Here is a 72,089-nt window from a genome sequence, read left to right on the forward strand (position 1 = left end):
GGTTCGGCCCTAGTGCTCAGACATCATTACATCCTGTTTGTTACTGTTCATTCCCTTTGTTCTCCTCCCCCAAACTATTACCAAGCATCATTCAATCCTAACCAAAGTCAAATTGTCTATGAGAAATATATACCATTACATTTCACCTTGATGCCGTAATCCCGGTCAGATTTTTAAGGTAAAGTGTACAGCCCATGACTTTTGGAGAATGGAGAGTCTCCTTGGGCTGACTGCTGTTTAAGTAGCGCCTCCTATGGGGAGGTGGGGGTGTGGGGTGTTCGTAGTTGCTAGTTATTGTGAGAAACTGTGTCTGTGAGCAAATATACAGAGTGTGTAAGTAGTGTAACATTGATAAGCCTCAAATAATTAGGTTCTATGGAATATTTTTGATATGAGTAGAGAGCAGAATCTAAAACAGTTCCATTGTAAATACTTTCATCTCCCTGTTTGGATGTTTTATGACATAAATCTGGAGCAAGAGGAACTTGAACCCTGCCCTACAGAGAGGGACACCACCGTTGAACTACTAGAGACCAAACAGGAAGGTCTAAACATTTCCACTGGAGATATTTTCTCATCAACCTGCTAAGACATATCTCCAGAGTAGCTGGGGCTTAAACCCAGGCCTTCTGGCTTAAAGACAGGGACATTACCACTGCACCACAAAGGCAGGGACAATATCGTTGCAACACAAAAACACCTCCAACTGGTTCTTACAACTGAGAACCAAATAAATCACATCAGCTTCCCCAGGGTGGGTTTTGCTTGTAAATATTTAATTGGCTGCACTGGTGACATTTGCTGGTAATTAACAGTTGAAAAAAATGAGGAAGAAATAGTTACGGTAATTTGGTGGGTGGGAAAGTTGCTCAATTGTGCCTAAAGCCCTTCTGGTAATAACAGGAATAAGTAATTAAATGCATGAATTAGGGCAGCCTGCTTCTGATCCTGGGTTCAAGCATCACCTGCTCCAGAAATATGTAACAGCATATCTCTACAGGTTGATTTAAAAAATATATAAATGCAGTCAGCAACTGTAAGAGTCAGTCATTAATATGTAAAAAAAACATGGGTTTTGTACAGGGAATAGTGATTGATAAAGACTGATAAAATTTCAGTGTTTGTTGAGTATTGAATACTTTTCAGGCAAGAATCACATCTCCATCTCTCAGCAAATTTGCGTCAGAGATAGAATTTCGAGAGGATTACACATCGACACCCCAATCACTGAGTTGAGTTGTAAAAATAATTGACTTGTCAATAAGTATATCTTTCTCCTTTAACAAATTTTCTATCATCAGCTATTCTTTTGCTTCAAATGGTTAAGTCTTATCCGAACCAAAATAAATGTATGAAATTGCTTGCGTGATGCTTGTTTGTCGAGGTGACTGAAATCAATTAAGTTACAGAATACCAGATAAGCTAACAGATAAAATACATTAGCTCATTACTAAACAGGGTTTTAGCTGAAAATCCAGCAACATTCTTCCTGGCAGCACCATGGCATCATCTACATTACATCAGTTACACTGATGCATTTCAGGGGCAATTAGAACTCGTAGAGTTTCATAGAATTCCTACCATGTGGAAACAGGCCTTTTGTCCCAACAAATGGTCAATAAATATTTACTAGCTGGGGATACCATGTCCTGTGATAGAGTAAATAAAAAGGTCCGCTCATACTTGAGCAAATGAAGCAGGTTAAAATTGTGATCAAAGATAATGGGAACTGCAGATGCTGGAGAATCCAAGATAACAAAGTGTGAAGCTGGGTGAACACAGCAGGCCAAGCAGCATCTCAGGAGCACAAATGCTGACTTTTCGGGCCTCGACAACCTCATCAGAGAGGGGGATGATGAGAGGGTTCTGAAATAAATAGGGAGAGAGGGGGGAGGCGGATAGAAGATGGACAGAGGAGAAGATAGGTGGAGAGGAGAGTATTGGTGGAGTGGTGGGGAGGGGTACGGTCAGTCCAGGGAGGACGGACAGGTCAAGGAGGCGGGATGAGGTTAGTAGGTGGGAAATGGAAGTGCTGCTTGAGGTGGGAGGAAGGGATAGGTGAGAGGAAGAACAGGCTAGAGAGGCGGGGATGAGCTGGGCTGGTTTTGGGATGCAGTGGGGGAAGGGGAGATTTTGAAGCTGGTGAAGTCCACATTGATGCCATTGAGCTGCAGGGTTCCCAAGCGGAATATGAGTTGCTGTTCCTGCAACCTGCGGGTGGCATCGCTGTGGCACTGCAGGAGGCCCAGGATGGACATGTCGTCGAAGGAATGGGAGGAGGAGTTGAAATGGTTTGCGACTGGGAGGTGCAGTTGTTTATTGAGAACCGAGCGGAGGTGTTCTGCAAAGCGGTCCCCAAGCCTCCGCTTGGTTTCCTCAATGTAGAGGAAGCCACAACGGGTACAGCGGATGCAGTGTACCACTTTGGCAGATGTGCAGGTGAACATCTGCTTGATATGGAAATTCATCTTGGGGCCTGGAATGTGGGTGAGGGAGGAGGTAGGGGGCAAGTGTAGCATTTCCTGCGGTTGCAGAGGAAGGTGCCGGGTGTGTTGGGGTTGGAGGGCAGTGTGGAGCGAACAAGGGAGTCACGGAGAGAGTGGTCTCTCCGGAAAGCAGACAGGGGAGGGGATGGAAAAATGTCTTGGGTGGTGGGGTCGGATTGTAGATGGCGGAAGTGTCGGAGGATGATGCATTTTAAGAATGTCTTAATATTTGCATGTGCATGGGATTTGAGAAAAATATTAATGAATTAATGGCACAAATAGAGGCTAATGGGGCATAATCTTATAGCCATGATGGAAATATGGTTGGAAGATCAAAACTAGAGGCTGAATATTCAGAGATTCGCATGAGTTTGGAAGGACATAGTGTAATGAGAGGGTGGTTGGTTAGCTTTGTTGGTACGAAATGGACTAAGTGCAATAGCAAGAAATGATCATGAATGAGAAGTTGAGTCTGTATGGGTGGAGGTAAGGAATTAAAAGGGAAAGATGACACTGCAAGGAGGGTCTAACACTATTAACAGTGGCTGTAGATTGGAACAGAGAATAAATCAGGACATGAAGAGGGCTTGTAGGAAAGGGTGCAAAAATGCTGAGAGTACTTTTCTTCAAACAGCCTGAATAGGTGTGGCCGGCTTTTACAGATAAGGATTTCCGCCATTTTGACTTTTCAGTTACATCAGAAGCTATTGGGGTCAAAGTCCCAGAAATCACATTGACTCTGTGCATTAAGAGACAAAGCTTAGCACTCTTGATCCTGTTTACATTATTGCGAATTATGGCCCTGTATGAATCTTGCCCTTGAGTTCTCTGACTATCACTTTTCTCCTTCCCAATCCCAGCTCATGGGATTGTGAGTCGTTACCAAAATAGATAGACAACTGGCTGGCAGACAGCAAACAAAGAGTCTTCCTCTACATTGGGGAAACCAAGCGGAGGCTTGGGGACCGCTTTGCAGAACACCTCCGCTCAGTTCGCAACAAACTACTGCACCTCCCAGTCGCAAACCATTTCCACTCCCCCTCCCATTCCTCAGACATGTCCATCATGGGCCTCCTGCAGTGCCACAATGATGCCACCCGAAGGTTGCAGGAACAGCAACTCATATTCCGCTTGGGAACCCTGCAACCCAATGGTATCAATGTGGACTTCACCAGTTTCAAAATCTCCCCTTCCCCCACCGCATCCCAAAACCAGCCCAGTTCGTCCCCTCCCCCCACTGCATCCCAAAACCAGTCCAACCTGTCTCTGCCTCCCTAACCGGTTCTTCCTCTCACCCATCCCTTCCTCCCACCCCAAGCTGCACCTCCATTTCCTACCTACTAACCTCATTCCACCTCCTTGACCTGTCCGTCTTCCCTGGACTGACCTATCCCCTCCTTACCTCCCCACTTATACTCTCCTCTCCACTTATCTTCTTTTCTCTCCATCTTCGGTCCGCCTCCCCCTCTCTCCCTATTTATTCCAGAACCCTCACCCCATCCCCCTCTCTGATGAAGGGTCTAGTCCCGAAACGTCAGCTTTTGTGCTCCTGAGATGCTGCTGGGCCTGCTGTGTTCATCCAGCCTCACATTTTATTATCAAAGAGTAAAAATAAATGGTTTTTGTTTTTAAGTGGCAGGCAGTGGTGAGTGGGGTACTGGACAGTTCAGTGCTTGGTCTCAAGGTATCTCCAAATTTGCAGGCAACACAAAGCTGGGTGGGAGGGAGGGTGAGCTGTGAGAAGGACGCAGAAATGTTACAGTGAGATTTGGACAGGCTGAGTGAGCGCGTAAAGCATGGCGGGTGAAATAGAATGTAGATAAATGTGAGGTTACTCACTTTGATAAAAAAATCTTCACCATCCCCCCAGACCTCCCACTGACTGAGGACGAACGGTCAGTCCTTAGTAAGGGGCTCACCTTTGTCCCCCTACAACCACACATCAACGAATACCAGTCACGATTGGACATTGAGCAGTTTTTCCGCAGCTTCCACCTCCATGCCTACTTCTTCAACCGGGAACCTAACCCTCCCTCCACTGACCCCTCCTCCTGCTTCTAACACAAGCCCTCCTCCTGGACACCAACCCAGGCCTCCTACCTTCCCTCGACCTCTTCATCTCCAACTGCCGTCAAGACATTAACCGCCTCAACCTCTTCACCGCTCTCACCCACTCCAACCTCTCACCCGCAGAACGGGCAGCACTCTGCTCCCTCCACTCCAACCCCAACCTCACCACCAAACCCGCAGACAAGGGAGGCGCAGTGGCAGTATGGCGCACTGACCTCTACATCGCCGAGGCCAGACGCCAACTCTCCGACACCACCTCCTACCGCCTCCTCGATCATGACCCCACACCCGAGCACCAAACCATCATCTCCAACACCATTCATGACCTCATCACCTCAGGGGACCTCCCACCCACAGCCTCCAACCTCATTGTTCCCCAACCCCGCACGGCCCGTTTCTATCTCCTTCCCAAAATCCACAAACCTGCCTGCCCTGGTCGACCCATCGTCTCCGCCTGCTCCTGCCCCACCGAACTCATCTCCACCTATCTGGACTCCATTTTCTCCCCTTTGGTCCTGGAACTCCACACCTACGTCCGTGACACCACCCACGCCCTCCACCTCCTCCAGGACTTCCAATTCCCTGGCCCCCAACACCTCATTTTCACCATGGACGTCCAGTCCCTATACACCTGCATTCCGATGCAGATGGCCTCAAGGCCCTCCGCTTCTTCCTGTCCTGCAGGCCCGACCAGTCCCCCTCCACCGACACCCTCATCCGCCTAGCCGAACTTGTCCTCACCCTCAACAACTTCTCTTTTGATTCATCCCACTTCCTACAGACAAACGGGGTGGCCATGGGCACCCCAGCTATGCCTGCCTCTTTGTAGGTTATGTGGAACAGTCCCTCTTCTGCACCTACACAGGCCCCAAACCCCACCTCTTCCTCCGGTACATTGTTGACTGTATCGGCGCCGCCTCTTGCTCCCAAGAGGAGCTCGAACAGTTCATCCACTTCACCAACACCTTCCACTCCAACCCTCAGTTCACCTGGGCCATCTCCAGCACATCCCTCACCTTCCTGGACCTCTCAGTCTCCATCTCAGGCAACCAGCTTGTAACTGATGTCCATTTCAAGCCCACCCACTCCCACAGCTACCTAGAATACACCTCCTCCCACGCACCCTCCTGCAAAAATTCCATTCCCTATTCCCAATTCGTCCACCTCCACCGCATCGGTTCCCAGGATGAGGCATTCCACTTCCGCACATCCCAGGTGTCCAAGTTCTTCAAGGGCCACAACTTTCCCCCCACATTGGTCGAGAATGCCCTTGACCGCGTCTCCCGCATTTCCCGCAACACATCCCTCACATCCTGCCCCCGCCACAACCGCCCAAAGAGGATCCCACTCGTTCTCACACACCACCCTACCAACCTCCGGATACAATGCATCATCCTCCGACACTTCCGCCATCTACAATCCGACCCCACCACCCAAGACATTTTTCCATCCCCACCCTTGTCTGCTTTCCGGAGAGACCACTCTCTCCGTGACTCCCTTGTTCGCTCCACACTGCCCTCCAACCCCACCACACCCAGCACGTTCCCCTGCAACTGCAGGAAGTGCTACACTTGCCCCCACCTCCTCCCTTACCCCCATCCCAGGGCCCAAGATGACTTTCCATATTAAGCAGAGGTTCACCTGCACATCTGCCAATGTGGTATACTGTATCCATTGTACCCGGTGTGGCTTCCTCTACATTGGGAAAACTAAGCGGAAGCTTGGGGACCGCTTTGCAGAACACCTCCGCTCGGTTCTCAATAAACAACTGCACCTCCCAGTCGCAAACCATTTCCACAGCCCCTCCCATTCTTTAGATGACATGTCCATCATGGGCCTCCTGCAGTGCCACAATGATGCCACCCGCAGGTTGCAGGAACAGCAACTCATATTCCGCTTGGGAACCCTGCAGCCCAATGGTATCAATGTGGACTTCACAAGCTTCAAAATCTCCCCTTCCCCCACTGCATCCCTAAACCAGCCCAGTTCGTCCCCTCCCCCCACTGCACCACACAACCAGCCCAGCTCTTCCCCTCCACCCACTGCATCCCAAAACCAGCCCAGCCTGTCTCTGCCTCCCTAACCTGTTCTTCCTCTCACCCATCCCTTCCTCGCACCCCAAGCCACACCTCCATTTCCTACCTACTAACCTCATCCCACCTCCTTGACCTGCCCGTCTTCCCTGGACTGACCTATCCCCTCCCTACCTCCCCACCTATACTCTCTCCACCTATCTTCCTTTCTCTCCATCTTCGGCCCGCCTCCCCCTCTCTCCCTATTTATTCCAGTTCCCTCTCCCCATCCCCCTCTCTGATGAAGGGTCTAGGCCTGAAACGTCAGCTTTTGTGCTCATAAGGTGCTGCTTGGCTGCTGTGTTCATCCAGCCCCACACTTTGCTATCGACGCAGATTATTATCTCTGTGATGATAGATTGTGAAAGAGGGTCCTGCAGTGGGACCTGGGTGTCCCTGTGCCCCAGCCACTGAAGGTAAGTGTGCAGGTACAGCAGGCGGTAAAGAAGGCGAATGGGATGTTGGCCTTCATTGCGAGAGGTTTCGAGTACAGGAGTAATCCCACAGAGCCTTTGTGTGAACACACCTGGAGTATTTCTGGTCCCTTTATCTGAAGAAGGATGTTCTGTGTTTGGAGAAAGTGCAAAAGTTTATCAGCCTGATCCCTGGGATGGCAGGTCTGATGTAAGGATCAGTTAGATCTATATTCACTGGAGTTTGAGGCAGTGGGGAACAACTCCAGCCTGCATTGCTCTGCCCTGACCTGCGTACTCCGCAAATACAGCTCCTCCCTGAGCGTGCACATTTCTCAGTTTCAAATGATTTCCTACTAATCACATGATTTCTCTGAACAGCAGTGAGATCTATTCACACTCTGGCTTTGCTGATTGGACTGTGAGCAAACAGAAACTGGAGGTCTGACCCATTTATATACACTCACAACTGTCAACCATCCAATTCACTGATCAGCCCGTCATTCTGCATCTTATATTCTTCATTGTTTTTAACCATTTAGCGCCATCACCTTCTATATTTCCAGTCACTTCAGGAGTGGAGCTGAGGGGGAGCAGCTTGGGAAGGTAAGTGATAGAAAAAACTGAATTTGGGGATTTGCAGTGTCGACATCAGTTGAGGAGCTGAGCTGGAGTGTTAAAATTGAATTCATGTTTAAATTACTGGTTATAACTTGCATGCACAATGAGATAATAAGCAGAGATATGAGAACAGTTAAAACACCTTTTTGTAAAAAACAAATACAAAGCTAGTGAAATATAATAAGGATGGAGGGACAGGGGACGTGTTATTCCTGCTTGATATGGGAGCTGGTAAACCCCACTGTTGTTCCAAGTGACCACATCCGTAGTAATGTGGCCGTTTTGGAGACATGGATAGAGCAGGGACAGGTTTGTAGGTTACATGAACCGCCTAGCCAAACTCGTCCTCAACCTCAACAACTTCTCTTTCGATTCCTCCCACTTCCTACAGACTAAGTGGATGGCCATGGGCACCCGCATGGGCCCCAGCTATGCCTGCCTCTTTGTAGGTCATGTGGAACAGTCCCTCTTCCGCACCTACACAGGCCCCAAACCACACCTCTTCCTCCGGTACATTGATGACTGTATCGGCACCACCTCTTGCTCCCCAGAGGAGCTCGAACAGTTCATTCACTTCAACAACACATTCCACCCCAACCTCAAGTTCACCTGGACCATCTCCAGCACATCCCTCACTTTCCTGGACCTCTCAGTCTCCATCTCAGGCAACCAGCTTGTAACTGACGTCCATTTCAAGCCCACCCACTCCCACAGCTACCTAGAATACACCCTCCTGCAAAAATTCCATCCCCTATTCCCAATTCCTCCGCCTGCATCGCATCTGCTCCCACGATGAGGCATTCCACTCCCGCGCATCCCAGATGTCCAAGTTCTTCAAGGACCGCAATTTTGCCCCCACAGTGGTTGAGAACGCCCTTGGCCGCGTCTCCCGCAACACATCCCTCACACCCCGCCCCCACCACCATCGCCCAAAGAGGATCCCCCTCGTTCTCACACACCACCCCACCAACCTCCGGATACAATGCATCATCCTCCGACACTTCCGCCATCTACAATCCGACCCCACCACCCAAGACATTTTTCCATCCCCACCCCTGTCTGCTTTCCGGAGAGACCACTCTCTCCGTGACTCCCTTGTTCGCGCCACACTGCCCTCCAACCCCACCACACCCGGCACCTTCCCCTGCAACCGCAGGAAATGCTACACTTGTCCCCACATCTCCTCCCTCACCCCCATCCCAGGCCCCAAGATCACTTTCCATATTAAGCAGAGGTTCACCTGCACATCTGCCAATGTGGTATACTGGATCCATGTACCCGGTGTGGCTTCCTCTACATTGGGGAAACCAAGTGGAGGCTTGGGGACCGCTTTGCAGAACACCTCCGCTCAGTTCGCAATAAACAACTGCACCTCCCAGTCGCAAACCATTTCCACAGCCCCTCCCATTCTTTAGATGACATGTCCATCATGGGCCTCCTGCACTGCCACAATGATGCCACCCGAAGGTTGCAGGAACAGCAACTCATATTCTGCTTGGGAACCCTGCAGCCCAATGGTATCAATGTGGACTTCACCAGCTTCAGAATCTCCCCATCCCCCACCGCATCCCAAAACCATCCCAGCTCGTCCCCTCCCCCCACTGCACCACACAACCAGCCCAGCTCTTCCCCTCCACTGCATCCCAAAACCAGCCCAGCCTGTCTCTGCCTCCCTACCGGTTCTTCCTCTCACCCATCCCTTCCTCCCACCCCAAGCCACACCTTCATTTCCTACCTACTAACCTCATCCCACCTCCTTGACCTGCCCGTCTTCCCTGGACTGACCTATCCCCACCCTACCTCCCCACCTACACTCTCCTCTCCACCTATCTTTCTTTCTCTCCATCTTCGGTCCGCCTCCCCCTCTCTCCCTATTTATTCCAGAACCCTCACCCCACCCCCCTCTCTGATGAAGGGTCTAGGCCCGAAACGTCAGCTTTTGTGTTCCTGAGATGCTGCTGGGCCTGCTGTGTTCACCCAGCTTCACACATTATTATCTTGGATTCTCCAGCATCTGCAGTTCCCATTATCTCTCATCACAGGAATGATTGTTGCATGTCCCAGGATTTAGATGTTTCAATAAGAACAGAAAAGATGGTATAAGGGTCGGAGTGTGGCATTGTTGGTCAAGGACAGTATTACAGTTGCAGAAAGGAAGTTTGGGGACTCATCAACTGAGGTAGTATGGGCTGAGGTTAGAAACAGGAAAGGCGACGTCACCTTGTTGGGAGTTTTTATCGGCCTCTGAATAGTTCCAGAGATGTAGAGGAAAGGACAGCAAAGATGATTCTCGATAGGAGTGAGAGAGACCGGGTAGTTGTCATGGGGGACTTCAACTTTCCAGATATTGACTGGGAACACTATAGTTCGAGTACTATAGATGTGTCAGTTTTTGTCCAGTGTGGACAGGAGGGCTTCCTGACACAGTATGTAGATAGGCCAATAAGGGGCAAAGCCACATTAGATTTGGTACTGGGTAATGAGCCTGGCCAGGTGTTAGATTTGGAAGTAGGTGAGCACTTTGGTGATACTGATCACAATTCTGTTATGTTTACTTTAGTGATGGAAAGGGATAGGTGTATACCACTGGGCAAGAGTTATAGCTGGGGGAAAGGCAATTACAATGAGATTAGGCAAGATTTAGGGAGCATAGGATGGGGAAGGAAACTGCAGGGGATGGGCACATTAGAAATGTGGAGCTTATTCAAGGAAAAGCTCCTGTGTGTCCCAGATAAGTATGTATCTGTCAGGCAGGGAGGAAGCTGTAGAGCGTGGGAGCCGTGGTTTACGAAGGCGGTGGAATCTCTGGTCAAGAGGAAAAAGAAGGCTTATGTTCGGATGATAAAATGTGAGGCTGGATGAACACAGCAGGCCAAGCAGCATCTCAGGAGCACAAAAGCTGACGTTTCGGGCCTAGACCCTTCATCAGAGAGGGGGATGGGGGGAGGGAACTGGAATAAATAGGGAGAGAGGGGGAGGCGGACCGAAGATGGAGAGTAAAGAAGATAGGTGGAGAGGGTGTAGGTGGGGAGGTAGGGAGGGGATAGGTCAGTCCAGGGAAGACGGACAGGTCAAGGAGGTGGGATGAGGTTAGTAGGTAGCTGGGGGTGCGGCTTGGGGTGGGAGGAAGGGATGGGTGTAATCTCTTCGGCCTTGAAACTGCTCGACCATGTCCTGAAGCAAACCAGGTACCACAGCCACATCACCTTCCTCAGCACCTGCCTACGGAATCAGATCATCCCCTAGGGACTACAGTCCACATTTCAGCCTTCCCAATTTGGCTCCAACCGTGACCACCTCTACACCCAGAATATTCAGACCCTTCAGAAGCGGTTCTCCCTGCGAGTCCTGAAACAGACACTCGCAGCCATGCGCCGGCACCTCCAGGCACTGCCATCCAGCCTGCCCCAGCTCAGAGCCTCCCTCTCCCAGACCTGCACAGGACCCCTGCTGTTTTTTATCCTCCGCAGGATCCACAGACTGAACACCCAGTTCCACTCAGCTTTACTGGACACCAAAAATCGCAAGTACAACCAACTCACTGGCCCCTGCCACCCACCAGAGGATTCCTGCGCCTCCCAAATCCCGACTCTGTCCCTGCCCCTCCCCCACCATGCACCCACCGCCATTGACCATGAGGACACGGCCGGAGACCCCACCGATGACGTCACATCGGCCTCCGCCGGCCACAGAACTTCCGGAACCGCTGCTGCAGTCACCACCTCCACGTCCAGGTACTACAGCCCACACACCACCCTCACCTCAGCTGCTGCCGCCCACCCCGAACCTCCCACCGCCGACGGAACCCCGCCCACGGTCGACGCCGACGGAACCCCGCCCACGGTCGACGCCGACGGAACCCCGCCCACGGTCGACGCCGACGGAACCCCGCCCACGGTCGACGGAACCCCGCCCACGGCCGACGGAACCCCGCCCACGTCCGACGGAACCCCGCCCACGGTCGACGCCGACAGAACCCCGCCCACGGCCGACGGAACCCCGCCCACGGCCGACGTCATCATCGCTCCGCCCACAACCTCCACAGCCTGCAACCCCAGAGGAGACAGCCACCCTGAGCCCTGCCGCATCTTCACCATCCCCCCAGACCTCCCACTGACTGAGGACGAACGGTCAGTCCTGAGCAAGGGGCTCACCTTTGTCCCCCTACAACTACACATCAACGAATACCAGTCACGGTCGGACATAGAGCAGTTTTTCCGCCGTCTTCGCCTGCATGCCTACTTCTTCAACCGGGAACCCAACCCTCCTTCCACTGACCCCTTCACCCGCTTCCAACACAAGTCCTCCTCCTGGACACCACCCCCAGGCCTCCTACCCTCCCTCGACCTCTTCATCTCCAACTGCCGTCGAGACATTAACCGCCTCAACCTCTCCACCCCTCTCACCCACTCCAACCTCTCCCCCGCAGAACGGGCAGCCCTCCGCTCCCTCCGCTCCAACCCCAACCTCACCATCAAACCCGCAGACAAGGGTGGCGCAGTGGTAGTATGGCGCACTGACCTCTACATCGCCGAGGCCAGACGCCAACTCTCCGACACCACCTCCTACCGCCTCCTCGATCATGACCCCACACCCGAGCACCAAACCATCATCTCCAACACCATCCATGACCTCATCACCTCAGGGGACCTCCCACCCACAGCCTCCACCCTCATTGTTCCCCAACGCCGCACGGCCCGTTTCTATCTCCTTCCCAAAATCCACAAACCTGCCTGCCCTGGTCGACCCATCGTCTCAGCCTGCTGCTGCCCCACCGAACTCATCTCCACCTATCTGGACTCCATTTTCTCCCCTTTGGTCCAGGAACTCCCCACCTACGTCCGTGACACCACCCACGCCCTCCACCTCCTCCAGGACTTCCAATTCCCTGGCCCCCAACACCTCATATTCACCATGGACGTCCAGTCCCTATACACCTGCATTCCGCATGGAGATGGCCTCCAGGCCCTCCGCTTCTTCCTGTCCCGCAGGCCCGACCAGTCCCCCTCCACCGACACCCTCATCCGCCTAGCTGAACTCGTCCTCACACTCAACAACTTCTCTTTTGACTCCTCCCACTTCCTACAGACTAAGGGGGTGGCCATGGGCACCCGCATGGGCCCCAGCTATGCCTGCCTCTTTGTAGGTTACGTGGAACAGTCCCTCTTCCGCACCTACACAGGCCCCAAACCCCACCTCTTCCTCCGGTACATTGATGACTGTATCGGCGCCGCCTCTTGCTCCCCAGAGGAGCTCGAACAGTTCATCCACTTCACCAACACCTTCCACCCCAACCTTCAGTTCACCTGGGCCATCTCCAACACATCCCTCACCTTCCTGGACCTCTCAGTCTCCATCTCAGGCAACCAGCTTGTAACTGAAGTCCACTTCAAGCCCACCGACTCCCACAGCTACCTAGAATACACCTCCTCCCACCCACCCTCCTGCAAAAATTCCATCCCCTATTCCCAATTCCTCCGCCTCCGCCGCATCTGCTCCCACGACAAGACATTCCACTCCCACACATCCCAGATGTCCAAGTTCTTTAAGGACCGCAACTTTCCCCCCACGGTGATCGAGAACGCCCTTGACCGCGTCTCCCACATTTCCCGCGACACATTCCTCACACCCCGCCCCCGCCACAACCGCCCCAAGAGGATCCCCCTCGTTCTCACACACCACCCTACCAACCTCCGGATACAACGCATTATCCTCCGACACTTCCGCCACTTACAATCCGACCCCACCACCCAAGACATTTTTCCATCCCCTCCCCTGTCTGCTTTCCGGAGAGACCACTCTCTCCGCGACTCCCTTGTTCGCTCCACACTGCCCTCCAACCCCACCACACCCGGCACCTTCCCCTGCAACCGCAGGAAATGCTACACTTGTCCCCACACCTCCTCCCTCACCCCCATCCCAGGCCCCAAGATGACATTCCACATCAAGCAGAGGTTCACCTGCACATCTACCAATGTGGTATACTGCATCCACTGTACCCGGTGCGGCTTCCTCTACATTGGAGAAACCAAGCGGAGGCTTGGGGACCGCTTTGCAGAACACCTCCGCTCAGTTCGCAAAAAACAACTGCACCTTCCAGTCGCAAAGCATTTCCACTCCCCCTCCCATTCTCTTGATGACATGTCCATCATGGGCCTCCTGCACTGCTACAATGATGCCACCCGAAGGTTGCAGGAACAGCAACTCATATTCCGCCTGGGAACCCTGCAGCCATATGGTATCAATGTGGACTTCACCAGTTTCAAAATCTCCCCTTCCCCTACTGCATCCCTCAACCAGCCCAGTTCGTCCCCTCGCCCCACTGCACCACACAACCAGCCCAGCTCTTCCCCCCCACCCACTGCATCCCAAAACCAGTCCAACCGGTCTCTGCCTCCCTAACCGGTTCTTCCTCTCACCCATCCCTTCCTCCCACCCCAAGCCGCACCCCCCGCTACCTACTAACCTCATCCCACCTCCTTGACCTGTCCGTCTTCCCTGGACTGACCTATCCCCTCCCTACCTCCCCACCTACACTCTCTCCACCTATCTTCTTCACTCTCCATCTTCGGTCCGCCTCCCCCTCTCTCCCTATTTATTCCAGTTCCCTCCCCCCATCCCCCTCTCTGATGAAGGGTCTAGGCCCGAAACGTCAGCTTTTGTGCTCCTGAGATGCTGCTTGGCCTGCTGTGTTCATCCAGCCTCACATTTTATTATCTTGGAATCTCCAGCATCTGCAGTCCCCATTATCTCTTATGTTCGGATGAGATGTGAAGGCTCAGTTAGGGCACTTGAGGGCTACGAGGTAGACAGGAAAGACCTAAAGAGAGCGCTCAGAAGAGCCGGGAGGAGACATGAGAAGTTGTTGGCGGATAGGATCAGGGTAAACCCTAAGGCTTTCTATAGGTATTTAAGGAATAAAAGAATGATGAAAGTAAGATTAGGCCCAATCAAGGATAGTAGTGGGAAGTTGTGTGTGGAGTCAGATGAGATAGGGGAAGCACGAAATGAATATTTCTCGACAGTATTCACTCTAGAAAATGACAATGTTGTCGAGGAGAATATTGAGATACAGGGTACTAGACTAGGTGGGATTGAGGTTCACAAGGAAGAGGTATTAGAAATCCTACAGAGTATGAAGATAGATAAGTCCCCTGGGCCGGATGGGACTTATCCTAGGATCCTCTGGGAAGCCAGGGAGGACATTGCCGAGCCTTTGGCATTGATCTTTAACTCGTCATTGTCTACAGGAATAGTGCCAGACGACTGGAGGATAGCAAATGTGGTTCCCCTGTTCAAGAAGGGGAGTAGAGACAACCCTGGTAATTATAGACCAGTGAGCCTTACCTCAGTTGTTGGTAAAGTGTTGGAAAAGGTTATAAGGGATAGAATTTATAATCATCTTGAAAAGAATAAATTGATTATGGATAGTCAGCACGGTTTTGTGAAGGGAAGGTCATGCCTCACAAACCTTATTGAGTTCTTTGAGAAGGTGACCAAACAGGTAGATGAGAGTAAACCGGTTGATGTGGTGTATATGGATTTCAGCAAGGCGTTCGATAAGGTTCCCCACAGTAGGCTATTGTACAAAATGCGGAGGAATGGGATTGTGGGAGATATAACAGTTTGGATCGGAAATTGGCTTGCTGAAAGAAGACAGAGGGTGGTGGTTGATGGGAAATGTTCATCCTGGAGTCCAATGACTAGTGGTGTACCGCAGGAGTCGGTGTTGGGTCCACTGCTGTTTGTCATTTTTATCAATGACCTGGATGAGGGCGTAGAAGGATGGGTTAGTAAACTTGCAGACAACATCATGGTCGGTGGAGTTGTGGACAGTGATGAAGGATGCTGTAGGTTGCAGAGAGACATAGATAACCTGCAGAGCTGGGCTGAGAGGTGGCAAATGGAGTTTAATGCGGACAAGTGTGAGGTGATGCACTTTGGTAGGAGTAGCCGGAAGGCAAAGTACTGGACTAACGGTAAGATTCTTGGTAGTGTAGATGAGCAGAGAGATCTCGGTGTCCATGTACACAGGTCCTTGAAAGTTACCACCCAGGTTGACAGGGCTGTTAAGAAGGCATACAGTGTTTTAGCTTTTATTAATAGAGGGATCAAGTTCCGAAACCAAGAGGTTATGTTGAAGCTGTACAAAACTCTGGTGCGGCTGCACTTGGAGTATTGCGTACAGTTCAGGTTATAAGAAGGATGTGGAAGCTTTGGAAAGGGTGCAGAGGAGATTTACTGGGATGTTGCCTGGTATGGAGGGAAGGTCTTACGAGGAAAGGCTGAGGGACTTGAGGCTGTTTTCATTGGAGAGAAGAAGGTTGAGAGGTGACTTAATTGAAACATATAAAATAATCAGAGGGTTAGATAGGGTGGATAGGGAGACCCTTTTTCCTAGGATGGTGATGGTGAGGATGAGGGGGCATAGCTTTAAATTGAGGGGTGAAAGATACAGGACACATGTCAGAGGTAGTTTCTTTACCCAGAGAGTAGTAAGGGAATGGAACGCTTTGCCTGCAACGGTAGTAGATTCGCCAACTTTAGGTACATTTAAGTCGTCATTGGATAAGCATATGGACGTACATGGAATAGTGTAGGTTAGATGGACTTGAGATCGGTATGACAGGTCGGCACAACATCGAGGGCCGAAGGGCCCATACTGTGCTGTAATGTTCTATGTTAAATGTTGGTGATGTATGAGGTGATGTAATTCAGCAGGAAGACAGCCAAATGACCAGATAAAATAAGAAGTGGAACACAATATGGGATGCAGGACCAGGGATACATGAGGAATATGTTCAGTGATGATTGAAAATGCCAGGACGCCTGGAGACAGCAGTTCATAAAGCTCAGGGATAATGGGAACTGCAGATGCTGGAGAGTCTGAGATAACAAAGTGTGGAGCTGGATGAACACAGCAGGCCAAGCAGCATCTGAAGAGCACAAAAGCTGAGGATATTTCGGGGATAGACCCTTCATCAGAAAAGGGGCATGGGGAGACGGTGCTGAAATAAACAGGGAGAGAGGGGGAGGCGGATCAAAGATGGACAGAGGAGAAGATAGGTGGAGAGGAGAGTATAGGTGGGGAGGTAGGGAGGGGATAGGTCAGCCCGGGGAGGACGGATAGGTCAAGGGGTGGGATGAGGTGTAGGAAATGGAGGTGCGGCTTAAAGTAGGAGGTGGGGATAGGTGAGAGTCAAAACAGGTTAGGGAGGCAGGGACGAGCTGGGCTGGTTTTGGGATGCGGTGTGGGGAGGGGAGATTTTGAAGCTGGTGAAATCCACATTGATACCATTGGGTTGCAGGGTTCCCAAGCGGAATATGAGTTGCTGTTCCTGCAATCTTTGGGTGGCATCATTATGGCACTGCAGGAGGCCAGGATGGACATGTCATCTAAAGAATGGGAGGTGGAGTTGAAATGGTTCGCGACTGGGAGGTGCAGTTGTTTATTGCGAACCGAGCGGAGGTGTTCTGCAAAGCGGTCCCCAAGCCTCCACTTGGTTTCCCCAATGTAGAGGAGCCACAATGGGAACAGTGGATGGCCCCAAGATGACTTTCCACATCAAGCAGACGTTCACCTGCACATCCGCCAATGTGGTATAGTGCATCCGCTGTACACGGTGTAGCTTCTTCTACACTGGGGAAACCAAGCGGAGGCTTGGGGACTGCTTTACTGAACACCTATGCTCGGTTCGCAGTAAACAACTGCACCTCCCAGTCGCGAACCATTTCAACTCCCGCACTCATTCCTGAGACGACATGTCCATCCTGGGCCTCCTGCAGTGCCACAATGATGCCACCAAAAGGTTGCAGGAACAGCAACTCATATTCCGCTTGGGAACCCTGCAGCCCAATGGTATCAATGTGCATTTCACAAATTTCAAAATCTCCCCTTCCCCCACCGCATCCCAAAACTAGCCCAGCTCGTCCCTGCCTCCCTAACCTGTTCTTCCTCTCACCTATCCCCTCCTCCCACCTCAAGCCGCAGCTCCATTTCCCACCTACTAACCTCATCCCGACTCCTTGAACTGTCCGTCCTCCCCAGACTGACCTATACCCTCCATATCTCCCCACCTATACTCTCTTGTCCACCTATCTTCTCCTCTATCCATGTTCGATCTGTCTCCCCTTCTCTACCTATTTATTTCAGAATTGTCTCCCCATTCCACTTTTCTGATGAAGGGTCTAGGCCTGAAACTTCAGCTTTTGTGCTCCTGAGATGCTGCTTGGCCTGCTGTGTTCATCCAGTTAATAAAGCTCATTGTGTTCTTAGTTTTAATAATAGGGATATAGAGAACAAAGTCCAGTAATACTGAAAGACATTTATTAGCCCTCAGCTCAAGTATTGTCTACAGTCATGGGCATCTCATTGTGGATCACTTGGGATTTGGGAATGTCGGGAAGATGTGGCTGTGGGAAAGAGAGATATGTAGAAGGTTAGGTGTAAATGCATTGCTTGAGTAATGAGGATAGATTGAAGAAGTTGTGACTGAGGGGTGATCTGACTAAGGTTTACAGAATCCTGAGTGGGATGAACAGAGGAGAAATGGAGAAGCTGTCCCTGCTCGGAAAAGAAAGAAGAACTGTGCGGCATAGATTTTAAAGTGAGGTGCGAACAAAGCAAGCATGGTGTGTGGGGAAAAATGTGCTATTTCACACAGCAAATTGATAGGGTTTGGAATGCCCTGCCTGGAAATGTGGTTGTGGCAGGTTCATATGAGGGATTGGGTGATTATTTGGTTAGAAATAGTGTGCAGGAGTACGGGGCAAAGGCAGGAGGAGCTCAGCACTTGGTAATGATGCTCATTCTCTTGTGGAGAGCAGAGGGGATGGGAGGAGGTGGAGGAGAAACGGGAGAGAGAGGGAAGGGGAGTGGGAGTGGGAAAGAGGGATATTTGGTAAGATATGGTGAGAGAACCAGCTCAGTTGCTCAGCGAGAATCACTCTTCTGAACCTGAAGCAACTTGTACTTTTCCCAAAACCATAAGATTGAGCTGCATGGTTCGTAATAAATACTTTACACGTGGAATCACCAAAAAAGGGGGACAATGCAGGTTCTGTTGAGGAGGAGGAAGAGTGAAGTATTGGAGATTATAACAAACAAGGGAGGGGAACAATGATAGGATTGGTATCTGTGGATAATTCACACGGACCATATTAAATGTTTCCCAGGCTGTTAAAAGAAGCCAGGAGGAGAAAGGGGAAGCTCTAACTATGATTTTCCAATCTTCACCAATTTATTGCCTTTCATTTTAACAGGACACCGTGAAGCTCGGAGGAACAAAGGGATCTTGGAGTGATTGTCCACAAGGGAGCAGGACAGGGTAAGAGGTTAGTTCAGAAGGCCGACAGGACACTGGCCTTTATCAAGGCAGAGATTATTCAAGCAGGCAGGCCATGTTGGAGCTGTGTCGGCCTTCTGGTTAGGCCACGTCTGGAGTATGGTGTGCAGTTCTGTCCACGGCCCTGTAGCGAGGATATGATTGTATTGGAGGGGGTAGGAAGGAGATTCACCAGGGTGTGGTCTGGGATGGAACAGTTTACTAATGAGGAGCAGCCGGATTAGGTCAGGTTTTCTCTGGAGCAGAGAATGACCTGATTGAGGTATGTAAGATTATGCAGGACATGGGCAGGAAGCAGCTATTCCCCTGAGTTGAAGGGTCTATAATAAATGAGCATAATCCAAAAGTGAAAGGCAGGAGATTAGAGGGGAGTTGAGGAAACCCTTTTCACTCAGAGGGTGGTGGGGGTCTGGAATGAACTGTCTGGGAGGGGCTTGAGGTGTTAAATCTCCCAACCCATAAAATGAATGAACACTCGAAGCCTTGTAAAATTGAAACTATTGGGCCAAGTGTGTCAAATTGGGGTCAGTGGAGGCAGTGATGTATCCTTTGTACCTGTACAGTCTCGATGGGCCGAAAAGCCTCTTTGGTATTGTCAGATTCTATGCACACATTCAGAGCTGGTAACTGAACTTGACAAGAGTGCTTGTGATCGCCATGCGATATTAATTCACTGAGTTTTGCGAACTGTATGGTAAATGGAAAAGTCCTGGGGAAAATGGATGAACAGAGAGATCTGGGAGTTCAGGTCCATTGTTCCCTGAAGGTGGCAACGCAGGTCAATAGGGTGGTCAAGAAGGCATATGGCATGCTTTCCTTCATTGGGCAGGGTATTGAGTACAAGAGTTGGCAGGTCATGTTGCAGTTGTACAGGACTTTGGTTCGGCCACATTTGGAGTACTGTGTACAGTTCTGGTCGCCACATTACCAAAAGGATGTGGATGCTTTGGAGAGGGTGCAGAGGAGGTTCACCAGGATGTTGCCTGGTATGGAGGGCGCTAGCTATGAAGAGAGGTTGAGTAGATTAGGATTATTTTCATTAGAAAGACGGAGATTGAGGGGGGACCTGATTGAGGTCTACAAAATCATGAGGGGTATAGACAGGGTGGATAGCAAGAAGCTTTTTCCCAGAGTGGGGGACTCAGTTACTAGGGGTCACAATTTCAAGGTGAGAGGGGAAATGTTTAAGGGAGATATGCGTGGAAAGTACTTAACACAGAGGGTGGTGGGGCCTGGAACACGTTACCAGCGGAGATGGTAGAGGTGGGCATGATAGTATCATTTAAGATGTATTGAGACAGTTGTATGGATGGGCAGGGAGCAGAGGGATACAGATCCTTGGAAAATAGGCGACAGGTTTAGATAGAGGATGTGGATTGGCGCAGGCTTAGAGGATTGAAGGGCCTGTTCCTGTGCTGTAATTTTCTTTGTTCTTTGAAAAACGTTGAGAGAATAAACTAACCAGAGTTAACCAATGAAATTAAGGAGCGGTATAAAGTTGAAAGATAAAGTATATAGGAAGGCAAAAGTCCATGATAAGAGATAATGGGAACTGCAGATGCTGGAGAATCCGAGATAACAAAGTGTGGAGCTGGATGAACACAGCAGGCCAAGCAGCATCTCAGGAGCACAAAAGCTGATGTTTCTGGCCTAGACCCTTCATCAGAGAGGGGGATGGAGAGAGGGTTCTGAAATAAATAGGGAGGGGGGGATGCAGACCGAAGATGGATGGAGGAAAAGATGGGTGGAGAGGAGAATATAAGTGGTGAGGTGGGGAGGGGATAGGCCAGTCCGGGGAGGATGGACAGGTCAAGGAGGCGGGATGAGGTTAGCGCACCTCCATTTCCCACCTACTAACCTCATCCTGCCTCCTTGACCTGTCCGTCCTCCCTGGACTGACCTATCCCCTCCCTACTTCCCCACCTATACTCTCTCCACCTATCTTCTTTTCTCTCCATCTTCGGTCCACCTCCCCCTCTCTCCCTATTTATTCCAGAACCCTCTCCCCATCCCCCTCTCTGATGAAGGATCTAGGCCCGAAACGTCAGCTTTTGTGCTCCTGAGATGCTGCTTGGCCTGCTGTGTTCATCCAGCCTCACATTTCATTATCTTGAATCCTGTCCAGTTTTCTATCAGGGTGACCAGAACAACAGCAGGAAGAAAGCTGTTTTTGAATCTTGAATTCGTATGTGTATTCAAACTTTTATATCTTCTGCCCAACAGAAGAAGGTGAAAGAGAATATAATCAGGGTGGGAGGGGTCTTTGCTTTAATACTAAAGAATATGGGGCGGGGGAGGTGTGGGGATAGGTGGCGGTGGGAAATTAAGTACCATCATTAAAGATGCAGTATTGGTTCCTAGCTCTGATGGCTTGTATGCTTGGATCCAAAAAGAAATCAGTAGAGACCATAAGACATAGGCACTGAAATTGGGCCATTCAACCCAGCAAGTCTGGCTAATAAGTTTCCCAACCCATCCTCCAGCTTTCTCCCAGTAACCCTTGATAATCAAGAACCTATCTATCATCGTTTTAAATATACTCTCTGACCTGGCCTCTTTTGGACCCTCTTTTTTAAGGAAAGATGTTGTTTCACTGGAGGCAGTTCAAAGAATGTTCCTGGGATAATCCCTGGTACGGAAGGATTGTTTTTTGAGCAAAGCCAAAACAAGTTGGGATTCTGCTCATTGGAGTTAAGAAGAATGAGAGATGATCGAACTGAAAGCTACATGATTCCTAAGAGGCTGAACAGGGTAAATGCTAAGAGGATGTTTCCCCTCATGGGAGATTCTAGTGCCAAAGGGAATAATCTCAGAATAATGGGGTGCCAATTTAGGACTGAGATGAGGTGGAATTTCTTCTGAGATTTGACCATCTTTGGAACTCTTTACTACAGAGAGCTGTCGGGGGTGACGGATAGATAGAGATGGGCAGACAAATCTTGATCAGTTGGAGAATCAAGGGTCACAGGCAAATGGCAGGAAAGCGGACACAAAGGATATCAGATCAGTGGTGATCCTATTGAATGATAGAGAAGATGTTGGGGGGAGAGGGGTGCAGAGCGGGTGAACAGCCTTCTCATGTTCCTATTTATTACAGTCTTGAGTTATAAAAGAATCCCAGTCTGAAAGAAATAAGTAAGTTTCCAGAGGCCTGGGGAAACTGTACGCATTGACTAGTGACTTCAGAATTCATGCAGGAAATACAATCACACGTACTTGTCATTCAACCCCTACTCCAAGGGTTTCATGAAGGCCTGATATTAATCATTGAAATGGTTTTTGAACTGGTAAAGAAGAGTTATTTTATTTTCCTTTCTAATTCAACTCTTAACTGTGTGTCTGTCGTTGCGAGTGGGAGTTTATGGTCAAGAAGATTGGGTTTAGATCACAAAATTAGATTGTTTTGCAGTTTGTCTGTGATCCGCTAAAGTTGCAATCTTAAACAAAAATTAGGAACTTATAAATTATCAACTTGGTGTCCAAAATGTGTATCTTGTCAACTCTAGTTAGGAACAACTGAATAATTTTGAGCGTCTTTGTTTTAATGTCACTGTGTTGTGAATCCAGTAATGGTGATGTGTTTTGGCTATCCCTGTATCACCATCGCATGCATGTACTATACCTGAACGTGAGACAATGAAGAAAATGGGGTTTCAGGCAATATCTCAGGTGTCACACTTAGATGGTTACTTATGGATCTTTTTAACGAGAAATAAATCCAGAAAATATTATGCTAAACTGGGTATGCAAGTATCAGTCTCCCATGTCCAATAATGAATTATTAATTTGCTGTTGCTCTGTGGTGTGCAGACGTTTCATTACCATTCTAGGCAACATGATCAGTGCGATCTCTAATCGAAGTGTCGGTGTTCTGCATCCATCAAGGTTTCTGATCCTCCGATGTGCTGTTCTTGTCACTTCTGTTTTTTTTAAGCAGCTGTGTGACAATCGACAATAGGTGCAGGAGTCGGCCATTTGGCCCTTCGAGCCAGCACCACCATTCATTATGATCATGGCTGATCATCCACAATCAGTATCCTGTTCCTGCCTTATCCCCATAACCCTTGATTCCACTATCTTTAAGAGCTCTATCCATCCCTTTCTTCAAAGTATCCAGAGACTTGGCCTCCACTGCCTTCTGGGGCAGAGCATTCCATATATCTGCCACTCTCTGGGTGAAGAAGTTTTTCCTCAACTCTAGAACATAGAACATAGAACATAGAGCATAGAACATGACAGCACAGTACAGGCCCTTCAGCCCTCGATGTTGTGCCGACCTGTCATACCCATCTGAAGCCCATCTAACCTACACTATTCCATGTACGTCCATATGCTTGTCCAATGATGACTTAAATGTACCTAAAGTTGGCGAATCTACTACCGTTGCAGGCAATGCGTTCCATTCCCTTACTACTCTGAGTAAAGAAACTACCTCTGACATCTGTCCTATATCTTTCACCCCTCAATTTAAAGCTATGCCCCCTCGTGCTCGCCATCACCATCGTAGGAAAAAGGCTCTCCCTATCCATCCTATCTAACCCTCTGATTATTTTATATGTTTCAATTAAGTCACCTCTCAACCTTCTTCTCTCTAACGAAAACAGCCTCAAGTCCCTCAGCCTTTCCTCGTAAGACCTTCTCTCCATACCAGGCAACATCCTAGTAAATCTCCTCTGCACCCTTTCCAAAGCTTCCACATCCTTCTTATAATGCGGTGACCAGAACTGTACACAATACTCCAAGTGCGGCTGCACCAGAGTTTTGTACAGCTGCAGCATAACTCTGTTCTAAATGGCCCACCCCTTATTTTTAAACTGTGTCCTCTGGTTCTGGAGTCTGGTGTGAGGGTGGTTGGCTTGCCGAGCTGGTTTGTTGTTCTGCAGACGTTTCGTTACCGTGCTTGGTAACACCCTCAGTGCAGCCTCTGATGAAGTGTCAGCGTGTTTTCCTGCCTGGTTTTTAAACTCTGGGGTCCGTTGAGAGAGAGCCTCACTTCCGGTTTCCCTCCGTAGTGGAATGTGTACAGGGGTTGAGTTCAATCTGTTTGTTAATAGCCTGCTTTGTGGAGTGCCATGCTTCCAGGAATTCTCGTGCCTGTCTGTACAACGGGTCTACTTGTCTGCCTTTGTTAATGGAGCCGCACGTTGAGAACCAGGGTTCCAGGAAATTCCCTTGCACATCTGTGTTGTTTGCCCCAGTCAAACCGATGGCCCTCATTGTCAGTGTGAGTCGAAACAAGTGAAGTTAGTCATGTCTTTTTAGTGAAAGCTGGTGCTTGTGTATCCTGGTCATCAGTTTCCTCCCTGTTTGTCCAGTGTAATCTTTATATATTCTTGATATCAGAAATGACAACCAGACTCCTTACACTGCCCATGATAATGATAGCACTCAAACCTGCATCAACCCTGTGTCAAATGTTATCAAAGAATAGAGACTCCATACCGATAGTAAACAGGATTAATGTAGTATACAGAATCCCATGCAATAAACATTACATTGGACAAACAGGGAGGAAACTGATGACCAGGATACACTAGCCCCAGTTGGCAGTAAAAAAACACAATCAATATTCAGAGATAACAGTGTGGGGCTGGAGGAACACAACAGGCCAGGCAGCATCAGAGGAGCAGGACAGCCGAGGCTGGGGAAGGTAGGTGGGATGGTGATCGCTGAGTGCAGGCAGGCAGTGATGGGGACCGGTCAGTGAGGTGGGAGGGGTGTGGATAGGTGGGAGAGAAGATGGACAGGCTGTGTCAGGTCAGGGAGGCGGGGATGAGAGGGAGGGTTGATCATTGAGTGAGTGAGGCTTTGGGTGAGGAGATTTTAAAACTGGTAAATTCCACACTGAGGCCATTGGGCTGTGGGGTCCTGAGACAGAATATGAGGTGTTGCTCTTCCAGTCTGCAGGTGGCGTCATTGTGACACTGGAGGCGCCCAAGATGGACATGTTGCTGAGGGAGTGGGAGGGGGAGTTAAAATGTTTCGCAATGGGATGGTGATTGTCATGTACAGACTGCAGATGTTCTACAAAATGGTCTCCGAGTCTCCATTTGGTCTCAACGAGACAGAGGAGGCCACATCAGGTGTATAAGACACATGTGGCCAAGTTTGATTGATGAGCAGGTGAACCCATGTCTGATGTCAAAGGTTTTCTTTTGTCTTGAATGGAGGTGAGGGGAGGTTGGGGGGAGGTGCGAGGGCAGCTGTAGCACTTGCTGCGGTTGCAGGGAAAGGTGCCGAGTGTGGTAGAGTTAATGAGGAGTGTGGAGCGGATGAGGGATTCATAGAGAAAGAGGTCCTTGCGAAAGGCAGATAGGAGTGGGGAGAGCAATATATCCTTGGTTGAGGGGTCAGATCACAGGTGGCTGAGAATGATACATTTTGATATGGAGGTTAGTGGGGTGGCATGAGGACAAGGGTGGTTTCTGTTGTTAACTTTATTTTGTTGGGTGGAGGTGATGTGAGAGCAGAGGTATGGGAGACGCAAGAGATGTGTTTGAGGGCACTTTCAATTACTGGAGGGGGGGAAGTTATAGCCCTTGGAATAAGAGGACATATGGGGTGTTCAGGAGTGGAACGCCTCATCTCAGGAGCAGATGTGGAAGTGGCGGAGGAATTGGGAGTAGGGGATTGCATTTTTGTTTTTGCAGGAAGGTGGGCGAGAGGAGGTGTAGTCCAGGTAGTTGCGAGGCGCTGGGAGCATGCAGAGACAATGGGTCGACCAGGGCAGCTGGGTTTGTGGTTTTTTGGGAAGGAGATAGAAGCGGGCAGTGCAGGGTTGGGGAACAATGAGGTTGGAGGCTGTGTGTGGCAGGTCACCTGAGGTGATGAGGTTGCGAATGGTAAGGAAGATGCTGTTTTGGTTGTCAGGGGTGAGGTCCTGGTCGAGGAGTTGGTAGGAGGAAGTGTCAGAGTTGATGCCTGGCCTTGGCTATCTGTGGGTTTGGTGAGGTTAGGGTTGGAGCAGAGGGCTGCATGTTCTGTGGGGGAGAGGTTGGAGTGAGTGAGAAGGGTAGAGAGGTTGAAGCTATTGATACACAGATAATGAGGGCCATCGGTTTGACTGGGACAAAGTGACTATCCTGGGACAAATGAACACCAGACGTGCAAGGGAATTTCGTGGAAACCTGGTTCTCAACACAGTACTCCAGCAGCAAACACAGACAAATAGATCCTTCTTTACTCAGAGAGTGGTAAGGGCGTGGAATGCCCTGCCTGCCAATGTAGTTAACTCAGCCACATGAGGAGCATTTAAACAGTCCTTGGATAAGCATATGGATGATGATGGGATAGTGTAGGGGGACGGGCTAAGATTAGTTCACAGGTCGGCACAACATTGAGGGCCGAAGGGCCTGTTCTGCGCTGTATTGTTCTATGTTCTGTATACAGACTGCTGCTTAAAACATAACCGGATGTGAGCTACAAATTTTCACTAAGACCTTAAAAAAAATTAACTTATTTCTGATCTTCTCAATGCCAGAATTCAAGCCAGCGTGCTATATTTGATTCAGAGATAATGGGAACTGCAGATGCTGGAGAATTCCAAGATAATAAAATGTGAGGCTGGATGAACACAGCAGGCCAAGCTCTCTGATGAAGGGTCTAGGCCCGAAACGTCAGCTTTTGTGCTCCTGAGATGCTGCTTGGCCTGCTGTGTTCATCCAGCCTCACATTTTATTATCTTGTAATATTTGATTGCTTTATTTTCAAATGTCCACAGCTAATCCCATGCACTTAGACTCATAAACTCCTACAGCACAGAGACAGGCCCTTTGGCCCAAACTAGTGCATGCTAGCCAAATTGTCCATCCATGGTAACCCCATTTACACGCACTTGGCCCATATCCTTCTAGACCGTGATAATGGGAACTGCAGATGCTGGAGAATCCAAGATAATAAAATGTGAGGCTGGATGAACACAGCAGGCCCAGCAGCATCTCAGGAGCACAAAAGCTGACGTTTCGGGCCTAGACCCTTCATCAGAGAGGAGGATGGGGTGAGGGTTCTGGAATAAATAGGGAGAGAGGGGGAGGCGGACCGAAGATGGAGAGAAAAGAAGATAGGTGGAGAGAGTATAGGTGGGGAGGTAGGGAGGGGATAGGTCAGTCCAGGGAAGACAGACAGGTCAAGGAGGTGGGATGAGGTTAGTAGGTAGGAGATGGAGGTGCGGCTTGGGGTGGGAGGAAGGGATGGGTGAGAGGAAGAACCGGTTAGGGAGTCAAAGACAGGTTGGACTGGTTTTGGGATGCAGTGGGTGGGGGGGAAGAGCTGGGCTGGTTGTGTGGTGCAGTGGGGGGAGGGGATGAACTGGGCTGGTTTAGGGATGCAATAGGGGAAGGGGAGATTTTGAAACTGGTGAAGTCCACATTGATACCATTGGGCTGCAGGGTTCCCAAGCGGAATATGAGTTGCTGTTTCTGCAACCTTCGGGTGGCATCATTGTGGCAGTGCAGGAGGCCCATGGTGGACATGTCATCTAGAGAATGGGAGGGGGAGTGGAAATGGTTTGCGACTGGGAGGTGCAGTTGTTTGTTGCGAACCGAGTGGAGGTGTTCTGCAAAGCGGTCCCCAAGCCTCCACCTGGTTTCCCCAATGTAGAGGAAGCCACACCGGGTACAGTGGATGCAGTATACCACATTGGCAGATGTGCAGGTGAACCTCTGCTTAATGTGGAATGTCATCTTGAGACCGTTCCTGTCCATGTATTTGTCCAAATGCCTTTTAAATGTTAATGTACCTGCCTCAACCACTTTTGCTGGCAGCTTATTCCATATGCATACCACCTCTATGTACAAAAAGTTGCCCCTCAGGTTCCCATTTTATTCGTTTCCACTCTTACCTTAAACTGATGGCGTCTAGTCCTTGACTCCCCAGGCCTGGGAAAAAGGCTGAGTGCATTCTCCCTATCCATGCCTTATGATCTTATACACTTCTTTAAGATTTTCCTTGTTTCCCCGCCCTTGCAGTTTCTTGCAGTGTTCTTGGATATAGCTGATCAGGACCAGGAGATTTATTGACCTTCATACATTGTAATACTTCCAACACTTCCTGTAATGTGATATGGACTGGCCCCAAGATAGCACCACTAACTTCCCCCAAGTCTTCATGTCTTTCTCCACGGTAAATGCAGAGGAGAAATATTCATCGAGGACCTCACACATCTCCTTGCAGTTCCACACGTACATGTCCACTTTGGTCCTTGAGGGGTCCTATTCTCTCTCTAGTTATTCTTTTTCCTTTAACATAAAGAATCTCTTTAGATTCACCCTAATCTTCTCAGCCAAAGCTATCTCATGCCCCCTTTTCACCCTCCTGATTTCCTTCTTCAGGAGATTCCAGTATCCCCTATCTCTCTCCAGGGATTCCCTTGATCCCAGCTGCCTCCTCCTGAGCCATGCCTCCTTCTTTTTTCTGGTCAAAGCCTCTTGTCATCCAGGGTTCCCTATTCCTGCCAATTTTGCCCTTCACTTTCTCAGGAACATAAAGACCTTGAACTCTAGCTGTCACACTTTTAAAGGCCTCCCACTTGCCAGAGGCTCCTTTGTCTGCAAAAAAATCTACTCTTTTCAACCCCTGTAAAGTCCTGTCTAAATCCAGCTAAATTCGCCTTGCCTCAGTTTAGAACCTGACGATGTGGACCAGCTTTGTCCTTCTCCATAACTATTCTGAAATTAATGAACTATGGTCACTGGTCCCGAGGTGCTCCCCCACTGTCACCTCAGTCACCTGTCCTGCCCTATGTCCCAAGACTAGGTCAAGTCTTGTCCCATTCCGAGTCGGACCCTCTATATACTGCTTAAGGAACCTTTCCCGAACACATTTAACAAATTCCACCCCATCTAAGCCCCTAACCCTATGGCAGTCCCAGTCTATGTTAGGTAAATTAAAATCCCCACTTTGACACCCTATTTCCCTGCAAGTCTCCGCAATCTCCCTGTATATTTGTTCCTTTAATTCCCATTGACTATTTGTGGACCTACAGTACGATCCCAATAATGTCACCACCCCCTCCTTATTTCTTAGCTCCACGCACAAAACCTCACTGGATGATCCCTCAGTTATTTCACCTCTGACTACTGCTGTGTTACTCCCCTTAATCAAAAATGCAACTCCCCCTGCAATCCTTCCTCCCCCTCTGTCCCGCGTGAAGCGCCTATATGCTGGCTCATTAAGTTGTCAGTCCTGTCCCTCCTTTAGCCATTTTTCTGTAATGACTATAATATCCCAGCCCCACATACCTATCCATGCCAGGTTCATTAGCCTTACCTCTCAGCCCTGTTGCATTGAAAGATGCAATTTAATCCAACAGGCATTCCTCACTCCCTGTCCTGTTCCAGCCTGACCTGTCTCTTCAACTTGCTATTTCTGATTACTGCACCTTGTTCCAGCCTTTGCCTCCCTATTTTAGGATCCCAGCCTCTTGCCAAACTAGTTTAGATTGAAGACTGATCATACTGAAGTGGTGGTGAGAGGACAGGATCAACCTACAAACGGCAGGCATGCAAGCAATACCTAGCAACAGGTCAATTTCACAGAAAATTACACGACAGGAAGTCAGGCCAGTGATAAAGCATAAGATAGGATCCTGATCCTCTGGAAATCTAATTTGTGTGTGATCATTCTTTTATCTTTCAAAAGGAAATGGCAGCCACGTCACGAGCTGGCAACTGGTCTGAAACACAGCTGTTAGAAAAGGCATCTGGTGGACTGGCTCTCAAAGGAATTTTTGTCAGCAGAGATGTGAATGATCTGTTAAAGGTACGGGAAAGACTGCTCGAGATCCCAAAGACATGCTGTCTGTTGGGTCCATCCATGTCCCCTACTGAACACACTGAGAGTTTTACGTCTCTCACTCATGCAATAAATTCAAAAAAGTGTGTAGAACAGTTGGGTCTTGGTATCAGAAACAAAATTGAAACTAAATTCTGCAGCTTTGAAGTTGACGTTAAGGGAGAGCATAGTACTTCTAGCAGCAGTTCTAACAGCACAAAACACACATATGTCTCTCTTTGTAAGATGGTCGTCGTACCTATGGCCAGTGCTGAGTTGAAATGCAAGGATCTGACACTGTCAAAAACTGCTATCAACTGCCTGAAAGGCGTTGAAAAAAATCTGCTCTATCAGGAGTCAGAACATGTGAAATATACTTCATGTGAGCAGTTCCTGGAACAATTTGGATCGCATGTAAACAGCAGCAATATTCACTTTGGGGGAATTTACTTGATAGAAGCAGAAAGTGATAAATTGAGAAGCCAAGAGAAAGAAGAGGCTGAAGAAGTCATGAAAACATTGATCAACACAGATTTACAAGCTAAGTTTGGCTGTGTTGGTGCCAGTGTTTCAACCTCTGCTTCTCACTTTAAATCTAACATTAACTCTACCTGCAAAAAGACTCTGTTGGACAAAATAAGTCTCTCTATCACCAAGATTGGTGGTCCTGCTGAAGCATCGTCACTTGTAAACTGGAAGAAAGGATTACACAACCAAGACAGTACTTGGCGAGTCATTGATCGCGGCTCTGTTCACAACTTAGTTCCTGTCTGGAAAGTGATTCTGCAGAAGCACAGGGGAGACTTTGACAATTATCAGTTATTAACTGAAAGCTTGCAGAGATGCTGGGAGGGGAAAACTGGATTAAAGGCTGAAGATACAGAAATTGCTGAAGTGATGGAGGTCAATACTAGCATCCAGGATCTAGTGCAGGAAGTAAGAAAATGGAACTCCAGCTCAGAACCAGATTTTGTTGCAAACTGTTGCAGGAACATTTGCCAGTGTGCAGACGTTAAAACCACTCTGGGAAAGCACTTCTCAATAGACACAGTCAAACTGTGGTACCGTGAATTTATTTGTGAAAGCGCCATTCAGGAATTCTTTAGTAAAGTATTAAAGTGCATTGCAGAGAACAGAATTGGGGGTGTGGACAAAGCGTACCTGAAGGTTCAACTGTCAAATCTGCTGCAGCCTCAAGAAATAATAAACAGCCTGGATTTTCCAAACATTTCATTCGTTTTGCAACAACTGACTGACATTCCCAGCAATGAGAAAGAATTAACTTTGTCCAGTTTTGAAGAAGTAAAGGAATACATCAAGAAACTGGACAAAACATTACTGGTGCCAGATGTTGGGAATGAATTTCAAAGAAAAGTCTGCAATGAGCTAGGAAAATCATTGTCTAATCTGCAACAAAGTAAAGATCAAAACACATCTTTGCTCCTAACTGCTCTTCTGCACCCAATATCCTATCAACCCAGTGGAATACTGACTCCACCTCTAACGGAGAATGACTGTGAGTACCTGACCTCTCAATTAGATCAAATTGAAACTTTCAGGCATGAGATGGAGACATTGCAGAAGACACAATGCCAAGCCTACTTGCTCCACAAAGCACTGACTGCCAGAGTCCCTGAGTCAGAGGATAAAGATCCCAAAATAGTACTAAAAATAATGTTTGCAGAAATGGGCCAAGAAATATCACAAGAAGTCCGTGAGACAGTGATGGCTCCGAGTGGAATCTTTTTATCTGACACAGAACTTCTTAAAGAAGGATTACAGCATTTAATAGTGAACAAAAATGGACAGGAAAAAAACATAGCATTAGAACATAGTGAAACATTGGAAAGATTCACATTTAGTGATGTCGGAGAAAAGAACATCAAGCTCTCAGATTCTTCCGGCAAGCGGACTGAGCAAGCAAGTAGACCTCACAATGAGCAGCCACCTCAAATTGTGAATGATTTAGGATTGCAAAATTATTATCCTCACAAGCTGTCCCTAAATTTCATTCGGCAGATCAGCCATGATAAACTGAGGGGCAGTACGCCAACTGAGCTAAAGGATGTCCCTTGGCATTTCCTCCACAAGATCCTTTCTGCCAATTCTATTGCAAGGAACCTCGAACTGCCACACACTCAACAATCAGAAAGTAAGGCTGATGATGAAGAAACTTTCAGTGATTTCTTTTCAGTAAAAGAAACTGAGATTCTTGAGATTAATCCTCAAGATATCATTACTGCTATCTTCCTTTGTGCAGATTACTCTCTGCAGCAGGAACTGATGCTGAAGATGTCTCTATGCCAGTTTGCATTACCTTTTCTGCAGCCACGTAGGGATAGGTTTTCAACAGAAAAGAGAGATTGCACTGATGAACCTGATGGCACCCTGCTCCTGTGGGCCATGCGGTCAATTGTTAAAAAATGGTGTCCACAAACCTGTATACAGAGTAACAGCTTTGTGCAGGAGTCAATTGTAACTGCAGCTGTGCCAACCATTTCCTTCATCAGGGTTGGAAGGTGCAGTATCTCAAAATCTAAAATTCTCAATCTCACTTTGAGCCAGACACAGCAGCAGCAGAATATCTTCCTGCACTCTGAGATGGATGGTGGGCATATTCCACGTGGCATATCTGATGGCCTAGCTGAGATCAGCTGGTACCTTCCATCTGGCAAAAAGAATTTGGACATCTTTCACGAGGCTGCAGCATTCATTAACCTCCGAGGCGATGCTGAAATTTATCAGAAAAACACTCGATTTCTTGCTAAGGTTTCTGCTGCAGTCTTTGTATTCATAGATCTGATTGGGGAAAAAGAAAAAACATTCCTTACTTCTCTTGCACAGTCACCAGCAAAATTCTTTCTCGTAATAAACTCACACAGCAATCAGCAAAAGATAACCACGGAGCAGATAAAGGAACTGTTCATAGATCTACAGTTAAAACCTCAACAATGCATTGTTCGGAAAAATTTAAATGATGCAAAGCTTGTGGAAAATCTTTGTTCGAAAATTAAACAAATAATTCTAACTCCTAATGAAGACAAGACCTTTCGAAACCTGGAGCAAATGGCTGAAATTGCAGGAGAAAGTGGGATTCAAATTGATGAACATGATCCTAAAATACTACAAGCTAAACAATTAGCCTCCAAAATACTGGAAGGACTTAACCCTGACACCATTATTGAATACAAACAGAAGGTGTTACCCTTTCACCTTAAGCCCTGGCAAGATTGGTCTAAAGCTGAGAAAGAGAAGTCTCGCATGAAACTCCGTAAGAACAAAACCACAGGGGTATACAAGTACGAACTGGACCAAAAGCAGAAAAAAATCAAAGAACATCTCATCAAGCAGAGCTTGTCAAAAGAGATGCTGCAATTCATTGAAGTACTGACAACAACTTGTGCAGAAGTGAGAGCTCTTTTCCTACAGTGGCTGAAGTTCAATTTGGACAGTAAATCAAGAGAAGTTATGTCAAAATTATGCAGCCTTTATAAAAGATTGTTGAAAGACTCGAAGAGGACAGATGAACTGAAGGATCTGGATCAAAAGATGTCTGATAGTTCTCTTGGAGTTGAGCATTTCATGAGGGAACTGGGCCAGGTTTATGAGATTTCAGTGACTGCAAGTAATATTAGATCAGAGAGAAAAATGAACAGGGATGCATTGCAGTTACCATCAGTTGCAGCTGAACTCCTTCTGGAAGGGTTCCCACTGGAGCTCGTTGATGGAGATGTTTCCAACATACCGGTTCAGTGGGTCACCGCTGTACTGAAGGAAGTGGCTGAGAAGGTAGGCTGTGCTTCCCGTGTATGTGTGGTGACAGTGATAGGTGTCCAGAGTACAGGCAAGTCTACGCTCCTAAATATGATGTTCGGCTTGCAGTTTGCTGTGAGCAGTGGCAGATGTACACGAGGAGCCTACATGCAGTTTCTCAAGGTCACTGGGCAGCTGAAAAACAATTTGGGCTGTGATTTCATTCTGGTCATTGACACTGAGGGCCTGAAAGCACCAGAACTCGCAACCCTTACAAATAGTTATGAGCACGATAATGAGCTGGCAACATTTGTCATTGGATTAAGCAATTTAACTTTAGTAAATATAGGGATGGAAAACCCCACAGAGGTGAAAGATGTTTTGCAGATTGTTGTGCATTCCTTAATCCGTATGAAGCTAACCGGAAAACGGCCAGGCTGCCAATTTATCCACCAGAATGTTGGGGATGTGTGTGCATATGATCAGAACCTGAGGAGCCGTCACAAACTGCTGGAACAACTGAATCAAATGGTAGAAGCTGCGGCCAAACTGGAGAAGGTAGACCAAATAAAATTCTCAGACGTGATGGACTATGATGCTGATCACAGTAACTGGTACATCCCTAGTCTCTGGCATGGCACCCCCCCAATGGCTGCAGTCAATACTGGTTACAGTGAACGTATCTTTGAGCTGAAGAGGCACATCATTCAATGTTTAGTAAAATATGGCAGATCTGAAAGAGCTTTAACAATTCCAGACTTTATCAAGTGGATGCCTGGGCTTTGGGAGCAAGTGAAAAATGAGAACTTCATTTTCAGTTTTCAGAACAGTCTAGTTGCTGAAGCTTACAGCGAGCTCTCCAAGAAATACAAAGCGTGGGAATGGGAACTCCGCGTATTCGCACATTCCCATACAAATGAAGTTGAAAACAAAGTAAAGAATGATGAGGGGGATCTAACCCAATTGTTCCCAAATTTGGAACGGAACATCAGGACAGAAATCAATACGAGAATGCATAACATTCACGATAATCTAAACAGACATTTTGAAAGTGGTGCTGATAATGTGCAGCTGATGGAGGGGTACAGGGAGCAATTCAAACAGAGCATTTCTATGTTCTGTGGGCAAATTCAGGACAATTTAATACAGAAATGTAAAGATGCCATCAACAGACAAGTGGGATTATCAAAAGTGAATGCTATCTGGAAGGAATTCCATAACAAGATTGAAGAAGAAGTTCAGAAGCTTTTACAAAATTGCAAAGAACTTCAGAATGTGTTAAGTGACCAGGAACTAACATCTGCGTTTCAAACAATGTGGCACAATACACTCTTTGAACTGAACTATCAGCCCTGCAGTGAAAGAAACATTGAAGTAGAGATTGAGAATCTTCTGAGAGAGGACGTGAAAACACAAGGGAGAGTAATTAATGAAAGTATGAAAGAGAAACGCCTATCAGAGCACGGGATCCAAAACTTTAAGATTATGGAGAAACACTTTAATGTGTCAACGGTGAAGTGGCTTAAAAGCTTCTTTACATCTGATCAATCACCATTGAAACACGCAACACAGATGTGTAATGCACTTGAGATTGAATGTCAGGAGCAGATCAATGACATTGCAAAGATGGACATTGATTATGATAACAAATATTGTATTGATCTTTTGGACAACATTGACCAAAAAATCAACGACAAAACTTCAGAGTCAAAGTTTACAATGAGTGAGATTTTCAGGGCAGAATTTAAACTTCACATGTGTGGCTATGCTACACGAAAATTCATGGAAATGCAAAGGAAATTTATCAACAAACATGATCCCCGGAGGAGACTTGAAAGCAGAAAACATCATTACTTTCAACTTTTCTTGGAGATTTACAAGCAGCAGGATCAGAATCAGCAACAAGCCGAACGATTTGCAAAGAACTGCTTTATGCCAGCTGTCCGACATGCCATGTTCGAGAGCCTGGGCCTGAAAATAACGAACGACATGAAAAAAAACGATCCGGAGGGAAAGTACACACTCCGCAATAACTTCACTGTGGCACTTCTCGTCTATTTGAAACAAAAGGGCAGCTTTGAAGAATATTACCAGTATATTTCTAACCTTGAGAATTTTGCATCCAATTGGCTTCACAAGCAGGTTATTGCATTTTGCAATGTGCAGTTTAAAGAAGATTGTAAACTGATACATCTAGCTAAGGAAATTATCAATGAAATCATTCAGCAAGCCATGAACATTGTCAGAGATGCATCGCACCAGAATATTAATGGAAATGTTCAGAGCTTCCTCGATTTGTTTGTTGAAAAGTTCAAAACGAGAATTGCGATGTCCAAGGATGAGTTAAAACTGGTTTCTTTCCAGATTGACAGCAATGCCAAGAAATTTGCAGAAGCAGTTCTACAGTTTATTCCAGACGTACAGAACCTACTCCTCGATGAGCTGAAAAACTGGAATGTTGAAGCAAAGATTAAAGAATTGCCTATAAAACCGAATGAGGAAATCCTTAAAGGGTTATTCAGTTGCAAAAAGAAATGCCCCTTCTGTCGTGTTTTCTGTGATTCAGAGACCCCTGAGCACCAGCAGCATTTCAGTAAACAGCACAGACCTGAAGGATTATCTGGGTATCGATGGAGAGACAGCCAGCGTCTTGCAGTGAATGTTTGTACAGCTTCAGTAGGAAGCAACGCAACATTCTGCAATGATGACACAAATGGTGCTTATGTACCCTTTAAAATTTACAAAACAGTCAACGAATACTATAAATCCTGGATAATTCAAAATGATCTTGGTACAGAGGCAACATCCTATTGGAAAAAAGTCTTTTACACTTTTAATGAACAATTTGCTGAGAAGCATAATGCAAAACCTGCAGAAATTGAAAGATCCTGGGACATTGGGTGGGATGAAGTAAAGAAACAGCTAAACAAAACATATAACACCAGTATCGAATCTCTGTAGGATCCTTTTCAATGACACAGGTTGGTCAGAAAAAGGCAACACAAACACCTTAAAATCAGTCAGAAATTACAGAGTACCTGTGGAAAAGCCAAGAAATTCATTACTGTAAAATTTCAAATACCACAATGCTACAGCATAGAAGAAATGTCTTTACTCATGTTTTATCAAAGGATAATTAAATTCTGAAATGTTACTGGGGATTAGAAATTAGGTCAAGAAATGGTCACATTTATTTCTAACAGAAATCAGGGATATAGTGAGAATGGATTGAAAGGTGTAGAGAGGGAGTGTTGAGGGAAGAAACTGACCAGGAAGTTGATTATGTGTCTGATGCAGTGCTCGATCCTTAAGAAAGGGAATCAGGAATTTGGAAAGGGCTGTGAGATCAAACCTTTTTTACACATGTTTAACTGACCAACCCACAATCTCACCTTTTCCTCACCCTTTCAGTTACGTACTGAATAACTCTGAATTCATCAGCCTAAAGTATAGGGAAATGACAGTCGCTTTTGAATCTCTACTAAGAAAAACCCACATGATGTTAAAACATATGTAAAAATATTGTTAATATTATACATTGCAGACTCTGGGGCCACATTAAAAATATGAATAAAAGTTAATATGATCAGATGCCAGTAATTTTGGCTCAAAATTTATAAGTGCCTTCATGTAATTAATGGAACTCTTAACATTAATCATCAATTGGTTAGATTGCTTGAAGTAAAATAGTAGCCTTGATAAGGTTAAGCATTCTGAGTTAGTTCAGTCTATAGCTGGTTTGTAATACAACAAAATAATACAATGTAACAGTATAACTGAGAAAACAGTAAGAAGAAACTTAAGACATCTTAATGTATATGACGGTAAGTTGGTGAAAAGTGTAACCTGGAATTCAGGGAAAGACGAAAAAAGAAGAATATTTAAGATTCAGAAGTTAGACCCCAGATTCTTGAGTCAATATGAAAGACTAACTACTTACAGTGTTATTTAGTTACTGCTTGAATGTCTTCGTTAGTGCTGATACAATGATTTTAAAGCTGAAAACTCAGTCACAGATGTGTTACAGCACAGAAGGAGGCCTTTCGGCCCAATGCACCTGCACTAGCTAAATAAATGAGCTCGTTACTTACTGCCAACCTTCCACTTTTTATAATGTATTTACATTTGTTTTTATCAAAATCATCGAATGATCTCTAGGCTGTGCCGTCCGCAATGCTATCCTGTTAGCTTGGTGTATAAAGTCCAGCTCCCCAATACATAAACAGTAAACATTGAGTTGTTGGTGCTTATGGTATGTTTGTTTGCCTTCAGCCATTACTGTGATACTTTAATCTGAAATACAGTTGTTTTTCCGTGCTATTATGTGAAATCAACATTGTGAACTGTTATTGCTTGAGTAGATCTAATTGAATAAAGTGGATTTTCACTGTACCATGAATGGTGTCCTGTCAAGTCCTTCGCTAACCTGAGCAAAGAATTCCAAACTCCACACGAAATTTACAAAGGATGATTTGCAGCTGAATCTTATTCCTTGACCCAGTTTATTTAAATGTCGTCATCACCAAAAATACCCTAAACCCTAAAACCCATCTGCATTCTTCTATCCTTCAGTCCATTACTGACCTAATATTTATCAAAATATAGAAATTTCACAGAAGGAGTTCATTTGGTCCATCACAATAACCATGTCTGAACTCCCTCCCTAAAGGCATTGTGATTCTATCTAAAGCACATGGACTGCAGTGGTTTAAGAAGGCAGCTCATTATCATCTTCTAAGGACAGCCAGGGTCAGACAATAAATATTGACCTGCTGGTGGCACTCAGACCATCTGAGTGAACAAAAAAACCCTTCCAGTTTTTGATCCATATTTAGCTTGCAAGGCCTCAAATACACTCGCACATATCTGTAGAGACAGCACAGTATGGAGTTGGAGGAACTCAGCAGGCCAGGCAGCTTCAGAGGAGCCAGAAATTTGATACTGTGTTGGAACTCTTCTTCAGATTCCATCTCTGATACCTCCTTCTCCTTCCTGGACCTCTCTGTCTCCATCTCTGGTGACTGCCTTGAAACTGACGTCTATTTCAAGCCCACCGACTCCCACAGCTACCTCGATTACACCTCTCCTCACCTACCCTCCTGCAAAAATGTGATCCCTGAATTCCAATTCCTTCACGTCTGCCAGGTCTGCTCCCAAGATCGGACTTCCCAGATGTCCTCCTATTTCAAGGACTATCCCTTTCATCCTCTCCAGTGATCGAAATGCCCTCATCCATCCTAGGACAAGCCAAACAGAGACACACACACGAGAATTCCTAGAAGCATCGCATTCCAACCGGAACTCCATCAACAAACACATTGGCTCCAAATCAATCTACCATCCCCTCAGAAAAAGAACAGGAGATGACATCACCAACCCAAGGAAACCTAACCAGATAAATAGAAAGCGGGACATAACACCAGCGCTTCGTCGGAGGCTCACTGATGATGTTACCTAGAATGGTGACGAAACGTCTGGGAACAAACCGGCAAGCTCAGTGAACCAGCTTACATCTGGAACAAAATAAAGACCCACTCTCTTGTGGACCGAGAGGAGGAGAGCGCTGTGTTGGAGGTGAAAGGAGGACGTCGGGTTGGCTGTGCACCCTTGCGACCAGTGGATCTTAATGCTGGCTTCGGCCTAACGCTGGTTCAGGGGAGCAGCCAACCTGCAACGATGGCTGCGGCAAGTGCTCGTGCCCCAGGTCAGGGGGTCCGGAACACCATCCGCGTTTCTGTAAAGAAGGTGGATGAAGGTGCACCTGTGGACCGCACCTTCTTCGTGAAGAGGGTCCTGTTGGACTGTTGTGGGTTCGCTGCTGCGGACATGTACTGCCTGCAGGATTTCCCCGGAGGAGGTTTTTACGAAGTGACCTTCAGGAGTGCCAAGCTTTGTGAGCGCTTCCTGGAGGTTTTCAAGGAGAAAGGAGGTGAGGGCCCCCTCTCTGTATTGACCGCTGTCCCACTGTTTGTGATGCCAGCGCAGAGGAGCCGTATAGTGACTGTACACATGTACAACCCGCATGTGCCAGCAGCTGATGTCCTGACCTTCCTTGGAAGGTACGTGAAGGTGGAGGGGGACCTAACTGACATCATGGACCCCTTTGGCATTTGGACCAGTAAGAGGCAGGTCAAGGTGACGCCGAGGATGGGTGCAGACGGGAACGTCGTACACCCACTGTCCAGCTTCGCGATCGGCGGGAGCAGGGGCTACCTGACCTACACAGGGCAACCTAAAGTCTGCCATGCCTGTGGTAGGTCAGGTCACGTGGCGGCCGACTGCAAAGCCACCATCTGCAGGAAGGAGGGACATCTTGCAAAGGATTGCCCACGAGAGAGAAGCTGCAACCTTTGCGGGGAAGTGGGCCACCTCTATAGGGCATGCCCGCGGCGGGTGACCACCTACGCCCAGGTCGCCGGCAAGGGCAGTGTGGGGCCAGCCCCCCTGGAGGAGAGGAAGGCACCAGGGCCCTGCAAGGACCCCACTAATGTGCAGGAGGGCCAGGTCGCGCGGGAGGGCCCAGCCCCGCAGGATGGGCCCGAGGCCAGCAAAGCGCCCCTGCAGGCTCCGCTCCCACCCCCCCACCCCGACAACCCGGAGTCGGTGGAGGCGGCGACAGGCGACCCAGGGAAGTGGACGACGGTCCGGAAAGCGAGGAGGAAGGTGCATCGATGGGCCCAGGAACCGCAACCATTAGGAGGGAAGAGGCAGCTACAGGGGGGCTATAAGATCTCCTCTGACGAGGGGGATTTGGAGAGGGCCCGCCCGAAGCAGAAGTTAAAGATCTCAAGGGGGAAGGAAAGCAGCACCATGCTTCCAGGTGACGGGAGGTGTCCTGAGGCTCCCTCTGACACCCAGTCACGAGCCGCTGGGGCACTGGACGGCCCCCCGGAACTTCCAGATGGGAAGGAGGAAACAGCACGTCCCCAGCCTGACCCAGAGCCGGACTCTCCTGCCTCCATACCCCCGACGGGGGGATGCCACCCTGAAGCCAGCACGGACGGTTTTCTGAGCCCGGAAAGCGTCCAGCAGTTAGCCCGGGCAATGGGCATGAAGCGACAGATGGAGGGGCTGGACATTGGACTTGGGGAGGGTACTGCGGTCACTGCCCACAATGGGGGTACGAGTTGCGAGCATTAATGTGCGCAGCGTCAAGTCCACCGCGAGATGTGTGTCCATGTTGGCCTACCTGACCACTATCGAGGCGGACCTCCTGTTTCTGCAGGAGTGTGGGATACCGCACCTCGGCAGGTACGGGAAATGGTCCGGCGCCTGGACCTGTGGGCCTTCGATCTGGTCGGGGGGTAACGACTGTCGCTCCTCGGGCCTGGCTATTCTGCTGCGGGGGCGCAACTTCACCATCTCTCAAGTTCAGGAGGTGGTGGGGGTCGCCTCCTAGTGGCTGACATCACCTACAGGAATGCTCCCCTGAGGCTGGTCAACGTGTACGCCCCAGCGGTACGGAGTGAGCGGTTGGACGTCCTGCAGCGGCTTCCACCCCTGCTGGCTACGTCCAGGCCGGTCATCCGAGGCGGAGACTTCAACTGCATCATTGATGCAGATGGAAGATCTGGCGTGGGGACAGCGGGTGGGGGGAGTCAACTGGACGTCACGTCCATATTCCTGATGGCACGGTGAAGGACGTGAAGCTGCTCGACGTCTTCAGCGCCCCTGCAGATGGAGTGCAGCGGAGGTACACCTGGTCGCGGCCAGACGGGTCTATCCGCTCAAGGATAGACTTCCTGTTTGTGTCACGGACGTTCTCGGTCAGATCCACTGGTGTCGAGCCGGTGTTCTTCTCTGACCACTGCCTCCTGTTGGCCAACTGTCACTTACAGGACGACCAGCCGGCTGGCAAGGGGACGTGGAAGCTCAACACGACTCTGTTGACCCCGGAGAATGTCGAGGAGCTTAAGGGGGAGTACGCCGGTTGGAGAACCGTGAAACCCCTCTTTGAGTCTCCAGGCGACTGGTGGGAGACGGTGAAGGAGAACATCAAAAGGTTCTTTGACCTCAAGGGTGTTTGGAAGGCGAGAGAGAGGTGGGGAAAGCTGTCGCGACTCCAGAAAAGGGTGCAGAACCTGCTCCTTCTGCAGTTGATGGGGGCCGATGTCACGGAGGACCTCTGTGAGATGAGGGGCCAGCAAGCCTCGCTCTTCGCCGCGGAGGACTCCAGGGTAATCTTCCGGTCCAGGGTCTGCTCCGTGGAGCAGGACGAGACGTGCTTGTGTTTCTTCTTTCAGAAGGTGCACAAAGAGAGCTCTGTGCTTAGCCGGCTGAAGGAGGACGACGGCTCAGTGACATCGTCTCAGCCCGACATTTTGAGGATCAGCAGATCCTTCTATGCCGGACTGTACGACACGAAGCCCATGGACAGCACGGCCTCCGAGTCGTTCCTGTCGTCTATCACAGAGGTCTTGGACGACGGCACGAGGGAGTGGCTGGACCGGCCGATATCCCTGGATGAGCTGACCAGAGCCCTCAAGTCCTTGGAGAGGAATAGGACTCCCGGAAGCGACGGCTTACCGGTCGAGCTGTATTCCGCTCTGTGGGACCTGGTCGGCCAGGACCTGCTGGAGGTGTACAATAGTGCACTTCGGGCAGGGGAAATGTGCAAGTCCATGAGGAAGGGCATCATCACCCTCATTTACAAGAGGAAGGGGGAGAGGGAAGAAATTAAGAATTGGCGTCCCATTTCACTATTGAACGTGGGCTACAAAATCCTGGCCAAGGTCATAGCCAACCGGGTCAGGTCTGTCCTGGAGTCGGTGATTCACCCTGACCAAACCTGTGCTGTGCTGGGCAGGAAGATCGCTGAGAGCCTCGCGCTCATCAGGGATACGATTGCCTACGTACAGGACAGGCGGGTGGACACCTGCCTCGTCAGCCTGGACCAGGAGAAGGCCTTCGACAGGGTCTCTCATGCTTACATGAGGGACGTCCTCTCCAAATTGGGGTTTGGGGAGGGCATCCGCAATTGGATCCGGCTGCTCTACGCCAACATCGTTAGTGCAGTCTCGATCAAAGGGTGGGAATCAGACAGTTTTCCCGTCAGATCTGGAGTCAGGCAGGGCTGCCCGCTCTCTCCTGCCTTGTTCGTGTGCTGTGTGGAGCCCTTCGCCGCCTCCATCAGGAAGGACGTGAGCCTGAAGGGCGTGACTATCCCAGGCAGCGGAGGCCTTCAGGTCAAGACCTCCCTGTACATGGACGATGTCGCCGTCTTCTGCACCGATCGTCGGTCGGTAAGTAGACTGTTGGACATCTGCGGCCAGTTTGAACTGGCCTCGGGTGCCAAAGTCAATAGGGGTAAGAGCGAGGTCATGTTCTTCGGGAACTGGGACGACTGCTCCTTCATCTCCTTCACCGTCAGGACAGACTACCTGAAGGTGCTGGGTGTTTGGTTTGGTGGAGCTGGGGCATGCACTAAGACTTGGGAGGAGTGTATCGCCAAATTTAAGCAGAAGCTGGACAGGTGGACGCTCCGGTCCCCCTCCATCGCGGGTAAGAACCTGGTTGTCAGGTGCGAGGGGCTTTCGGTACTGTTGTATGTGGTGCAGGCCTGGCCTATTACCTGGACCTGCGCCACTGCCGTCACCCGGGCCATCTTCCACTTCATTTGGGTGTCGAGGATGGACCGGGTCCGCAGAGACACCATGTACAAAGACCTGGGAAATGGGGGAAAGGGCGTACTGAACGCCACCCTCGCCCTGACGGCTACCTTTGTGTGCGGCTGCATCAAGCTGTGCGTAGATCCTCAGTATGCAAACACCAAGTGTCACTACTTACTGAGGTTCTACCTGTCCCCGGTGTTGCGAAGGATGGGCCTGGCCTCGTTGCTGCGGAACGCTCCGAGTAGTTGGACCGTTCCGAACCACCTGTCCTTCGTGGAGAAATTTTTGAAGGGAAACACCTTTGACCACAAGGCCGTCAGGCAGTGGTCAGCACGTAGTTTCCTCAGGACCCTTCGGGAAAAGGAGAGGGTGGATCCCGTTGTGTGGTTCCCCACGCAGACTGCCAAAGTCATTTGGCAGAATGCCTCATCGCCAGAACTTTCAAACAAGCACAAGGACATTGCTTGGCTGGCGGTGAGAGGGGCTCTGCCAGTGAGATCCTTTATGCATGCCCGGAATCTCTGCACCACTGCACGCTGCCCTCGGTGGCTGCGGGGGGGACGAGACTGTTGATCACCTCCTTGTGGAGTGTGCCTATGCGCAGGAGGTCTGGAGGGGGATGCAGTAGTGTTTGTCGAGGTTCGTCCCGAGCAGCTCCGTGACGCGGGACTCCGTGCTCTACGGGCTGTTTCCCGGGACACACACCGAGACCAACATCAACTGCGCCTGGAGGACCATCAATGCGGTGAAAGACGCTCTTTGGTCTGCCCGCAACTTGCTGGTCTGCCAGCTGAAAGAACTGACCCCGACCAAGTGTTGCAGACTGGCGCACTCCAAGGTCCAGGACTACGTGCTGAGGGACGCGCTAAAGCTTGGGGCAGCCGCCGCCAAGGCGCGATGGGGAAAGACCACCATATGAAACCCCTCATCCAGAATAGAAAAAGGGCCCTATCTGGTAACTGGGCCCAGCTGGCGCCTTCCCCAGCTGGTCAGGGGGCCAACTGGGACTGTGCGGGGTGACGACTGCCGGGGTATTTTCTTTGCTTTGTTTTTTTTTTCTTCTTTGTTTGTTTTTATCCTTTAGTTGGTCTACGTACCCCCTGGGTAACCGGGAGCGGCTTGCATGACTGGGTAGGTGTATAAATGTTTTATTTTTTGTACATCTTATGAATAAAGTATATTTTTTCAAATAAGAAAAAAGATGACGAAACGTCTGAAAATGAACCTTCCAGCTCAGCGAGCAAACTCACATCACTTCTCACTATTGCCCTTTGTTCAGCAATAATGTTGAGTCTGGGTTCCACCGGGCCTCACTGCAGCCTTGACTCAAATATGGACTAAAGAGCTTAACTCCAAGAGGTGAGGAAAGAATGACTACAGTCCACTGAATGAGGCATCAAGGAGTCCCAGCACAATGCAAGTAATTGGTGATATGGGAGAAAGCCTCTCCACTGGTTGGAATAACATGGAGTACAAAGGAAGATGGTTTCAATTCACAGGATCACAGATATATTATGGTGTAGAATGATGCCATTTAGAATCTCATGTCTGCATAGTTTTCTGGGCATTTTGACTTATTGCCAATCTCCTGCTTTTTAGACAATAGACATTAGACAATAGATGCTGGAGTAGGCCATTCGGCCCTTCGAGCCAGCACCACCATTCATTATGATCATGGCTGATCATCCACAATCAGTATCCTGTTCCTGCCTTGTCCCCATAAACCTTGATTCCACGATCTTCAGGAGCTCTATCCATCTTTTCCCCAAATCCTGAACATTGTTTCTACTTAAATATCCTTCGACAGCCTCTTGAATGCCTCAATTGAACCTGCTTCTGTCACACTTTTCAGGCATACTCTAACTACTCACTGTGCAAACAAAAAGCCTTTTGTCAAATCACATTAAACATGTTGCTGCTTGGTTCTTGATCAGTTTAAAAGTGGAAAACATTTTTCCCTGTCCACTCTGTCCACACCATTTTGAAAGCTTCAACTGAAGTTCCTCTCAGTCTTCTTCAAAACAACCAGCCCCGACTTCTCCAATCTATCCTCATCATTGAAACATGTCTCATTCCTAAAGCTATTTTCATAATAGGGGTCATAGTCATCGAGCTGTACAGCATGGAATCAGACCCTTTGGTCCAACTTGTCCATGCCGACCAGACATCCTAAATTAATGTAGTCCCTTTTGCCAGCTTTTGGCCCATGTCCCTCTAAACCCTTCCTGTTCACATACCATCCAGATGCCTTTTAAATGTTGTAATTGTACCAGCCTCCAACACTTTCTCTGGCAGCTTATTTCACACATGCACCCCCCTCTGCATGAAAAGGTTGTCTCATAGGTTCCTTTTAAATCTCGCCCCTCTCACCTTAAACCTATGCCCCTTTCGTTCTGGGCTCCCCTGCCCTGAGGCGAAAACCTTGACTATTCACTGCACCCATGCCCCTCACTATTTTATGAACCTCTACAAGGTCACCCCTCTGCCTGCAATGCTCCAGGGAAAATCGCCCCAGCCTGCCCACTTCGCTCAACATCCTTGTAAATCCGTTCTGAACTGCTTCAAGTTACACAACCTCTTTCCTACAGTAGGGGAGACCAGAATTGAATGCAGTATTCCAAAAGTAACCTTACCAATGTACCACAGCCGACGCTGACGGAACCCTGTCCACGGCCGACGCTGACAGAACCCCGCCCACAGCTGATGCCAACAGAACCCCGCCCACAACCGATGCCAACGGAACCCCGCCCACAACCTCCACAGCCAGCAACCCCAGAGAAGACAGCCACACTGAGCCCTGCCGCATCTTCACCATCCCCCCAGACCTCCCCCTGAATGAGGATGAACGGTCAGTCCTAAGCAAGGGGCTCACCTTTGTCCCCCTACAACCACACATCAACGAATACCAGTCACGTTGAGCAGTTTTTCCGCCGCCTTCACCTCCACGCTTACTTCTTTAACCGGGAGCCTAACCCTCCCTCCACTGACCCCTTCACCCACCTCCAACACAAGTCCTCCTCCTGGACACCACCCCCAGGCCTCCTACCCTTCCTTGACCTCTTCATCTCCAACTGCCGTCAAGACATTAACCGCCTCAACCTCTTCACCGCTCTCACCCACTCCAACCTCTCCCCCGCAGCACGGGCAGCCCTCCACTCCCTCCGCTCCAACCTCAACCTCACCATCAAACCCGCAGACAAGGGAGGCGCAGTGGTAGTATGGCGCACTGACCTCTACATCGCCGAGGCCAAACGCCAACTCTCCGACACCACCTCCTACCGCCTCCTCGATCATGACCCCACACCCGAGCACCAAACCATCATCTCCAACACCATCCATGACCTCATCACCTCAGGGCCCCTCCCACCCACAGCCTCCTACCTCATGGTTCCCCAAGCCCGCACGGCCCGTTTCTATCTCCTTCCCAAAATCCACAAACCTGCCTGCCTAGGTCGACCCATTGTCTCAGCCTGTTCCTGCCCCACCGAACTCATCTCCACCTATCTGGACTCCATTTTCTCCCCTTTGGTCCAGGAACTCCCCACCTACGTCCGTGACACCACCCATGCCCTCCACCTCCTCCAGGACTTCCAATTCCCTGGCCTCCAACACCTCATTTTCACCATGGACGTCCAGTCCCTATACACCTGTATTCCGCATGCAGATAGCCTCAAGGCCCTCCACTTCTTCCTGTCCCACAGGCCCGACCAATCCCCCTCCACTGACACCCTAATCCGCCCAGCTGAACTCGTCCTCACCCTCAACAACTTCTCCTTCGATTCCTCCCACTTCCTACAGGCTAAGTGGGTGGCCATGGGCACCCGCATGGGCCCAAGCTATGCCTGCCTCTTTGTAGACTACATGGAACAGTCCCTCTTCCGCACCTACACTGGCCCCAAACCCCACATCTTCCTCCATTACATTGATGACTATATCGGTGGCACCTCTTGCTCCCCAGAGGAGCTCGAACAGTTCATCCACTTCACCAACACCTTCCACCCCAACCTCAAGTTCACCTGGGCCATCTCCAACACATTCCTCACCTTCCTGGACCTCTCAGTCTCCATCTCAAGTAACCAGCTAGAAACTGATGTCCATTTCAAGCCCACTGACTCCCACAGCTACCTAGAATATACCTCCTCCCACACACGCTCCTGCAAAATTTCCATCCCCTATTCCCAATTCGTCCACCTCCACCGCATCGGTTCCCAGGATGAGGCATTCCACTCCCGCACATCCCAGGTGTCCAAGTTCTTCAAGGACTACAACTTTCCCCCGGCTTTGGTCGAGACGCCCTTGACTGCGTCTCCCACATTTCCAACAACACATCCCTCACACCCCGCCCCCGCCACAACCACCCCCAGAGGATCCCTCTTGTTCTCACACACCACCCCACGAACCTCCGGATACAACGCATCATCCACCAACACTTCCGCCATCTACAATCCGACACCACCACTCAAGACATTTTTCCATCCCCACCCTTGTCTGCTTTCCGGAGAGACCTCTTTCTCCGTGACTCCCTTGTTCACTCCACACTGCCCTCCAACCCAACCACACCCGGCACCTTCCCCTGCAACTGCAGGAAGTGCTACACTTGCCCCCACACCTCCTCCCTCACCCCCATCCCAGGCCCCAAGATGACCTTCCATATCAAGCAGAGGTTCACCTGCACATCTGCCAATGTAGTATACTGTATCCACTGTGCCCGGTGTGGCTTCCTCTACATTGGGGAAACCAAGCGGAGGCTTGGGGACCACTTTGCAGAACACCTCCGCTCGGTTCGCAATAAACAACTGCACCTCCCAGTTGTGAACCATTTCCACTCCCCCTCTCATTCCTTAGACGACATGTCGATCATGGGCCTCCTGCAGTACCACAATGATGCCACCCGAAGGTTGCAGGAACAGCAACTCATATTCCGCTTGGGAATCCTGCAGCCCAATGGTATCAATGTGGACTTCACAAGCTTCAAAATCTCCCCATCCCCCACTGCATCCCAAAACCAGCAGCCCAGCCTGTCTCTGCTTCCCTAACCTGTTCTTCCTCTCACCCATCCCTTCCTCCCACCTCAAGCCGCACCTCCATTTCCTACCTACCACCTCATCCCGCCTTCTTGACCTGTCCATCTTCCCTGGACTGACCTATCCCCTCCCTTCCTCCTCACCAATACTCTCCTCTCGACCTCGAGTCAAATCTCTCTAATGACAGAACCAACTGTCTGCTGGGACTATGGTTACTTTACCATTCTTGTCAACATCTTCTGCATTCTTTCCAATACATTCATACCCTTTCTATAGTGTCCACAATACTCCAGCTGAGGTCACACACACAAACACACACATGCTCTCTCTCTCTCACACACACACAAACACACACAATTCTACCTATCTTCTTTTCTCTCCATCTTTGGTCCGCCTCCCCCCCTCTCCCTATTTATTCCAGTTCCCTCTCCACATCCCCCTCTCTGATGAAGGGTCTAGGCCCGAAACGACAGCTGTTGTGCTCCTGGACACCACCCCCAGGCCTCCTACCCTCCCTCGACCTCTTCATCTCCAACTGCCGTCGAGATATTAACCTCCTCCAGGACTTCCAATTCCCTGGCCTCCAACACCTCATTTTCACCATGGACGTCCAGTCCCTATACACCTGTATTCCGCATGCAGATGGCCTCAAGGCCCTCCGCTTCTTCCTGTCCCACAGGCCCGACCAGTCCCCCTCATCCACCCAGCCGAACTCGTCTTCACCCTCAACTGATCTTTCGATTCCTCCCACTTCCTACAGACAAAGGTTGTGGCCATGGACACCCGCATGGGCCCCAGCTATGCCTGCCTCTTTGTAGGTTACGTGGAACAGTCCCTCTTCCACAACTACACAGGCCCCAAACCCCACCTCTTCCTCCGTTACATTGATGACTGCATCGGCGGCGCCTCTTGCTCCCCAGAGGAGCTCGAACAGTTCATCCACTTCACCAACACCTACCACCCCAACCTCATGTTCACCTGGGCCATCTCCAACACATCCCTCACCTTCCTGGACACCTCAGTCTCCATCTCAGGCAACCAGCTTGTAACTGATGTCCATTTCAAGCCCACCGACTCCCACAGCTACCTAGAATACACCTCCTCCCAACCACTCTCCTGCAAAAATTCCATCCCCTATTCCCAATTCCTCCGCCTCCGCCGCATCTGCTCCCACGATAAGACATTCCACTCCCGCACATCCCAGATGTCCAAGTTCTTCAAGGACCGCAATTTTCCCCCCACAGTGATCGAGAACGCCCTTGACCGCGTCTCCCGCATTTCCTGCAACACATCCCTCACACCCCGCCCCCGCCACAACCGCCCAAAGAGGATTCCCCTCGTTCTCACATACCACCCCACCAACCTCCGGATACAACGCATCATCCTGTGACACTTCCTCCATCTACAATCCGACCCCACCACCCAAGACATTTTTCCATCCCCACCCTCGTCTGCTTTCCGGAGAGACACTCTCTCCGTGACTCCCTTGTTCGCTCCACACTGCCCTCCAACCCCACCACATCTGGCACCTTCCCCTGCAACCACAGGATATGCTACACTTGCCCCCACACCTCCTCCCTCATCCCCATCCCGGGCCCCAAGATGACTTGGGGACCGCTTTGCAGAACACCTCTGCTCGGTTCGCAATAAACAACTGCACCTCCCAGTCGCGAACCATTTCAACTTCTCCTCCCATTCTTTAGATGACATGTCCATCATGGGCCTCCTGTAGTGCCACAATGCTGCCACCCGAGCGTTGCAGGAACAGCAACTCATATTCCGCTTGGGAACCCTGCAGCCCAATGGTATCAATGTGGACTTCACCAGCTTCAAAATCTCCCCTTCCCCCACCGCATCCCAAAACCAGCCCAGTTCGTCCCCTCCCCCCACTGCATCCCAAAACCAGCCAGCCTGTCTCTGCCTCCCTAACCTGTTCTTCCTCTCACCCATCCCTTCCTCCCACCTCAAGCCGCACCTCCATTTCCTACCTACTAACCTCATACTACCTCCTTGACCCGTCCGTCTTCCCTGGACTGACCTATCCCTTCCTTACCTCCCCACCTATACTCTCCTCTCCACCTATCTTCTTTTCTCTCCATCTTCGGTCCGCCTCCCCCTCTTTCCCTATTTATTCCAGAGCCCTCACCCCAGCCCCCTCTCTGATGAAGGGTCTAGGCCCGAAACGTCAGCTTTTGTGCTCCTGAGATGCTGCTTGGCCTGCTGTGTTCATCCAGCTTCACACTTTGTTATCTTAACGGAAAAAGCAAACAATGATAATACAGTCAATGTGATTTATCTGAATTATCAAAAGACTTCTGATAAAGAGCCCCACACTACTCTAATGAATTCGGTCAGTAAACATGGTAGAACAGATTACTAGCTGCCCTCAATGCAGGAAAGTAGTGAATGGGACTGAAGAGTAGTTATTAAAGTGGGAGAAAGAAGAGGGATGGTCTTCCAGGCGGTTCATTTCTGAACCACTGATGGTCACGATTTACATTAATGGTTTGGACTTTGAAATCAAAAATACAATTTCAAAATCTTTACTCAGAGAGTAGTAAGGGAATGGAACGCTTTTCCTGCAACGGTAGTAGATTCGCCAACTTTAGGTCATTTAAGTCGTCATTGGGTAAGCATATGGACGTACATGGAATAGTGTAGGTTAGATGGGCTTCAGATCAGTATGACAGGTCAGCACAACACTGAGGGCTGAAGGGCCTGTACTGTGCTGTTATGTTCTATGACTCTATGATAAATTGTGCACGAGAGACTGTGAAGGACTGCAACAGATTAGAGAACTTTAACGCATTTGCAGAATGGTCAAGTAATTGCCAAATGGTGTTCAATACAGACTGATGTATCATTTTACGTGCTGGTAGGAACAATGGGTAGTTCACTTATTTCAATATGCAAGTCGAGGTAAGGCATAGAAACAGAGAGATTTTGGAGTTATGACCTAATAACTAATTTTATTTGACTGTAGTTATCAGAAACAGTTGCTTCAAGCCCTGCAGTGACAAGGCTCATCTGGCATGGACATAAGTAAACTGTCCCACTGATGCAGTGTGCAGTGCGCAGTACAAACTTTACATTTTAAAACAAGCTGGAAAATCCACACGATTGGTAATGCTTATGGCAGGACTGGTCACATTTATTAAAAGCTGATAACTTACATACACTCATTGTCAGCTGAACAGTCTGAGTACAAGCTTGCCCCGAGTTATTCATATCCACGAGCAAATGTTTGATTTAATAAACACCTAAATATCTGCGGCCAAATATGAAAAACATTTTATAATTCAATTACAGAGCACTTTCAACAGAACCTTCCCTTTTGCTTTCCAATTAACTCACACGATATGGGTGCCACTACTGACAAGGATGGGACTACTCATCCATTCCACAGCTGCCAGGGTAGAAGTGACCAGAATTTGATTCGCTGCTAATGGTTCCAATATACTTTGGGTCATTTCTGAGAACAGTTAAGAGTAATTTGATGTGGATCTGCAGTGGATACATCAGCCAGAGAAAGTAAGGATGGCAAAAATGTCCTCCCCAAAAGACATTTAGTAAATCATTTCTTTCAAATCACAGTCGCAGTTTCATGGAAACAGTGGTGAGATGAGCTTTTTATTTAAAATGTTCTTTAAACTGCTGTGGTACAACTTTAATTTGTCTGTTCTCCTTTCAATCTGTGGGATTATCAGTCTTGTGACATAGTCATTATAGCTGCCAGATTAGCTATTTAGTAACAGCAATATCAGTGATCATTCACAATGAGTTTCTGCCTCAAACGGGGTAAAGACTATACAGAAATGATCTCTCTGCAGTGGGGAGGCAAAAAGTAAGAAATGAAAAGAAAGACTGTGTAGGTTACAAAATCTGTGGCTACGGAAATCAAAATATAGAATCCCTACAGGGTGGAAGTAGGACATTCAGCCGATTGAATCCACACCTACACTCCGAGCAGCACCTCATCCAGACCCAACCCCCCAACCCTATCCCTGTACGCCTACATTTCCCATGGCTGATTCACCTAGCCTGCACATCCCTGGATACTACGGGGCAATTTAGCATGGCTAATCTACCTAACCTGCATGTGTTTGGAGAGGCAGATATGAGAGGTTAATCAACTGGCATTCTGCGATGTATAGCCCCTGTTAAATTGCCCAGGTTCTGAAAGCCTGTGCTTTCCTGACAATGTCTCTAGCACCTGGTCTTTTGCACGATCACATCCTTCAGCACTTACACCCGGACGTAACGAATAATCTCACTCAGGTCATATCCTGTCACTGCAAAGGCATTTCCCTCAGGATCACAGAACTTGGCTCCACATATCTGAATGTCAGTTATGCATTCTGTGTGCTCATGCTCCACCTGACAAAGAAAGATATCCTGTTACATTCTTGGCTCACAGCTGGAGAGAACACTTCTTGCTCAGCAACTTAAACTTGCCTTTGTACTCGATGGATGTCTCAAATAATTTGTCACACTGCTATATCCTTGTTACATCAAGCCTCAATATAGCCAGCACCTCTGTCACACTTGGCCCTCAATCACAGACCAGGCCTCAGTGTTACACATGGCCTTCAGTCACAAACCAGGCCTCAGTGTTACACATGGCCTTCAGTCACAGACCAGGCCTCAGTGTTACACATGGCCTTCAGTCACAGACCAGGCCTCAGTGTTACACTTGGCCTTCAGTCACAGACCAGGCCTCAGTGTTACACTTGGCCTTCAGCCACAGACCAGGCCTTAGTGTTACATATGGCCCTCAATCACAGAGCAGGCCTCAGTGTTATATATGGCCCTCAGTCACAGAAAAATGAGAGGTGACTTGCAGTGTAGTTTCATCTTAGAGTAGGATGATAGGTCAGCTCACCATCGATGGGCCGAATGGCCTGTACTGTGTTGAACTGTTCTATGTTCTAGATCATGTGGCCCCTCAACTCTCTCACCAAAAATATATGCTGCCTACACTTTCCTGCACTAAGCCCACAATTCCTTGCTTCTGATCTGCTCTTCGACAGTGTTTATCTGATGAGTCCAGTTCAACTTCTGGTTAATGGCAACCCCAAGACTGTTGATAGCGGGAGATTCAGCAAAGAGAATGCCACTGAATGTTGGGGGGAACAGTTACATTGTCTCTTCTTTGAGACGTGAATATTACTTTCCACTTGTCAGCCCAAGCCTGGATATCATCCAGGTCTTGCTGTATTTGGACATGGATTACTTCCAAATCTGAGGAATTGTAAATAGAGCTGAACATTGTGCAATAATCAGAGAGCATACACCCTTGTGATCTAATGATGGAGGGAAGATCATTGATGAAGCAGCTGAAAAGGGTTGAGTTTACAATATGACCGCAAGGAACCCTACAAAGATGTCCTGGAGCTGAGCTGGATGATCTCTATCATCGTTCTTTGTGCCAGGTATGACTCCAATCAGCAGAGAATTTTCCTTGATGCCCATTGACGCTGGCTTTGCCAGGACAATTTTAGTGCTGCAATTGTTCAACTGCAACCTTGATCTCAAGGCTAGCTTTTGCAGTACTCAGTGCTTTCAACTGTTTTTGATATTTGAATCGAATTGGCTGGAGATCTGTGAAGCTGAGATCACTGGGAGAGGTAGAGATGGATCATCCGCTCCGCATGTTTGGTTGAAGATTTTTGCAAATGCTTTAAAATGATCTTTTGCACTGATGCATCGTGCACCTCACCAATGCGAATGAGGACATTGTGGAGCTTCCTCTAATGAGTAGTTTACAACTGGATGTGCCAGATCTGCAGAGCTTATCTGTTGGTTATGGGAGTGCTCAGCTCTATTGCTTTCTGCTTTTGTTGTTTAGCACACATGTGGTGCTGTGATGTAGCTTCAGATTGACCTCCCCTTTAGGTAGATCTGATGCTCCTCTGCCATGCTGTCTTGCACTCCTCCTCACACCAGGGTTGATCACCTGTCTTTGCAGATTACATTCGAGTACAATTCAACTGCTGCTAATGGCCCACAGCATTTCCTGGATGCCCAGCCTTGACTTGCTAGAAGATAGCAAGGACTGCAGGTCCTGAAGAAGGATGTAAATCCAAATTTTCTGCTTCTCTGATGCTGCCTGACCTGCTATGTTCCTTGAGTTGCTAGATCTGTTTGAAGCCCATTTCATTTAGTTTGGTGATAGTGCCATACAACACGATGGGCAGCATCCTCAAGGTGAAGATGGGACTGTCTCCATAAGACTGTACAATGGCCACTCCTACAGAAACTGTCAGAGACAAATCAATGGAAAGGATGAGCTCAAGTATGTTTTTCAGAAACAAAAAACAGAAGTTGCTGGAAAGGTTCATCAGGTCTGGTAGCATCCATGAAGAAAAAATATCAGCGTTAATGTTCTGAGGAAGGGTCACCAGACCTGAAAAATTAACTCTGATTTTTCTTTTTCTTCACACATGCTGCCAGACCTGCTGAGCTTTCCCAGGAACTTATATTTTTGTTTCCTATTTACAGCATCCGCAGTTCTTTCGGTTTTTATCAAGTATGTTTTCCCACTTGTTAGTTCCCTCACAACCTGCAGCAGACCCAATCTAGCAACAATGTCCTTTAGGATTTGATCACTTTGGTCAGAGGTGATGTTGCCAAGCAATGCTTGATGATGGACATTGAAATCTCACACCCACTGTTAATTCTACGCTCCTGTCAGTTCTTCCTTGAAGTGAAGTTCAAAATGGAGAGGCACAGAATCATCAGCTGAGATTGGGAGATGGGCAGGATGATGACCAGAAGGTTTCCTGATGAAATGAGGTGAATCTCACGGCAACTCCCTCCTCCGTGTCATTGTGCTGCTATTTCTTCCGGGTCCGTGTTGTTGGTGGGACGGAACTTTACAAGGCACAAGTCAGGAATGTGACAGAATACTCCACTTACCTGATGGGTACAGCCCCTGTACCCATCCAGGTAAGCCAACTTGATTGACTCTTCATCCCCAAACACTGATTCCCTCCGCCACAGCAGCAGTGGGTACCATCCAGATGATGTTAAAAAAGCTAAAAATTAAGAATTAAACTGGACGGATGACAAGGCACTAAAAGCAACAATGACAAACAGCCCTGTGGACCCTGCAAAAGCCTCCTCCCTGACATTTGGGGGCTAGCACTAAAATTAAGGGAGCTGTCTCAGACACATTCAGCAACAGCCTAACTTATATTGTACCTTGAAGCCAATATCCCAGACATCACCATCAACTCCCTGAGTGGATTTTTTTGTTCATTTGAGGCTTCTGGTTGTCCCTAGTTGCCCTCAAAAAGGTGGTTGTGAGCTGCCTTCTTGAACCGCTGCAGTTCGTGTGCTGTAGGTGGGCCGACGATGCCCTGAAGAAAAGAATTCCAGGATTTTGGCACAGTGACACTGACGGAATAGTGATATAGTTTCAAGTTGGGAGGGGCTTGGAGGCTTACTTGGATGTCATTCTGGTGTATCTGCTGGCCTTATCCTTCTAGGTGGAAGTTGGTCATTGGTTTGGAAGATGCTTATAAGGATCTATGACAAATTTCTGTGGTGCATCTTGTAGATTGTACCCAATGTTACTACTGAGCGTCGGTGGTGGAGGGAGTGGATGCTTGTGGATGTGGTACCAATCGAGCGGGCTACTTTGTCCTGGATGGTATCAAGCCTCTTGAATGTTGTAGGAGCAGAGAGTTTTCCCCCAACTCTGGTTGATTCCAATTTTGTGCAGGCTCCTGAATGCCACATTTGGTTGAATGCAGCCTTGATGTAAAGAGCTGTCACTCTCAACCCACTCCTGGTAATCGGCACTTTTGTCCAAGTTTGAAGCAAGACTGTAATGAGGTCAGGAGCTGAGTAGGCCGGTCCCAATAGCTGCTGTGGTGGGATTTGAATTTTGGTTCCCTAAGCATTTCCTCAGTCACTGGTTTACAGTGTCTGGCAATAACACAACCATGGTTTTTTGGCAAATGCACAAAGCTCTTTGCAGTTTCCACAGGGAAAAATCACATGCTAAAGGGTAGAACTGCTAGGCTGATGGTGTACACACAAGTTCTTTCCTTCAGGGAGGTGGGACCACACACTCCTCCTCTTCTTTCCACCCACTTCACTCCAGCACTAACTCATCCTCCCATTCTCAATGTTAGTTCTTCACTGAGCTAAAAGGGGCCACAAAATGTCTTGGTATTGAGGAGGTCAAAAGGACAGATCGACAGACCTAATCAAGGAGCTGGCAAGGGTAGATTGGAGAAATATTGGCAAGAGTCTTCGGCTACTATCAGTGGTCCTGCCACAGGAGGCTCATGGAACTCAAGTACAGTCCAGGATACTTTACGTATTATATCAATTGGAGAAGACAGCGAACTTCCCTGAAAACTAAGAAGTTCGGTAAAATCAGTAGGGCCGTCTGCAACATAGCGTTTTGGAGCTGTGCGGAGCCACTGAATGGACACTAATTTTAAACCTGGATAAATCTATTGTTTGAGTGAGTGATAATGGGAATAATGGAATCTGTTGTTTGGTTTTGTTTAATGGAGCACTCAAGAACACTACTTACCTCAATGGTGTTAGACTCAGAGTTCCGATAGATTCTCCAAATCCTGAGAAAAGAATCCTCAGCTCCTGACAGTAGCTGTTTGGAAACAGAGATGTTACCACATGGTGAAGTGAACTGGCAAATTACGTTACAGATTATATCAACAGAGGTGCAGTAGCAGACATTTAAGGTGATTCTTTCTTATTCATTCATGGAGTGAGGCGGGGGACGAGTTGGCCTAGTGGTATTATCACTGGACTGTTAATCCAGAGACCCTGACAATGTTCTGGGGACCCAGGTTTGAATCCCACCACAGTAGATGGTGGAATTTGAATTCAATAAATATCTGGAAGGAAGAGCATATCAGTTTCACTGATCCCCTTTAGGGAAAGAAACTGTCATCCTTACCTGGTCTGGCCCACATGTGACTCCAGACCCACAATAATGTGGTTAACTCTGAACTGCCCTCTGGGTAATTAGGGCAATAAATTAGGGCAATAAATGCTGCCTGGCCAGCAATGCCCTCATCCCATGAATGAATAAAAAAAAGGCATCGCTAATTTATTGCCCATTCCTAATTGCCAAGAGAGCAGTTAAGAGTCAACCACTTCAGAATAAAACAGTGTAACGAACATAGAACATAACAGTGCAGTACAGGCCCTTTGGCCCTCCATGTTGCGCCGACCTGTGAAACCAATCTGAAGCCCATCTAACCTACATTATTCCATTATCATCCATATGTTTATCCAATGACCATTTAAATGCCCTTAAACTTGGCGAGTCTACTACTGTTGCAGGCAGGGCATTCCACGCCCTCACTACTCTGAGTAAAGCACCTACCTCTGACATCTGTCCGATATCTATCACTCCTCAATTTAAAGCTAAAGACGGCCCTACTGATTTTACCCTCCACACCAGGCGACATCCTGGTGAACCTCCTCTGCACCCTCTCCAAAGCATCCACATCCTTTTGGTAATGTGGTGACCAGAACTGTACACAGTACTCCAAATGTGGCCGAACCAAAGTCTTATACAACTGTAACATGACCTGCCAAGTCTTGTACTCAATACCCCGCCCAATGAAGGAAAGCATGCCATATGCCTTCTTGACCACCCTATTGACCTGCATTGCCACCTTCAGGGAACAATGGACCTGAACACCCAGATCTCTCTGAACATCAATTTTCCCAGGACTTTTCCATTTACTGTATAGTTCGCCCTTGAATTTGATCGTCCAAAATGCATCACCTCGCATTTGCCCGGATTGAACTCCATCTGCCATTTATCTGCCCAACTCTCCAGTCTATCTATATTCTGCTGTAATCTCTGACAGTCCCCTTCACTATCTGCTACGCCACCAATCTTAGTGTCATCAGCAAACTTGCTGATCAGACCACCTACACCTTCCTCCAGATCATTTACGTATATCACAAACAACAGTGGTCCCAGCACAGATCCCTTTGGAACACCACTGGTTACAGGTCTCCAATTTGAGAAACTCCCTTCTACTACTACCCTCTGTCTCCTGTTGCCCAGCCAGTTCTCTATCCATCTAGCTAGCACACCCTGGACCCCATGTGACTTCACTTTCTCCATCAGCCTGCCATGGGGAACCTTATCAAATACCCTACTGAAGTCCATGTATATGACATCTACAGCCTTTCCCTCATCAATCAACTTTGTCACGTCCTCAAAGAATTCTATTAAGTTGGTAAGACATGACCTTCCCTGTACAAAACCATGTTGCCTATCACTGATCAGCCCATTTTCTTCCAAATGGGAATACATCCTATCCCTCAGTATCTTCTCCAATAGCTTCCCGACCACTGACGTCAGGCTCACCGGTCGATAATTACCTGGATTATCCTTGCTGCCCTTTTTAAACAAGGGGACAACATTAGCAAGTCTCCAGTCCTTTGGGACCTCACCTGTGTCTAAGGAGACTGCAAAGATATCTGTTAGGGCCCCGGCTATTTCCTCTCTCGCTTCCCTCAGTAACCTGGGATAGATCCCATCCGGACCTGGCGACTTGTCCACCTTAATGTCTTTTAGGATACCTAACACTTCCTCCTTCCTTATGTCAACTTGACCTAGGCTAAGCAAATATCTATCCCTAACCTCAACATCCGTCATGTCCCTCTCCTTGGTGAATACCGATGCAAAGTACTCGTTAAGAATGTCACCCATTTTCCCTGACTCAGCGCATAACTTTCCTTCTTTGTCCTTAAGTGGGCCAATCCTTTCTCTAGTTACCCTCTTGCTCTTTATATATGAATAAAAGGCTTTGGGATTTTTCTTAACCATGTTTGCCAGCAATATCTCATGTCCTCTCTTAGCCCTCTTAATCCCTTTTTTCAGATTCGCTCTACATTCCCGATATTCTTGCAAAGCTTCGTCTGTCTTCAGTCGCCTAGACCTCATGTATGTTTCCTTTTTTCTCTTGGCTAGTCTCACAATTTCACCTGCCATCCATAGCTCCCTAATCTTGCCTTTTCTATTCCTCATTTTCACAGGAACATGTCTCTCCTGCGTGCTAATCAACCTCTCCTTAAAAGCCTCCCACATATCAAATGTGGATTTACCTTCAAACAGTTTCTCCCAATCTACATTCCTCAGATCCTGCCGAATGTTCGTATAGTCGGCCTTCCCCCAGTTTAGTACTCTTCCTTTAGGACCACTCCTATCCTTATCCATGAGTATTGTAAAACTTACGGAATTGTGGTCACTATTTCCAAAGTAGTCCCCTACTGTAATATCAACCACCTGGCCGGGTTCATTCCCCAACACCAGTTCCAGAATGGCTCTTTCCTGAGTTGGACTACATACATCCTGCTCTAGAAAACCCTCCTGGACACACCTTACAAATTCTGCTCTGTCTTGCCCCCTAACACTGAGTGAATCCCAGTCAATGTTGGGAAAATTAAAATCTCCCAACACCACCACCCTGTTTCTCCTACACCTTTCCATTATCTGTTCACATATTTGTACCTCTATCTCACGCTCGCTGTTGGGAGGCCTGTAGTACAGCCCCAACATTGTTACTGCACCCTTCCTGTTTCTGAGTTCTACCCATATTGCCTCACTGCTTGAGTCCTCCATGGGGCCCTCCTTCAGTGCGGCTGTGATATCGTCTTTGACCATTACTGCAACTCCTCCACCCCTTTTACCTCCCTCTCTATCCTGCCTGAAGCAGGGATATCCTGGGACATCTAATTGCCAGTCATGCCCTTCCCTCAACCAAGTCTCAGTAATAGCAATAACATCATACCTCCAGGTACCGATCCAAGCCCTAAGCTCATCTGCCTGATCTACTACTCTTCACGCATTAAAACAAATGCACCTCAGACCACCTGTCCCTTTATGTTCATCATCTGCTCCCCGACTACTATTCCCTTTAGTCACACTGACTGCATTATCTAGTTCCCTACAGGCTTTCATTTCTACCTCCTTCCTGTCCAATATTTGGTTCCCATCCCCCTGCCACATAGTATGTCAGAGGGTACAGGGTCTCAGAGTGTTCATGGAAGATTGAATTTTTTCAGTACTGTAAATCTACAGAACTACGGATGCTGAAAATCAGAAATCAGCAGGAATGGCAGTATCTATGGAGAGGAAGCAGAGCTAACTTTTCAAGTCCAGTGACCCTGCTTCAGAACTGAACCTGCTGAATTTTTCCAGCAATTTCTGTTTTTGTTATTGTTTTTACTGCAGTGGTTTATGATAAATGGAATAAACATTGAGTGATATGACCTTATTTTTGGCTCAGGATAATCAAGGATTTTATATAGATTAGTAAACCCAGAGCCAGAATATCTGGGCAATTCAGAGGAGACCTGAAGCAAAAAGGATATTTTTCCGAGAAAAGAGCAGAACAGTCAGCAAAAGGCCAGTTACCACAGTACAAAAGTTTAGATTTTGCAGCTCCTAGGTAAGAGATCTGCAGGTTATTAAAAAGTTGAGAAAGCTAAGAGTATTTAAGCTATCAGTTTTGAGAGTATTTATCCATGATGACTTTACAGTTCACAGGACAGAACTTGGGAGAATCAGCTACACAAACTGAAAGGTTTTATAAAGAGAGGGTAATTTCTCTGGCTATGAATCACTGAAAAGTGATGGTTTTGGGGAGTAAATTAAAACTTTGGATGTGAGTTTGCTCGCTGAGCTGGAAGGTTAGTTTTCAGACGTTTCGTCACCATTCTAGGTAACATCATCAGTGAGCCTCCAATGAAGCGCTGGTGTTATGTCCCGCTTTCTATTTATCTGGTTAGGTTTCCTTGGGTTGGTGATGTCATTTCCTGTGTTGGTGATGTCATTTCCTGTTCTTTTTCTCAGAGGGTGGTAGATTGGCTCCAAATCAATGTGTTTGTTGATGGAATTCCAGTTGGAATGCCACGCTTCTCGGAATTCTCGTGCATGTCTCTGTTTGGCTTGCCCTAGGATGGATGTGTTGTCCCAATCAAAGTGGTGTCCTTCCTTATCTGTATGTAAGGATATGAGTGATAGTGGGTCATGTCGTTTTGTGGCTAGTTGATGTTCATGTATCCTGGTGGCCAGCTTCCTGCCTGTTTGTCCAATGTAGTGTTTGTCACAGTTCTTGCAAGGTATTTTGTAGATGACGTTTGTTTTATTTGTTGTCTGTATAGGGTCTTTTAAGTTCATTAGCTGCTGTTTCAGTGTGTTGGTGGGTTTGTGGGCTACCCTGATGCCAAGGGGTCCGAGTAGTCTGGCAGTCATTTTGGAAATGTCTTTGATGTAGGGGAGAGTGGTTATGGTTTCTGAGCCCGTTTTGTCTGTTTGTTTGGGTTTATTGCTGAGGAATCAGCAGCCTGTGTTCATTGGGTACCCATTCTTTTTGAATACGCTGTGTAGGTGATTTTCCTCTGCTCTGCGTAGTTCCTCTGTGCTGCAGTGTGTGGTGGCTCATTGGAATAATGTTCTAATGCAGCTTCGTTTGTGGGTGTTGGGATGGTTGCTCCTGTAGTTCAGTATTTGGTCCGTATGTGTTGTTTTCCTGTAGACGCTGGTTTGAAGTTCCCCATTGACTGTTCGCTCTACTGTGACATCTAGGAATGGCAGTTTGCTGTTGTTTTCCTCCTCTTTTGTGAATGTTATGCCAGTAAGGGTATTATTGATGGTCTTGAAGGTTTCCTCTAATTTGTTTTGTTTAGTGATGACAAAGGTGTCATCTACAAAGCGGACCCAAAGTTTGGGTTGGATGATTGGCAGAGCTGTTTGTTCGAGTCTCTGCACTACTGCCTCTGCTAAGAACCCTGATATCGGAGATCCCATGGGTGTACCGTTGGTTTGTCTGTAGGTTTTGTTATTGAAAGTGAAGTGGGTGGTGAGGCATAGGTCCACTAGCTTGATGATGTTGTCCTTGCTGATGAGGTTGGTGGTGTCTGGTGTATGTGTCTTCTGTTCTTCTAATAGTGTCATCAGTGTTTCTTTGGCCAGGTTGATGTTGATGGATGTGAACAGGGCTGTTACGTCAAAGGAGACCATTATTTCATCCTCTTCTATCTTGGTGTCTTTGATGGTGGTTCAGGAATTCTTGGGTGGAGCGAATGGAGTGGCGGGAGTCTTCTACTCGGTGTTTTAGTCTTTGGTGTAGTTCCTTGGCTAATCTGTAGGTTGGTGTTCCCGGTAGCGACACTATGGGCCTGAGGGGGGGCTCCTGGTTTGTGAATTTTTGGTAGTCCGTAGAGGCGTGGTGTGTTGGATCCATCTGGTTTCATTTTTTGGAAGTCTCTCTTGTTTAATTCTCCAGATTTTTGAAGTTTTTGAGTAAGGCTGTGATTCGATTCTCTCGTTGTGGGGTCGGGTCTATCGCCACCTGTTGGTAAGTGTCGGTATCTGCGAGCAGTGTCAGAGATAATGGGAACTGCAGATGCTGGAGATTCCAAGATAATAAAATGTGAGGCTGGATGAACACAGCAGGCCAAGCAGCATCTCAGGAGCACAAAAGCTGACGTTTCGGGCCTAGACCCTTCATCAGAGAGGGGGATGGGGGGAGGGAACTGGAATAAATAGGGAGAGAGGGGGAGGCGGACCGAAGATGGAGAGCAAAGAAGATAGGTGGAGAGGGTGTAGGTGGGGAGGTAGGGAGGGGATAGGTCAGTCCAGGGAAGACGGACAGGTCAAGGAGGTGGGATGAGGTTAGTAGGTAGCTGGGGGTGCGGCTGGGGGTGGGAGGAAGGGATGGGTGAGAGGAAGAACCGGTTAGGGAGGCAGAGACAGGTTGGACTGGTTTTGGGATGCAGTGGGTGGGGGGGAAGAGCTGGGCTGGTTGTGTGGTGCAGTGGGGGGAGGGGATGAACTGGGCTGGTTTAGGGATGCAGTGGGGGAAGGGGAGATTTTGAAACTGGTGAAGTCCACATTGATACCATATGGCTGCAGGGTTCCCAGGCGGAATATGAGTTGCTGTTCCTGCAACCTTCGGGTGGCATCATTGTGGCAGTGCAGGAGGCCCATGATGGACATGTCATCAAGAGAATGGGAGGGGGAGTGGAAATGGTTTGCGACTGGGAGGTGCAGTTGTTTGTTGCGAACTGAGCGGAGGTGTTCTGCAAAGCGGTCCCCAAGCCTCCGCTTGGTTTCCCCAATGTAGAGAAAGCCGCACCGGGTACAGTGGATGCAGTATACCACATTGGCAGATGTGCAGGTGAACCTCTGCTTAATGTGGAATGTCATCTTGGGGCCTGGGATGGGGGTGAGGGAGGAGGTGTGGGGACAAGTGTAGCATTTCCTGCGGTTGCAGGGGAAGGTGCCGGGTGTGGTGGGGTTGGAGGGCAGTGTGGAGCGAACAAGGGAGTCACGGAGAGAGTGGTCTCTCCGGAAAGCAGACAGGGGTGGGGATGGAAAAATGTCTTGGGTGGTGGGGTCGGATTGTAAATGGCGGAAGTGTCGGAGGATAATGCGTTGTATCCGGAGGTTGGTAGGGTGGTGTGTGAGAACGAGGGGGATCCTCTTGGGGCGGTTGTGGCGGGGGCGGGGTGTGAGGGATGTGTCGCGGGAAATGCGGGAGACGCGGTCAAGGGCGTTCTCAATCACCGTGGGGGGGAAGTTGCGGTCCTTAAAGAACTTGGACATCTGGGATGTGCGGGAGTGGAATGTCTTATCGTGGGAGCAGATGCGGCGGAGGCGGAGGAATTGGGAATAGGGGATGGAGTTTTTGCAGGAGGGTGGGTGGGAGGAGGTGTATTCTAGGTAGCTGTGGGAGTCGGTGGGCTTGAAATGGACATCAGTTACAAGCTGGTTGCCTGAGATGGAGACTGAGAGGTCCAGGAAGGTGAGGGATGTGCTGGAGATGGCCCAGGTGAACTGAAGGTTGGGGTGGAAGGTGTTGGTGAAGTGGATGAACTGTTCGAGCTCCTCTGGGGAGCAAGAGGCGGCGCCGATACAGTCATCAATGTACCGGAGGAAGAGGTGGGGTTTGGGGCCTGTGTAGGTGCGGAAGATGGACTGTTCCACGTAACCTACAAAGAGGCAGGCATAGCTGGGGCCCATGCGGGTGCCCATGGCCACCCCCTTAGTCTGTAGGAAGTGGGAGGAGTCAAAAGAGAAGTTGTTGAGTGTGAGGACGAGTTCCGCTAGGCGGATGAGAGTGTCGGTGGAGGGGGCCTGGTCGGGCCTGCGGGACAGGAAGAAGCGGAGGGCCTTGAGGCCATCTCCATGCGGAATGCAGGTGTACAGGGACTGGACGTCCATGGTGAATATGAGGTGTTGGGGGCCAGGGAATTGGAAGTCCTGGAGGAGGTGGAGGGCGTGGGTGGTGTCACGGACATAGGTGGGGAGTTCCTGGACCAAAGGGGAGAAAATGGAGTCCAGATAGGTGGAGATGAGTTCGGTGGGGCAGGAGCAGGCTGAGACGATGGGTCGACCAGGGCAGGCAGGTTTGTGGATTTTGGGAAGGAGATAGAAACGGGCTGTGCGGGGTTGGGGAACAATGAGGTTGGAGGCTGTGGGTGGGAGGTCCCCTGAGGTGATGAGGTCATGAATGGTGTTGGAGATGATGGTTTGGTGCTCGGGTGTGGGGTCATGATCGAGGAGGCGGTAGGAGGTGGTGTCGGAGAGTTGGCGTCTGGCCTCGGCGATGTAGAGGTCAGTACGCCATACTACCACTGCGCCACCCTTGTCTGCGGGTTTGATGGTGAGGTTGGGGTTGGAGCGGAGGGAGCGGAGGGCTGCCCGTTCTGCGGGGGAGAGGTTGGAGTGGGTGAGAGGGGTGGAGAGGTTGAGGCGGTTAATGTCTCGACGGCAGTTGGAGATGAAGAGGTCGAGGGAGGGTAGGAGGCCTGGGGGTGGTGTCCAGGAGGAGGACTTGTGTTGGAAGCGGGTGAAGGGGTCAGTGGAAGGAGGGTTGGGTTCCCGGTTGAAGAAGTAGGCATGCAGGCGAAGACGGCGGAAAAACTGCTCTATGTCCGACCGTGACTGGTATTCGTTGATGTGTGGTTGTAGGGGGACAAAGGTGAGCCCCTTGCTCAGGACTAACCGTTCGTCCGACCCCACCACCCAAGACATTTTTCCATCCCCACCCCTGTCTGCTTTCCGGAGAGACCACTCTCTCCGTGACTCCCTTGTTCGCTCCACACTGCCCTCCAACCCCACCACACCCGGCACCTTCCCCTGCAACCGCAGGAAATGCTACACTTGTCCCCACACCTCCTCCCTCACCCCCATCCCAGGCCCCAAGATGACATTCCACATTAAGCAGAGGTTCACCTGCACATCTGCCAATGTGGTATACTGCATCCACTGTACCCGGTGCGGCTTTCTCTACATTGGGGAAACCAAGCGGAGGCTTGGGGACCGCTTTGCAGAACACCTCCGCTCAGTTCGCAACAAACAACTGCACCTCCCAGTCGCAAACCATTTCCACTCCCCCTCCCATTCTCTTGATGACATGTCCATCATGGGCCTCCTGCACTGCCACAATGATGCCACCCGAAGGTTGCAGGAACAGCAACTCATATTCCGCCTGGGAACCCTGCAGCCATATGGTATCAATGTGGACTTCACCAGTTTCAAAATCTCCCCTTCCCCCACTGCATCCCTAAACCAGCCCAGTTCATCCCCTCCCCCCACTGCACCACACAACCAGCCCAGCTCTTCCCCCCCACCCACTGCATCCCAAAACCAGTCCAACCTGTCTCTGCCTCCCTAACCGGTTCTTCCTCTCACCCATCCCTTCCTCCCACCCCCAGCCGCACCCCCAGCTACCTACTAACCTCATCCCACCTCCTTGACCTGTCCGTCTTCCCTGGACTGACCTATCCCCTCCCTACCTCCCCACCTACACCCTCTCCACCTATCTTCTTTGCTCTCCATCTTCGGTCCGCCTCCCCCTCTCTCCCTATTTATTCCAGTTCCCTCCCCCCATCCCCCTCTCTGATGAAGGGTCTAGGCCCGAAACGTCAGCTTTTGTGCTCCTGAGATGCTGCTTGGCCTGCTGTGTTCATCCAGCCTCACATTTTATTATCTGCGAGCAGTGTGTTCGCTTTCTCAATGTAGTCTGTTCGGTTTAAGATGACTGTCAAGCGTCCTTTGGTCTGCAGGTAGGATAACGATGTTTTTATCTTTTTTGAGTCCTTTCAGGGCTTTCCTTTCTTGTGTATTGAGTGTGTGTCCTTCCTTTTTCCTGCTGAGTGTTGGTGCGACTGTCTGTCTGATGGTTTGCTGGGTTTCTTCTGTGAGTTTGTTGCCTTTCAGTGTTGCTTCTAACGCTGCTAAGAAATCTTTCTTGTCTGCATCCTGGAAGTTGTAATTTAATCCTCTTACTAAGACGGCTTTTTCAGTGTCTGTTAGTGGTCGGTCAGATAAGTTTTTTTTAAAATCCATGCTTCTGTGTTGTTGTTTTGTGTGAGTTTGTCTAGTTTATTCTGCAGGTCTAGTTTTTTTGTTTTCTGTGTTTGCTGCTGTCTGATGTCTATGGCTCGTTGTACTGTGTCTGTCCATTCATGGTCTGTCGCGTTAGTGAGTAAAGTTTTTTGGCGTGAAATTTCCCGGTTGACTGCCAGACTACTCGGACCTCTTGGCATCAGGGTAGCCCACAAACCCACCAACACACTGAAACAGCAGCTAATGAACTTAAAAGACCCTAAACGGACAACAAGCAAAACGAACGTCATCTACAAAATACCTTGCAAGAACTGTGACAAACACTACATTGGACAAACTGGCAGAAAGCTTGCCACCAGGGTACATGAACATCAACTAGCCACAAAACGACATGACCCACTATCACTCGTATCATTACAAACAGATGAGGAAGGACACCACTTTGATTGGGACAACACATCCATCCTAGATGATGGGAACTGCAGATGCTGGAGAATCCAAGATGATAAAATGTGAGGCTGGATGAACACAGCAGGCCAAGCAGCATCTCAGGAGCACAAAAGCTGACATTTCGGGCCTAGGCCCTTCATCAGAGAAGGGGGATGGGGAGAGGGAACTGGAATAAATAGGGAGAGAGGGGGAGGCGGACCGAAGATGGAGAGAAAAGAAGATAGGTGGAGAGAGTATAGGTGGGGAAGTAGGGAGGGGATAGGTCAGTCCAGGGAAAACGGACAGGTCAAGGAGGTGGGATGAGGTTAGTAGGTAGATGGGGGTGTGGCTTGGGGTGGGAGGAAGGGATGGGTGAGAGGAAGAACCGGTTAGGGAGGCAGAGACAGGTTGGACTGGTTTTGGGATGAAGTGGGTGGGGGGGGGGGGGGGGGGGGAAGAGCTGGGCTGGTTGTGTGGTGCAGTGGGGGGGGGGGAAGAGCTGGGCTGGTTGTGTGGTGCAGTGGGGGGAGGGGACGAACTGGGCCGGTTTTGGGATGCTGTAGGGGAAGGGGAGATTTTGAAACTGGTGAAGTCCACATTGATACCATTAGGCTGCAGGGTTCCCAGGCGGAATATGAGTTGCTGTACCTACACCTCCGCTCAGTTCGCAACAAACAACTGCACCTCCCAGTCGCAAACCATTTCCACTCCCCCTCCCATTCTCTTGATGACATGTCCATCATGGGCCTCCTGCACTGCCACAATGATGCCACCCGAAGGTTGCAGAAACAGCAACTCATATTCCGCCTGGGAACCCTGCAGCCATATGGTATCAATGTGGACTTCATCAGTTTCAAAATCTCCCCTTCCCCTACAGCATCCCTAAACTAGCCCAGTTTGTCCCCTCCCCCCACTGCACCACACAACCAGCCCAGCTCTTCCCCTCCCCCCACTGCATCACACAACCAGCCCAGCTCGTCCCCTCCCCTCACTGCACCACACAACCAGCCCAGCTCTTCCCCCCCCCAACCACTGCATCCCAAAACCAGTCCAACCTGTCTCTGCCTCCCTAACCGGTTCTTCCTCTCACCCATCCCTTCCTCCCACCCCAAGCCGCACCCCCATCTACCTACTAACCTCATCCCACCTCCTTGACCTGTCCGTCTTCCCTGGACTGACCTATCCCCTCCCTACCTCCCCACCTATACTCTCTCCACCTATCTTCTTTACTCTCCATCTTCGGTCCGCCTCCCCCTCTCTCCCTATTTATTCCAGTTCCCTCTCCCCATCCCCCTCTCTGATGAAGGGTCTAGGCCCGAAACGTCAGCTTTTGTGCTCCTGAGATGCTGCTTGGCCTGCTGTGTTCATCCAGCCTCACATTTTAACATCCATCCTAGGACGAGCCAAACAGAGACACGCACGAGAATTCCTAGAAGCATGGCATTCCAACCGGAACTCCATCAATAAACACATTGATTTGGATCCAATCTACCATCCCCTGATAAAAAGAACAGGAAATGACATCACCAACACAGGAAATGACATCACCAACCCAAGGAAACCTAACCAGATAAATAGAAAGCGGGACATAACACCAGCGCTTCGTCGGAGGCTCACTGATGATGTTACCTAGAATGGTGACGAAACGTCTGAAAACTAACCTTCCAGCTCAGCGAGCAACTCACATCCAGAACCTCAACCTGAGCTACAAATCTTCTCAAAACTCGCTAAGTTGAAACTTTGTTTTGCTGGTGTTTCGAAGATTCCTTTTCTGATTGTGTTATCAATATAACTTGGTTTTTTGTTCTCATCTTTTATGATATAAGCTTCTAGTCTGTTCTATTATTAAAGAAGTCCTGAAGCCTCATATAATTATGTTTCAGTGACAAACACGTTAACCAAGTTAGAAAAAAAACATGATTTATCAGGCTAGATTTCAATATGGGATCTGACGTGTCCAATAGTACCTTCAACTGGGATCATAAACATCGATATATTTTGACTCAAAAGAAAAATTCCAAAGTATACTGCGTTCAATTCTGGTCTCCCTTCTCTCAGAAAGATGTTGTTAAACTTGAAAGGATTCAGAAAGGATGTTGCCAGGACCACAGGATTTGATTTATTGGGAGAGGCTGAATAGGCTGGGGCTGTTTTCCCTGAAACATCAGAGACTGAGGGGTGACCTCGTAGAGGGGCATGGATAGGATGAATCATCAAGGGCTTTTTCCCAGAGTAGGGGAATCCAAAACTAGAGAGTATAGGTATAAGGTGAGAGAGGAAAGACTTAAAAGGGATCTAAGGGACAATGTTTTCACACAGATGTTGGTGCAAGTATGGACCAGGCTGCCAGAGGAAGTGGTAGAAACTGGTACAGTTGGAATATTTAAAAGGTATCTGGATGAGTACATGAATAGGAATGGTTCAGAAGGATGTAGGCAAACAGGATGGGATCACTTTAGGATATCCGGCTGGCATGGACAAGTTGGACCAAAGGTCTGTTTCTAAGCTGTATTACTCTATGACTGAAATTGAACACAAATATATGAACTGAATACAAAAGGCTATAGTTCAGTTATACAGGGCACTGGTGAAATTACATCTGGAATTCCATAGATAGTACTAGTCTCCTATTGAAGGAAGGGTGTAACTGCTTTGGGAGCAGTTTGGAGAAGATTCACTAGCCCAACTCCTGGAATGCGTAAGTTGCCTTATGAGGAATGGTTGGTCAAGGTAGATTTATATCCACTGGAGTTTAGAAAAGGACCTTGATCGATTAATTTAAGATTCTGAGGAGCCTTGACAGGATGGATGTAGAAAGGAGATGTCTTCTTACGTGAAAAACTAGAAATAGGGAATCACATTAAAATATAAGCAGTTTAAAACATTTAAGACAGAGAAAAGCAAAACTGCTCACAGAAGGTCATCTTTGGTACTCTCTTTCATGAAAGATGGTATGAGCAGAGTCTGCAGCAGTAGATAAATTCTTGATAGGAAATGGAGTAATAGGTTATCGAGAGTAGTGCGGTAATTAGCAATAACCTACTTGAACTGCAGAGCAGGCTGAAAAGGTCAATATAAACAATCTAATTCCTTAAGGTAACCAGGTAGCAGTGAGAGAAAGTATGTAGCCTGTCGGTGTCGTGCAGAACAAGCAGACCTGCAAAGACATTTGTGGATACCTTGCCACTTTCCGATGCCATGTCAAGAGCACAGATCCAACGCGCATGGCCATTCACTTCCACATGCACTGTACCAGTTGCTGCATCATAAATCAGGATCTGGCCACTCCCATATCCAGCTGCAATGGTCCCACTCCACATCTTCACAGATGAGCAAGGGCCTCTGGGAACAGACAATAATTGGCTAGTTACTGCTGGTGGTTCTGTAGTTTGCCACAATCTCCTGCAATGTGATTGACTCTTAACTGCCTTCATGGCAATTAGGGACGGGCAATAAATGCTGGCCAAGCCAGGATCCAAACCCCATAAATGAATAAAAAAAAGCTAAACAGAAATACAAACATGCAAGTTAGGAAAAGGTCATTCAGCCCCTTGAGCTTGCCCTGCCATTTAATAAGCTGATGTTAGTGTGGTCTTACATCTCCTTTCCTACCTTTGCTCGATACCCATTGATTTTCTCGTTCATCAAAGAAACTTGCAGGGTGTGGGAATAAAGGTACATGCAAGCCAGACCTAGTGAAGATGTGACAGTGAACTAGCTGTGTTTCATGACAAAGAAAAACTCACATCTTAGTACAATGGGATTTAAACTCTCAAGCTCTGGGAAACTGGTCCAGTATTTGAAATACTGAGCATTCATAAAGTCAGAAGTTAGAGCCCCTGCAGTGTGGAAACAAGCCATTTGGCCCAACAAGTCTGCACTGACTCTCCGAACAGCATTCCACCCAGACTCAAACCCTCTACCCTATCCCTGTTACCCTGCATTTCCCATAATCCACCTAACCTACACATCCTTGCACACTACAGGCAATTTAGCATGACCAATCCACCTAAACTACACATCCTTGCACACTACAGGCAATTTAGCATGGCCAATCCGCCTAACCTACACATCCTTGGACTGTGGGAGGAAACTGGAGCTCCCAGAGGAAACCCACGCAGACACAGAGAAACTATACAAACTCCACAGAGTTAGACTGAACCTAGGTCTCTGGCATTGTAAGGCAGCAGTGCTATCAACTGAGTCACTGTTTGGCCCCAAACGCAGCAACTTTCAGAATCCACAGGCTCAGTGCAGACTCATGGCTGTTGCAGTGGAGGGGAGTGTGGGTTCCTGGCATTGTCTGCATCCAGCACAGATTCCTGGAGGCAGAGGCAGCTTTAGGCCCAGTACCAGTGGCATTGGCAGCTGCTGCATCAGCAAGGTGGGCCTGAAGCAGACTCATGGTGGCGGTGGGGTGGAGGTTGGGCTAGTCCCCAGCAGCATCGGTGGCATCTACACTGTCATGTCCAGTGAGGGCACATAGTGCCAAGTACCTCGGTGGCAGCGAGATGGCACTGGAGTGGCAACTTTTGTTCCAGTGACGATGGCAAGGCAAGTGGGACTTGTGGCTTATCACCAGGCTCATGGCCCATGATGGAACACTTAACAAGAAGGACTTCCACTTTATTTTTCTGCCTTCGCTTTCTAAGTTTTGCTTTATTTTTTCTGTGTTTTGAGACAGCATCAGAAAGTAGCAACACTATATAACACTTTTAACTGTATTTTGTGACAAAATACATGTGGCACCAAATAAATCAAATTATCTTTGTGTTTCTCCATTAGTCTGTGCACTGACTGCTGGAGTGAGACAAGAAAAAGACATCACTTACCCATAAGCTGCAATCTTGTGCATTAATTTAAAATCTTTCCCCGATTTCCAGATACACAAGACCCCAGAGTCATCAGCTGTCACTAGATCTGCAACACACTCCTATAGAATGAAACCAACATCAATGATTCCCTGGATGACATTTTCTTATCGGATACTTGGGAAAAAATGGGACAGGAGAAAACCCCCGCTCAGATTTGCAATGCACCTGTGCCATGAGCCTTGCTTAAAGTGCCACACCAGACTTCCCACACAGTGCACACTCTAATCCAATCCAATTGTGCCTCAAACAACTTC

The 72,089-nt window shown here is 48.6% G+C and overlaps 2 protein-coding genes across 7 annotated transcripts in view; one reads left to right on the forward strand and one right to left on the reverse strand.

Annotated features, from left to right (window-relative positions):
- Nucleotides 1-7,489: 7,489 nt before the first annotated feature.
- On the forward strand, nt 7,490-37,882 carry LOC125459547 (interferon-induced very large GTPase 1-like). Of its 4 annotated transcripts, none has more exons than XM_048546128.2 (3): nt 7,490-7,647; nt 18,925-18,996; nt 29,646-37,882. In XM_048546128.2, exon 3 carries the CDS (start codon nt 29,649-29,651, stop codon nt 36,489-36,491), a length of 6,843 nt encoding a protein of 2,280 aa, XP_048402085.2. In that variant the 5' UTR covers nt 7,490-7,647; nt 18,925-18,996; nt 29,646-29,648; the 3' UTR covers nt 36,492-37,882. The 4 variants fall into 4 exon arrangements, with proteins under 4 accessions (XP_048402085.2, XP_048402075.2, XP_059506732.1 ...); XM_048546118.2 differs by having other exon boundaries at nt 18,925-18,989; XM_059650749.1 differs by lacking the exon at nt 7,490-7,647 and adding an exon at nt 11,345-11,396 and having other exon boundaries at nt 18,925-18,989.
- Nucleotides 37,883-51,299: 13,417 nt separating this feature from the next.
- wdr54 (WD repeat domain 54) overlaps nt 51,300-72,089 on the reverse strand; it is a 90,894-nt gene continuing 70,104 nt past the window's right edge. For all 3 annotated transcript variants that reach the window (XM_059650762.1, XM_059650757.1, XM_059650756.1), the window contains 4 exons: nt 71,794-71,894; nt 70,141-70,303; nt 56,717-56,791; nt 51,300-52,542 (listed from right to left, as the gene is read on the reverse strand). In XM_059650762.1, the coding sequence (XP_059506745.1) occupies nt 52,411-52,542; nt 56,717-56,791; nt 70,141-70,303; nt 71,794-71,894 (471 nt within the window). In that variant the 3' untranslated portion in view covers nt 51,300-52,410. The remainder of the gene's footprint in view (nt 52,543-56,716; nt 56,792-70,140; nt 70,304-71,793; nt 71,895-72,089) is intronic.

The sequence above is a fragment of the Stegostoma tigrinum genome, chromosome 1, assembly GCF_030684315.1.
Source record: "Stegostoma tigrinum isolate sSteTig4 chromosome 1, sSteTig4.hap1, whole genome shotgun sequence".
NCBI lineage: Eukaryota > Metazoa > Chordata > Chondrichthyes > Orectolobiformes > Stegostomatidae > Stegostoma > Stegostoma tigrinum.

Excerpts from the sequence above, each read along its gene's own strand:
- LOC125459547 (XM_059650740.1), top strand. The coding sequence starts at position 21,708 with ATGAGAGATGATCGAACTGAAAGCTACATGATTCCTAAGAGGCTGAAC. Across the intron at positions 21,759-29,645 it reads TTCCTAAGAGGCTGAACAGG|GAAATGGCAGCCACGTCACG; the intron begins GTAAATGCTAAG and ends ATCTTTCAAAAG.